The following is a 71,036-nucleotide window of genomic DNA, read 5'->3' as shown; positions in this document are numbered from 1 at the left end:
AGATATAATTACCCCTTATTGGGGGCAGAACAGCCCTATTGGGTTTATTTAATGGGTAAATGATTCCCTTTTCTCTGTAATAATAAAACAGTACCTGTACTTGATCCCAACTAAGATATAATTACCCCTTATTGGGGGCAGAACAGCCCTATTGGGTTTATTTAATGGGTAAATGATTCCCTTTTCTCTGTAATAATAAAACAGTACCTGTACTTGATCCCAACTAAGATATAATTACCCCTTATTGGGGCAGAACAGTCCTATTGGGTTTATTTCATGGTTAAATGATTCCCTTTTCTCTGTAATAATAAAACAGTACCTGTACTTGATCCCAACTAAGATATAATTACCCCTTATTGGGGCAGAACAGCCCTATTGGGTTTATTTAATGGTTAAATGATTCCCTTTTCTCTGTAATAATAAAACAGTACCTGTACTTGATCCCAACTAAGATATAATTACCCCTTATTGGGGCAGAACAGCCCTATTGGGTTTATTTAATGGTTAAATGATTCCCTTTTCTCTGTAATAATAAAACAGTACCTGTACTTGATCCCAACTAAGATATAATTACCCCTTATTGGGGCAGAACAGCCCTATTGGGTTTATTTAATGGTTAAATTATTCCCTTTTCTCTGTAATAATAAAACAGTACCTGTACTTGATCCCAACTAAGATATAATTACCCCTTATTGGGGGCAGAACAGCCCTATTGGGTTTATTTAATGGTTAAATTATTCCCTTTTCTCTGTAATAATAAAACAGTACCTGTACTTGATCCCAACTAAGATATAATTACCCCTTATTGGGGCAGAACAGCCCTATTGGGTTTATTTAATGGTTAAATGATTCCCTTTTCTCTGTAATAATAAAACAGTACCTGTACTTGATCCCAACTAAGATATAATTACCCCTTATTGGGGCAGAACAGCCCTATTGGGTTTATTCAATATTTAAATTATTGAGTTATGGAGATCCAAATTACAGAAAGACCCCTGATCCTGAAAAACCCAGGTCCTGAGCATTCTGGATAACAGGTCCCATACAACAGAGTGACCCAATGCAAAGCTCAGAAATAGATATTAACACCATTTACTAAATTGTTTTGATTTTGGAAATAATCAAGTTGGCCTTAAGACCAAATGTTGAAGGTCTTCATCACACTTATGTTACTTGTAGATTCCCGGCTGCATTAAAGACATTATTAGTTACTATCTGTTCTTATTCCTCGAATTTGAAAAGAAAATTATACCTTTTTTTTAAAGAAAATACATCTTTCCTTTCTTTTTTCAGCTCAGCCTATACTTACAGAGTGCAGCTGGGGAAACATAATCTCCGACAGAGCGAATCCGGCCAGAAAACCATCAACGTCATTAAACTGATTAACCATTCAAAATGGAACCCAAACAAACTCTCCAATGGGTAATTCCCTTCTAGCTAAAATACTTCTGTGTGATGTCTGTGTGATGCTTCCAGTCGAGGTATTGGAGGAACAATCAGGGGCGGGTTCAAGCCTAGGCACCCCGAGGCTATAGTCTAGGGGTCCAATTGGATCAGGGGCCCATTCTGCTTGTTTAAAAACATACAGTATATTATCATTTGTGCAGCTGCTGCCCAATGCCAGTTGCATGACTTGTATAGAGCACCCCCTGGCTGTTGCTTCCCCTAATTACATAGTAACATAGTAACATAGTAAGTTGGGTTGAAAAAAGACATACGTCCATCAAGTTCAACCATAATGCCTATACCTAACCTGCCTAACTACAAGTTGATCCAGAGGAAGGCAAAAAACCCCATCTGAAGCCTCTCTAATTTGCCTCAGAGGGGAAAAAATTCCTTCCTGACTCCAAGATGGCAATCGGACCAGTCCCTGTATCAACTTGTACTAAGAGCTATCTCCCATAACCCTGTATTCCCTCACTTGCTAAGAATCCATCCAGCCCCTTCTTAAAGCTATATAATGTATCAGCCAGTACGACTGATTCGGGGAGGGAATTCCACAACTTCACAGCTCTCACTGTAAAAAATCCTTTCCGAATATTTAAATGGAACCTCCCTTCTTCTAAACGGAGTGGGTGCCCTCGTGCCCGTTGGAAGGCCCTACTGGTAAATAAAGCATTAGAGAGGTTATTATATGATCCCTTTATATATTTATACATAGTTATCATGTCACCTCTTAAGCGCCTCTTCTCCAGTGTAAACAGACCCAACTTGGCCAGTCTTTCCCCATAACTGAGACTTTCCATACCCTTTACCAGCTTAGTTGCCCTTCTCTGGACCCTCTCTAGCTCAATAATGTCCCGTTTGAGCACTGGAGACCAAAACTGAACAGCATATTCTAGATGGGGCCTTACCAGCGCTCTGTAAAGGGGAAGAATAACCCCCTCCTCCCGTGAATCTATACCCCTTTTAATACAGCTCAGAACCTTGTTTGCCCTTGCAGCTGCTGCCTGGCATTGCTTGCTACAGCCAAGTTTATTATCTACAAGGACTCCAAGATCCTTCTCCATTATGGATTTGCCTAGTGCAGTCCCATTAAGGGTATACGGGGCTTGCATATTTTTACATCCCAGGTGCATGACCTTACATTTATCCACATTAAATCTCATCTGCCACTTAGCTGCCCAGATTGCCAGTTGGTCAAGATCCTGCTGCAGGGATGTCACATCCTGGATAGAATTGACTGGTCTGCAGAGTTTTGTGTCATCTGCAAACACTGATACATTACTCATAATACCCTCCCCTAAGTCATTTATGAACAAATTAAACAAAAGTGGACCCAGTACAGAACCCTGAGGGACCCCACTGAGAACCTTACTCCAAGTAGAGAATGTGCCATTAACAACCCCCCTCTGTACCCGATCCTGTAGCCAGTTTTCTATCCATGTGCAAACGACTTCACTAAGACCAATAGACCTTAGCTTAGAAAGCAGTCGTTTGTGGGGAACGGTATCAAATGCTTTGGCAAAATCCAAATAGATTATATCTACTGCATCCCCACTGTCCAGCTTCTTACTTACCTAATCATAAAAAGCAATTAAATTGGTCTGACATGACCTGTCCTTCATAAAGCCATGCTGATTACTGCTCATAATGCCATTCTCCACTACATAATTTTGAATGTGATCCCTTAACAAGCCTTCAAATAACTTGCCCACCACGGATGTCAAACTTACAGGCCTATAATTGCCAGGCTGAGATCTTATTCCCTTTTTAAATATGGGAGTGACATTCGCCTTCTTCCAATCCCTAGGTACCATACCTGATGAAAGAGAGTCTGAGAATATCAGAAACAAGGGCCACTGCAATTCTGCCCCTAGCTCTCTCAGTACCCGAGGGTGTATTCCATCTGGCCCCGGTGCCTTGTTTACATTTATCGTGTGTAACCCTTTAAGCACCATATCCTGTGCCAACCACTGTGTAGTTGGAGCTGAGGCAACAGTGCAGCTATTGGGTGAGACTTGGCCCACTGGCTCCCCCTACTGTATACACAGAAGAAAAGAACTGGTTAAGCACATCTGCCTTTTCTGTATCCGCTGTAACCATATTGTTATTATAACTCAATGGGGCCACACCCTCAACCTGCATCTTTTTACTATTAATATACTTAAAAAACTTTTTGGGGTTAGTCTTGGCCTCGGCCGCGATGTGCTCCTCATTTTCTATCTTTGCCTTCCGGATTGCTGTTTTACACACTTGTTATAGTGTTTATATTCATTAAACGCAGCTACTGTCCCCTCTGACTTATATTTCTTAAAAGCTTTCCTTTTTTTCCCTATTAACTTCTTTACCTCAGAGTTAAGCCACATGGGGTGATTCTTAACACTTCTACTTTTTCTTATTAATGGAATAATTACACTGGAGAAGTTCTCGCTCCCTGCAGGCAGTAACCAATCAGGTGCCCTGTTGATCATTTTTAATTTACCTGAACCTTCTTATATACCAAGACCATAAGATAAGGTTCTCAGCATAACTGATGCTTTATTTATTGATCAAAGACAGAGTCTTGTGGGAGCTTTCAGTAACACAGAACCATAATTGTAATGTATATAACACCACTTATACAACTTTCTGTTTACTCTGTGGTTCCAGTTGTGCAAACAGCAAAGTGTATGTGGGGGCTCAGCCAGTCAGCACTATCATGTCAGGCCCTTGTGGGTTTATAAGATGGCATATTCAGGGTCAGACTGGGCCGGCAGAACACCGGGAAAAATCCCCGTGGGCATTAAACTTATGCACGCTCAGGGGAGGACATTGGGTGGGGGACCCTGCAGGGGGTGGGGTTAGGGAACGTGGACGGTGGGGGCACCTGCAGGGCCCTTGTGGTGGGTGCACCCCCCCCCAGTCCGACCCTGGGCATATTAGACTTATATTTTATACTTCACATATTGTATATAGCATATTTGTAGCGGGATTATGTGTCCCTATATACAGAACCCATCATAAGTGAACGTCTCAACAACCCCATGTGACTGGAGGGACCCAGAAGGCCGCAGCTGCACAAAGAAAGGGGCCTCACAACCCCATAATCTGCCAATGGGCACAATGCTCATTCTGTGCTGACAAGAATTTTAGCCAGTTCTATATAGGGTGCATTATTGCTTTCTGCCACACCTAAGGGGGTGTATTGCTGAGTGGCCACTAGGTGGAGGTACTGAGCTGTAAATCCCAGTTCCCAGTCTCTTTCATGCAAAGGGACAAGTTCTGCTAGATTCCAAATTACAGGTAACAGCCAAGAAAAGAGAGTGTGATCCAATTCTACTGGATACTTACCTATATGCACTGAGTTATTTGTATTTAAAAGGGTCTTATTATATATATTTTCCTCAGGTTTGATATCTCGCTCATCAAATTGGAAGAAGAGGTGGATTACAGTGACACCATCCAGCCTGCCTGTTTGCCCCCCGCTGGGTACATCCTTCCCAACCAATTTGGCTGTCATGTAACAGGCTGGGGCAATATCCAGAGTAAGTCATACACTTAATGCCCCTCATTTGCCCCCTACTGTGGTACATTTTCTGCCCAGGTATGATATGTTCCCATATACGTAAACACAGTGCTGGATTGAGCCTTATAGAGCCCATACAACCTTGTGTCCTATAGACCATGAATGGGCCATTGATCACTAGGAGACCCTCTGGTGCTGCTACAGGCCAGTCCAACCCCGAGTAAAGATATTTTTGTTATCCAACCATTGGACCCAGATTTTAAATATTTGATTGTAATTCCAGCCAATGGCCCATCGCCAGATAAACTGCAACAGGGGCTCTTACTGGTGGTGGATTTCCCAACCTGTTCCCAGCGTGACTGGTGGTTCAATAGTGTAAAGCCCAATATGATCTGCGCTGGGGGGGACGGCATCATCTCAAGCTGCTACGTAAGTAACAAGGCACCCACTCCCAAACATAAAAACCCTATTTCTGTAGGGAAATGAGGGCAGGGCAGGCAGTAACCCTTCCAACACTTTCCCCTGTCTCTGTCCCTATATATTAGGTACCTACCTAGTGCTACCAACCCCTATTTCTGTAGGGAAATGAGAGCAGGGCAGGCAGTAACCCTTCCAACACTTTCCCCTGTCTCTGCCCCTATATATTAGGTACCTACCTAGTGCTACCAACCCCTATTTCTGTAGGGAAATGAGAGCAGGGCAGGCAGTAACCCTTCCAACACTTTACTCCTGTCCATGTTAAAGACACTATATATATGTACCGTGTGCATGGCACGCATTCACCTGCGTGTGGCGCTACAGGAGCCCTGTGCCCCCGCTATATGGAAGGGCAGGTACACTGATAATGGCGTGCCTCCACCCACGGTCAGGGCAGGTTGGACTGCGGTACCCTCCCTGGGAAACTTCTCTGATCCACAACACACAAACACAGGAAAGGTTGATGGATTTATTGGCGGACACTATACCTTTAAATTAGCAGAGATAGATACAGCCTGCCAGCCAGGGGCAACCTCCCTCACATAACATACAGTAGGTGGTACTTTCTGAACTGCTGAGGGGAAACCCCCACTTATGGGGCAAGTGCTTCAGAGTCTTAGAACTCCCTTTGGCTTTCCGTGCCCTGAGAAGAGCACGCTTTGTTCTTCAGAGCCCTGTACAGGACCCCCTTTCCTTCCGCACCCTAAACAGAGCGGGCTTTCTGCCACTGGGGGGTCCCAATTACTTTATTATACAGAGCACTGTGTGAGCTCCCAACACCTTGCTTGTCTATCTGCTTCCTCGTTCCCAGCAGCACCTCTTTCTCTCACTTCCTTCCTGTCAGGTTACACAGAGGGTGGGGGCTACTCCTCTCTCACTTCCTTCCTGTCAGGTTACACAGGGGGTGGGGGCTCCTCCTCCTTACACAGTAACAGCACAGAGGGGAGACAAGTATACACAGCTCCCCTACATTCTCCCCCTGCTTAAAAACTGTCACCTCCTGGCTGACAAACAATAAAAAAACATAACCAAGTAATGCAATAACTTGAAGCATACAGAATCTTCTGGCCTGCTTTAGCTCACAGGGCCTATTTACATAACCACTAGCTGTAAAGGAACTGCATGCAACATACTCAGCCGTATACTTACTAAGGCACATAAACTGAATCAATAATAGTCTATTCCTGGTGGTGCAAACACCGGCAGCATATTTACCAGATTGGACACTGCCCCTACCCAGGCATGGTAAAGTCCAGCATGTGGTACATAAGAAGGATTTCCCAGTGTATCATGTCAGTACAGGTGGGGGCTGCCGAACTCGTGCACCCCGTCTCACCTCTCTCGGGGGGAGTCCTCTAGCTGAATCCTCATTAGAAGGGTTTCCATCATAGTTACATAGTTACATAGTTACATAGGGTTGAAAAAAGACCATTGTCCATCAAGTTCAACCCATCCGAGTAAACCCAGCACACAACCTATACTAACCAATCTATACACTCACATACATAAACTATATATATACAACCAGTAATACTAACTGTAGATATTAGTATCACAATAGCCTTGGATATTCTGCTTGTTCAAAAACTCATCCAGGCCCCTCTTATAGGCATTAACAGAATCTGCCATTACCCCATCACTAGGAAGGGCATTCCCCAACCCCCTCACTGCCCTCACCGTGAGGAACCCCCTACCCAACATCCCCCGGCAGGGCATTCCCCAACCCCCTCACTGCCCTCACCGTGAGGAACCCCCTACCCAACATCCCCCGGCAGGGCATTCCCCAACCCCCTCACTGCCCTCACCGTGAGGAACCCCCTACCCAACATCCCCCGGCAGGGCATTCCCCAACCCCCTCACTGCCCTCACCGTGAGGAACCCCCTACCCAACATCCCCCGGCAGGGCATTCCCCAACCCCCTCACTGCCCTCACCGTGAGGAACCCCCTACCCAACATCCCCCGACAGGGCATTCCCCAACCCCCTCACTGCCCTCACCGTGAGGAACCCCCTACCCAACATCCCCCGGCAGGGCATTCCCCAACCCCCTCACTGCCCTCACTGTGAGGAACCCCCTACCCAACATCCCCCGACAGGGCATTCCCCAACCCCCTCACTGCCCTCACCGTGAGGAACCCCCTACCCAACATCCCCCAGCAGGGCATTCCCCAACCCCGTCACTGCCCTCACCGTGAGGAACCCCCTACCCAACATCCCCCGACAGGGCATTCCCCAACCCCCTCACTGCCCTCACTGTGAGGAACCCCCTACCCAACATCCCCCAGCAGGGCATTCCCCAACCCCCTCACTGCCCTCACCGTGAGGAACCCCCTACGCTGCTTCAAATGGAAGCTCCTTTCCTCTACTCTAAAGGGGTGACCTCTGGTGCGCTGTTTTTATGGGAAAAAAGAACATCCCCCGTCTGCCTATAATCCCCTCTAATGTACTTGTACAGAGTAATCATGTCCCCTCGCAAGCGCCTCTTTTCCAGAGAAAGCAACCCCAACCTCGACAGTCTCACCTCATAGTTTAACCCTTCCATCCCCTTAACCAGTTTAGTTGCAGTCTCTGCACTCTCTCCAGCTCATTAATATCCTTCTTAAGGACTGGAGCCCAAAACTGCCCCCCATACTCAAGGTGAGGCCTTACCAGGGACCTATAAAGGGGCAAAAATATGTTTCATCCCTTGAGTCAATGCCCTTTTTTATACAAGACAGCACTTTATTTGCTTTAGTAGCCACAGAATGACACTGCCTGGAATTAGACAACTTGTTATCAACAAAAACCCCTAGATCCTTCTCCATTAAGGATACCCCCAACACACTACCATTCAGTAGATAGTTCGCGTTTATATTATTTCTACCAAAGGGCAGAACTTTTCACTTGTCAACATTGAACCTCATTTCCCAGTTTGCTGCCCAGTTTTCCAATTTTGTCAAATCGCTCTGCAAAGCGGCACATCCTGCATGGAACTTATAGTTTTGCCCAATTTAGTGTCATCAGCAAAAATAGAAACAGTACTGTCTATGCCCCCCTCCAGGTCATTAATAAACAAGTTAAAAAGCAAAGGCCCAAGGACTGACCCCTGCGGTACCCACTAACCACACTGGCCCAATTAGAAAATGTTCCATTTACCCCACTCTGTGTAATCTATGCTTCAGCCAGTTTTCTATCCAATTACAAATATTATGTTCTAGGCCAATATTCCTCAATTTGATCATTAACCTTCTGTGAGGTACTGTATCAAACGCTTTAGCAAAATCTAAGTAGATGACATCAACTGCCATTCCAGCATCAAGGTTCCTACTCACCTCCTCATAAAAGGCGACTAAATTAGTCTGGCAAGATCTGTTACGCATAAAACCATGTGGCACAAACTAATAGTATTGTGAACTGCAATGTATTCAACTATCCTATCCCTTATTACCCCTTCCAGAAGCTTTCCTACTACTGATGTCAGACTAACAGGCCTATAGTTTTCAGGCTGAGAACGAGATCCCTTTATAAATAACGGCACCACATTAGCAATCCGCCAGTCTCTCGGCACCATGCCAGACCTCAACGAATCCTGAAAAATTAAGTGAAGAGGTTTGGCAATCACAGCGCTCAGCATTTAATACCCTGGGATGAATCCCATCCGGTCCTGGACCTTTGTTTACCTTTACATGTTCAAGTCTCTTTTGAATTTCCTCCTGAGTGACCCATCACTCAGCAACAACCTCTGGTTTGACTCAGACCTTGGTACAAACGCCGGGGATGCAGGATTCAAATTATCCCTGACAGGAATAGGCCAGTCCTCAGAAGGAAGAGAGTCACTCTGAGCTACATCATTGCCACCCTCATCAGGTTCAGGCATTTGAGCATCCATAGGGGTCTGTTGAACCGTAGGTGGGATTTCCGTGGCGTTGGGGAAGTCAGAAGTACCCTCCATTTGACCCTCCTCAATGTCAATACCCGTAGAAACATCACTTGCTTGAGATACAGGGAGTAAGTGATTTCTATGCCAGGCTTTTACTCGACCCTCTGGTCCCTTTATCTTGTACACCGGAATCCCAGGCAGCTTGCTCACCACATCATTTCTCCAACGGTCAGCCAGCTTATGCTTCCCAGGCACTCCTAAATTCCTCAGTAACACTTTGTCACCTGGAAGTAACTCTCTGTACTTGACTTTATGATCATACCTCCTTTTGTTATTGGCATTCAACTTGCTAACATTCTCTTCAGCCAAACGATAGGCAGTAGTCAAGCCTTCCCTCAATCGGGAAACGTACTGAAAGTGGTCCCGATGACTCACTCCATCTGTAGATACACCCAGCTGGACATCAAGGAGCAACCTTGGCTCCCTCCCAAACATCAAGAAGTATGGAGAGAAACCAGTGCTATCATGCCGAGTACTGTTATAAGCATGCACCATAGCCGCCACATGCTTGCTCCAGCTCTTTTTATCCTCCACTGACAGGGTACCTAGCATGTCCAACAATGTCCGGTTAAATCTCTCAGGAAGGGCATCTCCCTGGGGGTGATAGGGAGTAGTTCGGCTCTTTTCAATATGTAACAGTTGCAAAAGCTCTTTAATAAGACGGCTCTCAAAGTCTCTGCCTTGATCAGAATGTAATCTACTTGGCAACCCATAGTGAATGAAAAACTTCTCCCATAGTACTTTAGCGACTGTGGAGGCTTTTTGGTCCTTGGTGGGGAAAGCTTGGGCGTACCTGGTATAGTGATCGGTGACTACCAGAACATTACCGATGCCCCTCGAATCATTCTCAATACAAAGAAAGTCCATGCACACCAAGTCCATGGGCTCTGAACTTTTAAGGTGACCCATGGGGGCAGCGAGGACTGGAAGTGTCTTCCTTTGCAGACACCTTAGGCACTTCCTGCAGTAACTTGCAACTGCATCTCTCATTTTAGGCCAGAAAAAGTGGTCTTGGACCAGCCCGTAAGTCTTCTCCATTCCAAGATGTCCATGGTGATCATGCAGACTCCTTAACACCATGTTCCTGAATTTAAGGGGCAACACTAATTGCCGCCTCCCAGGGTGATTATGATATGGTATCAACCGGTATAACAGTCCTTGTTCCACACAGAACATCCCCCAGTCACATTGGAAAAATTCATACCCTCCTGGCAAACTCTTCTTGAGCAAAGCAGGATTTCTGCTGTTAACCGCTCTCCACACGGGCCCTATCACAGGATCAGTTTTCTGGCTTTGAACCATGTCCTTGCGACTGATTAACTTGGATTCTCCCCCTACTAGAGCAATGGGACAGCAGTACATAGGTGGTACAGACTCCGGCCCTCCACCAACAGAATCTATGACCCTCAACTCAGAAAAAGCCACTTTGTCATCCACTACAGCAGCTGTAGCACAGTAGGCCTTCATACCGATGCTGGGTATCTCTTCCCACTCCCCATCATCCTCCAGGGCAGGCAGACCCGGTCGTCTAGAGAGAGCATCCGCTCCTATATTCCTAGGCCCTGGTTTGTACTTGAGGGTGAAAGAGTAGTTTGACAGTGCAGCTAACCAACGGTGCCCTGTGGCATCAAGTTTAGCAGTAGTCAATATATATGTGAGAGGGTTATTATCTGTTCGTACTTCAAACTCTACTCCATATAAGAAGTCATGCAACTTGTCCACATTGGCCCACTTAAGAGCCAGGAATTCCACTTTATGCACAGGATAATTCTTTTCACTGGGTGCCAGACTCCTACTAAGATAGGCCACTGGCCGCAGCCCTTCTGGGTACCTCTGGTGTAGGACACCTCCCAACCCTTCATAACTGGCATCAACATGGAGGACATATGGTCTGTGAGCATCTGCATAAGCCAATACAGGGGCTTCTGTCAGCCTTTTCTTTAACTGAACAAAGGCCTCTTCACAGGCTGAAGTCCACTTATCACCAAAAGGGGCTTTAGCATCTCTTTTTGTCTCTTCACCATGCACATTAGAAAGCCTCAACAATTCATTTAATGGGTGGGCCACTCTTGAATACCCCTCTACAAATCGCCTGTAGTAACCACAAAACCCGAGAAATGATCTCAGCTCAGTGACATTTTGGGGTTTGGGCCAGGTTACCACCGCTTCAATCTTGGCCGGGTCAGTTCCTATTCCTTCTGTAGAGACCACATGGCCTACATAGGTTACTGAGGAGCGGCAAAACTTACATTTGTCGATTGACAGTTTTAGTCCTTCTGCTATTAATCGGTCAATCACATTCATCAGACGCTGCTCATGCTCCTCTAGGGTAGTCCCAAACACAATGATATCATCCAGATACACCAAGCACTCTCGGGGCGACAGGTCCCCCAACATCTTCTCCATAAGTCTCTGAAAGGTAGCTGGGGCCCCACAAATACCTTGGGGCATCCTTGTGAACTGGTAAAAACCCAAGGGGCATATAAATGCAGTCTTTTCCTGATCCTCAGATGCCATAGGTACCTGGTAATAGCCAGAGCGTAAGTCCATTACAGTGAACCATTTGCTACCATTAAGGGCTTCCAGAGTCTCCTCAATTCGAGGTAGAGTGTACTGGTCAGGCACAGTGCGTCTATTTAAAGTACGATAATCCACGCACAACCGGATTGAGCCGTCCTTTTTCCTCATGATGACTATAGGGGAAGCATAGGGGCTCCGACTGTCAGCAATAATTCCTCGCCTTTTCATTTCCTGTAAGGTGCGCTGGAGATCCTCCCGGTCCTTGGGAGGGACTCTCCTAGGCCGCTCCCTAAATGGAGTGGAGTCGGATAAGCGGATAGTGTGCTGGGTACTTTTAGCACACCCTACATCCATTTCGTCTGTTGAAAAGACTTGTTTGCGTTCTAGTAAACCGTTACTTAGCCTCTGCTTCCACTCCTCAGAAACAGGGGAATCCCCAAAATCAAATGCCAAGTTTGATACAGAAGCAGATACTGGGGTGGACTGAACCTCTGCAAGGTCAGAAACCTCATGAACGGGGTAGCAATACGCCAACTCCTGTTTAGGCCGGATTACTACAGCATATGGAGAGAGAGTTACTTGAGCAACTAGGGGTATTTTCTTGCCCCACTCTTTCTTCTCCAGAACAACTTTCCACCCATTCTGGGCCACTGCCTCGGAGGGGCTTTCAACCAGTACACATCTATAGCCTTTCATCATCTCAGGTTTTACATCAGTTAGTGCTCTCACAGTCCTAATGGACCCCGGGGGAATCTCAACAGTTTGCCCAGCAACATGGAGTAACAACCCATACTTGTAAGTAACTGTGAAGGTGTTGCAAACAACCTCTGGACCATGGTCAGAATACCTAGGGGCTTTTGTCCCAGCGACTGAAGGGTTTAGGGTAGTCCGTACCTCTCTAACATTTGTTCCCAGAATGATGGGAGCAGCGTTAGGGTTTCCCGTATCTGGGCAGACCACAGCATCAACTTCCTGGGACAGAGGCAGTGTACCATGGCACCTCGGCATGGTTATAGTCACTTGTAGCAATCCATGTATGGGGTAGGCCTGCTGATTCAGCCCCCACAATTCTAAACCTCTAGCGGGCTGTAAAGGTTTGTGGGCTAGATGTTGCAGGTAATAACTATAGTGGATTATTGTGACCTGTGATCCGGTATCAAACAAAGCTTGTACTGGCTGCCCATCTAACAGGATGTCCACCAAGGACTTAGGGCCCACCATGTTTCTGTCCTTTATCGCAGAGGGTTCTGTAACCTTGTTGGGGTAGCTACTTGGCTTCCCACATGACATTGTCTGCACTGCATTAGGGGAATCTTTCTCAGGACAGTCTTTAACAAAATGCCCCTCCTTGCCACACCCGAAACAACTGGTAGGGGTAGTGGCAGGTACCCCCTTATGCCACTCTGACGGGGACCTTTTCCGGATTGGGGTTATTGATGGTACACCCTTTCCAGTTACCTTAATATCCTTCGAGGTGGGTAAAGCAGGGTTCTGCTTTGGTACCCAGGAGGTACCAGCAAAGCGTAGGGTTGCCTCCTCTTGCTTAATCACTTTCATCAGGTCAATAAAGCCAGTATCTCTTTTATCCCTCAGGAGTATCTGCAACGTGGAATACATGGGGAAGAATGGGGACATCCCCTTTAGTAATTGTTTTAGATGTAGTGTATCTACTTCCTCTGCTGTAATCACTTTTTTTGACAAGAGATTCCGCAGCATGCAGATACATCCTCAGAAGACTTCTGTCTCATCTGTTTAAAGTCAGCCAATAACTGGTCAGGGTCCTCATGCTTCCCATATGCTGAAGTGAGGATATCAGTTATGTCCACAGCATTGTAATCTTTGTGACTGGCTTTAAAATTTAACACAATACTAGCTGCAGGGGGACGGACATGCTCCATAATTCGCTGCCTCTTGGTTTGTTCTGAGCAGGCCCACTCATCTAATGCTTGTAGTGCAGACTCCTTCCATGTCTCAAATCCCTCTTCCCCTGTAGGAACCGGCTCTGTGCCTGAAAATGTCTTTAGCTTTTTATAGTGAATCAGCTGCAAGCCCTGAGCCAATGCCTCTGTCATTTGGGTTATTGCGTCAGTCAAGGGATGCTCTGAAATGCTGACATCCTTAGCTTCACTGGTCTCAGTTACAAGCGGTTCTTGCTTTACTGTGTGCTGCACATTGCAGGGTAGTGACGGCAGCAGCCTCCTTTTTCTTCTGGTGTAGCCTGCATCTGGACTGGGTGCTTCAACTTTCCAGGGGGCAACAACAGCCTGGGGGTACACCAGGGGGCACCCTACTGATAAATCACCCGCAGGGAACACAGCATATGGCCCCACTTCTGAATTTAGTGGATCACTCACTTTGAAAAGCAGGACTGCATAACCGTCCATGGTTGATCCCTCATCTGCTATCAGATGTGCACCCTCCAAATGTCTGTATTGAGACAGGTTACTCTCTAACATTTCCAGTGTAACTTCAGGTGGTACACGATCAATGGCAAATACATGATCTGGGTTCACCTTTTCCTTTAGGGCCCATTCATAGACCTGGGCTGGCGTTATTAATGGCATATCTGCAGTGATTTCTGCTTCGATCTCAGCAGTGCCTCCAAATGTAGCCCTCTTTTGCTACTGCATGAAATCTAGCACGCATTCACCTGCGTGTGGCGCTACAGGAGCCCTGTGCCCCCGCTATATGGAAGGGCAGGTACACTGATAATGGCGTGCCTCCACCCAGGGCCAGGACAGGTTGGACTGTTACACCCCTCCCTGGGAAACTTCTCTGATCCACAACAAACACAGGAAAGGCTGATGGATTTATTGGCGGACACTATACCTTTAAATTAGCAGAGATAGATACAGCCTGCCAGCCAGGGCAACCTCCCTCACATAACATACAGTAGGTGGTACTTTCTGAACTGCTGAGGGGAATCCCCCACTTATGGGGCAAGTGCTTCAGAGTCTTAGAACTCCCTTTGGCTTTCCGTGCCCTGAGAAGAGCACGCTTTGTTCTTCAGAGCCCTGTACAGGACCCCCTTTCCTTCCGCACCCTAAACAGAGCGGGCTTTCTGCCACTGGGGGGTCCCAATTACTTTATTATACAGAGCACTGTGTGAGCTCCCAACACCTTGCTTGTCTATCTGCTTCCTCCTTCCCAGCAGCACCTCTTTCTCTCACTTCCTTCCTGTCAGCTCACACAGAGGGTGGGGCTCCTCCTCCTTACACAGTAACAGCACAGAGGAGAGACAAGTATACACAGCTCCCCTACATATATATCAGTAAATATTGCCTTTCCCTTGAGCTGCCATTTTGTGATGGGCTGTGTGCTCCCTCAGAGATCAGCTGACAGGAAGTGATGCAGCTCTAACTGTAACAGGAAGTAGTGTGGGAGCAACAGGCAGAACTTAAAATGGCAATTTTCTAACCTACATTGTTTGGGGGTATAGTTTTCCTTTACTAAAAAAACATTATCTGGCTTGTCTGTCATTAATAAAATAGCAATAAGCTGCACAAATAAAAACGATATGACAACTATAGTCTCATTCATTTCATAACAAACGAAATAGCAGCAATTCACAAAACACAAGGCTGCCCCACAATACCCATGTAATTAGGGGAAACTCCCGGCTACCCACTCAGAGACGTACTGCAGCCTCCGCTAAAGACTTTGCACTTTTGTGGGAATCATATATATATATATATATATATGTAGGGACCCATAGGGTTAAGCTCCCTATGGTGTTATCCCTTATCTTTATCTAATCTGTATTGTTATAGGGCAGAGCCCTCTGATATCAGGTTACTGTTATTAGGCTGCCCCCTATAGGTTTAGCCCAGGTTGACCACTCCCCTTGGCAGACTATATAGTGTCTTGCTCAAGGGAGTGGCTTCCTCTTTTGGCTGCATGCTGTGTTCTGGACAGATCCCAACTGAGCCTGGACCAGAACATAGGCCCAGAAGCCATTTGTACCTTAGGGGACCATCTACCCTAGTGCTAAGTCGGGGACAGGGCCCCGTGAACGAGGTAAAGCCAGCACAGACAGATTTGTTAATAGCACCCTCTAGGAGAGGTGATTGTAGTCAGCCTATTTAGTAAGGGCAGTCAATAGCCCCAACCAGGAGTTGTAAAAGGGTTTAGTCCACCCCGGCTCTGTAGTCGTTCTTTAGGGACCGGTTTTATTAGACGCCAGGTACCAGTGTTAGGAGCTCTCCCCTGGACCACAGTCGGCCGGAACACTCCCTTCTGAAAGGTCTATATCTCAGGTGTCAACTAATCCTCTGTGCATCCTCCAAGTGGGTTATTCTGTGCCTAAAGTGTCACATCTGCTGTACTATCTGTGACATCATACACTGCTGTGTCTGTGAGTATAACCCTGCTGCACTATTCAGTTGTGCCTTCAATAAACTTGTACCATAGTTAATAAGCAAGAATCCTCTGGCGTCCATCTTTTACCATCTGCACACCACACCTCAGCTAGTTGTAGTTCCACTACACCCTCGCTCCATCCTGATTCTCCCATATAGCGGAGGCTCACCCCTTTGTATTAAGTGTCGCAAATGTAACCCATGCTCTCTATTTACTACTAGCCTGGGTTTATTCCAAATTGGGTCAGAAAAGCGTTACATATATATATATAATGTGTGTGTATGTGTGTACATATATATACATATTGTGACATGCTGAATGCCTGTACATGCAATTTTGGGGGAATTAGCAATGGTAGGCAGGCAGGCATGCAGAGGATCTGGAGCATAGAGACAGGGACACCAAGGGGCTAATTTACTAAGACACGAATTTGAGTGCTGCGAGGGCTCAGCAAGGCTTACTGTGAAGCCTGAGTGTTCCAGAGTGTGGAACCAACCCTGGAAGGGGAGAACCCTGAAGGAGGGACATATCAAAACCCTGAACTATTTATGAACTTATGTCTTTATGTTTCTGTTGGGAAGAACTGGCCCTAAATAAACCTGAGTTTTGCCTGAAGACTTGGGGGCACATTTACTAACCCACGAACGGGCCAAATGCGTCCGATTGCGTTTTTTTCGTAATGATCGGTATATGGCGATTTTCCGGAAAATGATCGCGACTTTTTCGTTGCCATTCCGAATGTTGCGCAATATCTGGTGATTTTTTCTTAGCGTTAAAACTTGCGCGAAAAGTCGCGCCTTTTTCGTAGCCATTCCGAAAGTTGCGCAAAATGTTGCGATTTTTTCGTAGCGTTCGGATTCATTCAAGCTTCAGTATGGTGACTTTTCTTGGGCCAGGTTGTAGCTGCAGGGTGCCATTGAGTCCTATGGGAGACTTTCCTTGGGCCGGGTTGGAGCTGCAGAAGTGCCATTGAGCCCTATGGGAGACTTTCCTTGGGCCGGGTTGGAGCTGCAGAGTGCCATTGAGCCCTATGGGAGACTTTCCTTGGGCCGGGTTGGAGCTGCAGAGTGCCATTGAGGCCCTATGGGAGGCTTTCCTTGGGCCGGGTTGGAGCTGCAGAGTGCCATTGAGCCCTATGGGAGGCTTTCCTTGGCCGGGTTGGAGCTGCAGAGTGCCATTGAGCCCTATGGGAGGCTTTCCTTGGGCCGGGTTGGAGCTGCAGAGTGCCATTGAGCCCTATGGAGGCTTTCCTTGGGCCGGTTGGAGCTGCAGAGTGCCATTGAGCCCTATGGAGACTTTCCTTGGGCCGGGTTGGAGCTGCAGGGTGCCATTGAGTCCTATGGGAGGGACTTCCTTGGGCCGGGTTGGAGCTGCAGAGTGCCATTGAGCCCTATGGAGGCTTTCCTTGGGCCGGGTTGGAGCTGCAGAGTGCCATTGAGCCCTATGGGAGACTTTCCTTGGGCCGGGTTGGAGCTGCAGAGCGCCATTGAGCCCTATGCGAGACTTTCCTTGGGCCGGGTTGGAGCTGCAGAGTGCATTGAGCCCTATGGGAGGCTTTCGCTTGGGCCGGGTTGGAGCTGCAGAGTGCCATTGAGCCCTATGGGAGGCTTTCCTTGGGCCAGGTTGGAGCTGCAGAGTGCCATTGAGCCCTTATGGGAGGCTTTCCCTTGGGCCGGGTTGGAGCTGCAGAGTGCCATTGAGCCCTATGGGAGACTTTCCTTGGCCGGTTGGAGCTGCAGAGTCCATTGAGCCCTATGGGAGACTATCCTTGGCAGGCATGGCCCTGGGACTCCCTGGCCGGGGAGCTGCAGAGTGCCATTGAGCCCTATGGGAGACTTTCCTTGGGCCGGGTTGGAGCTGCAGAGTGCCATTGAGCCCTATGGGAGACTTTCCTTGGGCCGGGTTGGAGCTGCAGAGTGCCATTGAGCCCTATGGGAGACTTTCCTTGGGCCGGGTTTGAGCTGCAGAGTGCCATTGAGCCCTATGGGAGGCTTTCCTTGGGCCGGGTTGGAGCTGCAGAGTGCCATTGAGCCCTATGGGAGACTTTCCTTGGGCCGGGTTGGAGCTGCAGAGTGCCATTGAGCCCTATGGGAGACTTTCCTTGGGCCGGGTTGGAGCTGCAGAGTGCCATTGAGCCCTATGGGAGACTTTCCTTGGGCCGGGTTGGAGCTGCAGAGTGCCATTGAGCCCTATGGGAGACTTTCCTTGGGCCGGGTTGGAGCTGCAGAGTGCCATTGAGCCCTATGGGAGGCTTTCCTTGGGCTGGGTTGGAGCTGCAGAGTGCCATTGAGCCCTATGGGAGACTTTCCTTGGGCCGGGTTGGAGCTACAGAGTGCCATTGAGCCCTATGGGAGACTTTCCTTGGGCCAGGTTGGAGCTGCAGAGTGCCATTGAGCCCTATGGGAGACTTTCCTTGGGCCGGGTTGGAGCTGCAGAGTGCCATTGAGCCCTATGGGAGGCTTTCCTTGGGCCGGGTTGGAGCTGCAGAGTGCCATTGAGCCCTATGGGAGACTTTCCTTGGGCCGGGTTGGAGCTGCAGAGTGCCATTGAGCCCTATGGGAGACTTTCCTTGGGCCGGGTTGGAGCTGCAGAGTGCCATTGAGCCCTATGGGAGACTTTCCTTGGGCCGGGTTGGAGCTGCAGAGTGCCATTGAGCCCTATGGGAGACTTTCCTTGGGCCGGGTTGGAGCTGCAGAGTGCCATTGAGCCCTATGGGAGACTTTCCTTGGGCCGGGTTGGAGCTGCAGAGTGCCATTGAGCCCTATGGGAGGCTTTCCTTGGGCCGGGTTGGAGCTGCAGAGTGCCATTGAGCCCTATGGGAGACTTTCCTTGGGCCGGGTTGGAGCTACAGAGTGCCATTGAGCCCTATGGGAGACTTTCCTTGGGCCCAGGTTGGAGCTGCAGAGTGCCATTGAGCCCTATGGGAGACTTTCCTTGGGCCGGGTTTGGAGCTGCAGAGTGCCATTGAGCCCTATGGGAGACTTTCCTTGGGCCGGGTTGGAGCTGCAGAGTGCCATTGAGCCTATGGGAGACTTTCCTTGGGCCGGGTTTGAGCTGCAGAGTGCCATTGAGCCCTATGGGAGGCTTTCCTTGGGCCGGGTTGGAGCTGCAGAGTGCCATTGAGCCCTATGGGAGACTTTCCTTGGGCCGGGTTGGAGCTGCAGAGTGCCATTGAGCCCTATGGGGAGACTTTCCTTGGGCCGGGTTGGAGCTGCAGAGTGCCATTGAGCCCTATGGGAGACTTTCCTTGGGCCGGGTTGGAGCTGCAGAGTGCCATTGAGCCCTATGGGAGACTTTCCTTGGGGCCAGGTTGGAGCTGCAGAGTGCCATTGAGCCCTATGGGAGACTTTCCTTGGGCCGGGTTGGAGCTGCAGAGTGCCATTGAGCCCTATGGGAGACTTCCTTGGGCCGGGTTGGAGCTGCAGAGTGCCATTGAGCCCTATGGGAGACTTTCCTTGGGCCGGGTTGGAGCTGCAGAGTGCCATTGAGCCCTATGGGAGACTTCCTTGGCCGGGTTGGAGCTGCAGAGTGCCATTGAGCCCTATGGGAGACTTTCCTTGGGCCGGGTTTGGAGCTGCAGAGTGCCATTGAGCCTTATGGGAGACTTCCTTGGGCCGGGTTGGAGCTGCAGAGTGCCATTTGAGCCCTATGGGAGGCTTTCCTTGGGCCGGGTTGGAGCTGCAGAGTGCCATTGAGCCCTATGGGAGACTTTCCTTGGGCCGGGTTGGAGCTGCAAGAGTGCCATTGAGCCCTATGGGAGACTTCCTTGGGCCGGGTTGGAGCTGCAGGTGCCATTGAGCCCTATGGGGACTTCCTTGGGCCGGGTTTGGCTGCAGAGTGCCATTGAGCCCTATGGGAGACTTTCCTTGGGCCGGGTTGGAGCTGCAGAGTGCCATTGAGCCCTATGGGAGACTTTCCTTGGGCCGGGTTGGAGCTGCAGAGTGCCATTGAGCCCTATGGGAGACTTTCCTTGGGCCGGGTTGGAGCTGCCAGAGTGCCATTGAGCCCTATGGGAGACTTTCCTTGGGCCGGGTTGGAGCTGCAGAGTGCCATTGAGCCCTATGGGAGACTTTTCCTTGGGCCGGGTTGGAGCTGCAGAGTGCCATTGAGCCCTATGGGAGGCTTTTCCTTGGGCCGGGTTGGAGCTGCAGAGTGCCATTGAGCCCTATGGGAGACTTTCCTTGGGCCGGGTTGGAGCTGCAGAGTGCCATTGAGCCCTATGGGAGACTTTCCTTGGGCCGGGTTGGAGCTGCAGAGTGGCCATTGAGCCCTATGGGAGACTTTCCTTGGGCCGGGTTGGAGCTGCAGAGTGCCATTGAGCCCTATGGGAGACTTTCCTTGGGCCGGGTTTGGAGCTGCAGAGTGCCATTGAGCTGCCAGACTTTCCTTGGGCCGGGTTGGAGCTGCAGAGTGCCATTGAGCCCTGGGAGACTTTCCTTGGGCCGGGTTGGAGCTGCAGAGTGCCATTGAGCCCTATGGGAGACTTTCCTTGGGTTGGAGCTGCAGAGTGCCATTGAGCCCTATGGGAGACTTTCCTTGGGCCGGGTTGGAGCTGCAGAGTGCCATTGAGCCCTATGGGAGAGGAGCTGCAGAGTGCCATTGAGCCCGGAGACTTTCCTTGGGCCGGGTTGGAGCTGCAGAGTGCCATTGGGAGAGCTTGGGAGACTTTCCTTGGGCCGGGTTGGAGCTGCAGAGTGCCATTGAGCCCTATGGGAGATGGAGCTGCAGAGTGCCATTCCTTCCGGTTGGAGCTGCAGAGTGCCATTGAGCCCTATGGGAGAGAGCCCTATGGGAGACTTTCCTTGGGCCGGGTTGGAGCTGCAGGGTGCCATTGAGTCCTATGGGAGGCTTCCAAAATCATGCTAAGTCTGAAAGTTTCGCCCGCCACTTACGAGCGCTCAATACGAAAAAGTCGCGACAAGATACGAGCGAATCGTAATGGCTACGAAAAACTCACGTTTTTTCGCGCAAATCGTATTGGTAACGAAAAAGTCGCGACAATTTCCGAAAAGTCATAAAGGCGCCGAAAAAAATCGCAAAAAATACGAAAAAGTCGCAAAATGTTTGTTTTCCAATCGGAATTTTTCCAATTCGGATTCGAATTCGTGTCTTAGTAAATCAGCCCCTTGGTGTCCCTGTCTCTATGCTCCAGATCCTCTGCATGCCTGCCTGCCTACCATTGCTAATTCCCCCAAAATTGCATGTACAGGCATTCAGCATGTCACAATATGTATATATATATGTATATACACACACACATTATATATATTATTATATATATTATATACCTGTATATATGCACAAACACATATTATTTGGGTGAACATAACCTTTTATTAAGAAACCCATTTTTGGTCCCACCCATAGGACACTGCTCCAAATAAACCTTTACTCTATTACACATGAGCTATAAGCAAGCCACTTTGCGGTTGGTCTCCATTATAAAGCCCAGCTGCAGGCTGTATAACTCTATTTGTTATAGGCAACATATACATTGCCTGAGGCATTTCTAAATTGACCCTAAAAGCAATAGATATAAAGGAAGAATCACGGCCAAGAGCTGAACAAAGAGATTTTATTGAAAGACCTTGTCACAATGTAGGGAGACTGCAATATAACCCGCGGGCGTCGGAGGGGGACAGGGAGGAACATTTATTTGTAGAACTCGTGCTCCTGTTCATCCTTCTTGATGACCGTCTTATAGGCTTTCTCAAAGTCCTTGGCTAACACTATGTATCGGTTCTCCCGCACCGCCAGCATTCCACCCTGAAATACAGGAGAGAGGTGTCAGAATGGAACACAGGGACCTGAAGGCATTCCCAGCCTATTCTCCCCCCCGATGGGTCACGTGATTTATAGTAAACTCTATTGGGAGCTGCTTTAGGAGCTTTGGCACCATGTTTCTTGGATACTAAAAATGGCGGCATGTAAAGCATATTTAAGGCAGCCCGTGGAATGGAACTATGACATTAGACTGTCAGGGTTGGGGGTGTTTTCTCTGGGGAAAAGGTTTTTGTGAGGGGAGATGATTACTACAATGGGACAGAAACATAAGAATTGCACTTACCTCTTGGCAGATGGAGTTAATATCCGCTCCGGAAATCTTATCAGGACGAGCAACATCTAAGGGGTGAGTCAAGGAATGTTAACCAATTGCCTCTCATACACTCTATTGGTACAAACAGCCCATGTTCGGGAAGCTGCTGCTGAATCGATGTACCCCTACTTCCTATGGCACCTTAATATGCCCGCAGCACTGTGCCCCACTGATCTACAGCCACGACCTGCTCCTTGGCCAAAGCGCTGCCTGATACTTATCTACATTCATAACTAACATAGCATTAAAGGACCAGCAGTGAAAATCTGTCCTGTTTCATCAAAAAATTTGTGAAACTGTGGAAAAAATCTACAAAATGGTGAAATTTCGAGAAACTCATTGAAGTGATTGGGTGTTTTTTTTGCAGTGTTTTTTCATGTGTGTATGGTGCAAAAATGCCCATAGTAACATAGTAAGTTAGGTTGAAAAAAGACATATGCCCATCACGTTCAACCATAATGCCTATATATAACCTGCCTGACTGCTAGTTGCCCCAGAGGAAGGCAAAAAACCCCATCTGAAGCCTCTCTAATTTGCCTCAGAGGGGAAACAATTCCTTCCTGACTCCAAGATGGCAATCGGACCAGTCCCTGGATCAGGTATTGCAAAGTACTATAAATGTTCCTACTGTCCAGGGAAAACCTCCGTGGATTCATTCTAGAGAAAAGGGATCTTTCCCAGAGATCCCAGTCAGAGCTCCCTAGGAGTCTCCATGCAATTGGCACAAGGATACAGTCCTCCAGATCCACCTCCTCCGACAGGTTCATTTTGCTGGTGATGGTGGAGAATATGAGACGTTTCTGTCGGCGGTCGGGTAAGGGGAATTCTATTTTCCTGTCGAGACGCCCGGGGCGCAGCAGTGCCGGATCTAGTGTGTCTGCCCGGTTGGTGGCCATGATTACCTGTTAGGATAAACAAACAATACGTTAATAATGAGATAATAATACATTTTATCCATATAAAGAACACTGCTAATTTCGATGCATCATTCTAATAGGTTGAGCATAGCATTGAGATAAGTAACACTGGGCGAGGACTCACCTTTACATTCACGTTCTGGTCAAATCCGTCCATCTGGTTAAGGAGCTCCAGCAGAATTCGCTGCACCTCGCGGTCGGCTGCAGGGGCCAAAGGATAATATAGTGAGACGTTGCATTGGTTTAGCCAATGAGAAAGCAAAGCCTCCTTACTGCATACTATGTATTTATATCAGCTGCGACAAAAGGTTCCTAATGTCACAAAAACGTGCACTATAGGGTGAAGACACACAGAGCTACTAGTAGCAGCTACTTGTCGTGGCTACTAAAACAGACAATGCTGATCATTTACAGATAATTGTCTCTACGTGTGTTTTAGCAGAGGCAATTCTCAGTATTGTATATGGCAGGGGATTTTCTGGCGTTTAGCATCCCTGACAAGTAGCTGCTACTAAGTAGCTCCGTGTGTCTTTGCCCTTATAATTGCTGCACTGAGCAGGCTAGGCTCCAGTTATACAGCTCATTGTGTGTGTAACACTCACCTCCTGTCTGGGCATCAAAGCGCTTTGTGGCGATGGCATCGATCTCATCAATAAATATAATGGCGGGGGCATTCTCTTTGGCCAGCCGGAAAACATCCCGCACCATGCGAGGGCCCTCTCCCAGGTACTTCTGAACGAACTCGGAGCCCACCACACGGATAAAGGCAGCTGTGGGGCAGAAACAGCGAGGAAGTTAAGTCGACAGATGAACCAGAACAGCGGTGGTTTCCATCCAATATGTGTGCCCAATCATAAACTGGCATACAGTTATCAGCCTAGCTGTTCCTGCTGAATTGTGCTTAGTACCGGGGAATCCCTATGTGCCATAGTTTTATGGTATCTCTCTTTACAGGCTATGAGCAAACTTAGGGGGCTGTTCCTGCTGAATTGTGCTTAGTACCGGGGAATCCCTATGCTGCCATAGTTTTATGGTATCTCTCTTTACAGGCTATGAGCAAACTTAGGGGGCTGTTCCTGCTGAATTGTGCTTAGTATAGGGGAATCATTGTGTGCCATAGTTTTATGGTATCTCTCTGTACAGGCTATGAGCAAACTTAGGGGGCTGTTCCTGCTGAATTGTGCTTAGTACAGGGGAATCCCTATGCTGTCATAGTTTTATGGTATCTCTCTGTACAGGCTATGAGCAAACTTAGGGGGCTGTTCCTGCTGAATTGTGCTTAGTACAGGGGAATCCCTATGCTGCCATAGTTTTATGGTATCTCTCTGTACAGGCTATGAGCAAACTTAGGGGGCTGTTCCTGCTGAATTGTGCTTAGTACAGGAGAATCCCTATGCTGTTTTTGTATAAATCTACAAGCTATAAACATTTAAATAAAAAAGGGAAAATATAAATAAGGGAATTGTATCTGTAACATTAAAATAATTTTACAACTGTCACTCGTGCCCTCATCTGTTTTGTATTTAGCCATTGTTTATCTGCCATTTCCTACTGTACAAGTTCCCAGCACACAAACACCAATGCTCACCTGTAGTGTGATGAGCCACAGCCTTGGCCAGCATAGTCTTCCCACATCCTGGGGGGCCGTACATCAAAACCCCTCTGGGTGGGTCAATCCCTATCTGTAATAGGAAAATCACAGTTATGTTAAATCACAAAACCGACACACTGCTTCCTACTGTCAATCCTGCCCCCCCCCAACGTACCTGTTTATAGAGCTCAAAGTGCGTTAGTGGCAGTTCCACTGCCTCCCTCACTTCCTGTTTCTGGATGTCCATCCCCCCAATATCGGAGTACAGCACATCTGGCTTCTGGTCTGTGGAGGGAACAACATGAACAACGTCAGGGCCAGAGTAGAACTCACTCATTTAATATTAATTACTCATTAATACAAATGTATTTGTAGCTGTAATATTGGTGTGTAGGCGCCATCTCAGTGCCTTGTGCCTGAGTCTGAGCTTTCAGCCAGCGCTACACATTAGAACTGCTTTCAGCTAACCTATTGTTTCTCCTACTCCCATGTAACTGGAGGAGTCCCAAGCCGGACTTGGATTTCTTACTATTGAGTGCTATTCTGATACCTACTGGGAGCTGCTATCTTGCTCCCTTCCCATTGTTCTGCTGATCGGCTGCTGGGGGTGAGGGGGGGGGATATCACTCCAACTTGCAGCGCAGCAGTAAAGTGTGCCTGAGTCTGAGCTTTCAGCCAGCGCTACACATTAGAACTGCTTTCAGCTAACCTATTGTTTCTCCTACTCCCATGTAACTGGAGGAGTCCCAAGCCGGACTTGGATTTCTTACTATTGAGTGCTATTCTGATACCTACTGGGAGCTGCTATCTTGCTCCCTTCCCATTGTTCTGCTGATTGGCTGCGGGGGGGAGGGCGGGGGGATATCACTCCAACTTGCAGCACAGCAGTAAAGTGAGACTGAAGTTTATCAGAGCACAGGTCACATGGCTGTGGCACCCTGGGAAATGAAGAATATGGCTAGCCCTATGGGAAAAACAGATTAAAATGCAGGATTCTGCTGGAGAAGCTCTATTAACTGATGGGCTTTGAAAAAAACATGTTTTCCCATGACGATATTCCTAGCAACTTTGCAATTAGTTTTCATTATTTTTTATAGTTTTTACATTATTTGCTTCCTCTTCTACATCTTTCCAGCTTTCATGTTGGGGATACCGACCCCAGTAGATAAGAAACTATTGTCCTTTGAGCTTACAATTTTATTGTTGTTACTTTTTACTACTTATCTTTCTTTTCAGGCCTTCTTCTACTCATAGAACAGTCTCTCATTCAAACTACTGCCTGGTTGCTAAGGTAAAAAACACCCAAGGAAACAGATAGCTGCTGAGATTCCAAACTGGAATTTGATGTTACAGTGCATGGATAGAGACATGGGCAAGGCAGTCAGTTACCTGAGGTGAGCATCATGATGCTGCTGTCTGCCTCTGGGGGTAGGACGTCCACTAAAGCATTGCTGTGTTTGTGCAGAGCCACAGAGGCATTGGGCTTCAGCAACTCCCTGTCAATGGTGCTCAGGATCCGGACATAGTAATTAGAGCCTGGAAAAGATAATAAAGATTGTAATTTAACTGGAAAAAAGGTGAAAAAAGTTCTATTCATTTTCTAAAAGCAAACACCAAGAAACCAGTACAGGTATGGGACCTGTTATCCGGAAACCCATTATCCAGAAAGTTATTACAGATTATGGAAAGTCCACCTCCCATAAAATCTATTTTAAGAAAAAAAATATTTTTTAATCTCTGTAATAATAAAACAGTACCTGTACTTGATCCCAACTAAGATATAATTACCCCTTATTGGGGCAGAACAGCCCTATTGGGTTTATTTAATGGTTAAATGATTCCCTTTTCTCTGTAATAATAAAACAGTACGTGTACTTGATCCCAACTAAGATATAATTACCCCTTATTGGGGGCAGAACAGCCCTATTGGGTTTATTTAATGGTTAAATGATTCCCTTTTCTCTGTAATAATAAAACAGTACCTGTACTTGATCCCAACTAAGATATAATTACCCCTTATTGGGGCAGAACAGTCCTATTGGGTTTATTTAATGGTTAAATGATTCCCTTTTCTCTGTAATAATAAAACAGTACCTGTACTTGATCCCAACTAAGATATAATTACCCCTTATTGGGACAAAACAGCCCTATTGGGTTTATTTAATGTTTAAATTATTGTTTAGTAGACATAACAGTAAGGGAATTATATAGCCTATGGAACAGGGAGGCAATTACTGCCCAATGGGAGCAGCCTTTATACCTGTGGTTGATCCCACAATGGCGGTGTTCTGATCTACAGCTTCCAAGAACTGCCCAATGACCAAGGGGATGCTCTGTATACGTTTCACCTCCTCCTGGGCATGGAGGAATTCCTTCTTCAGGTTTTTCTGTTCATCCTTAATGTATTCCTCCTGCACCTCCAGGAATTCCAGCTCCTGCTGCAGCTTCTGTAACGCAAACACGGGTTTGTTACAGAAAGGCGAAAGCCGATTGGCTAATAACCAGGATCATTATTGGGCAATGACCCACCTTATAGCGACTGTATAAATCCTCCAGGTCTTCAGGCTCCGGCCCAAGGAAGGAGAGGGCTGTGATTGGGCGGGATGAGGCCAGGGAAGGAGCTTCTTCCTGCCAGGGGGAAAGAGAGCAGTAGGGTTGTGATTTATTGGGGTAGTTCCCCTTGAAATTCATTATTACTATGATGTAGACATTTTGCAATTGGTCTTCATTTCTTATTATTTGTAGTGTTTCAGTTATTTAGCAGCTCTCCAGTTTGTAATTTCAGTAGCTATCTAGTTGCTATGGTCTCGTTTACCTTAGCAACCAGGCAGCGGTGTGAATGGGACGCTGGAATATGGATAGAAGAGGGACTCAATAATAATAATAATCTCAAAAGAGAGAATGTTTTTGGCTGCAGGGGTCAGCGACCCCCCCCATGTGAAAGCTGAATAGATGTAAACAATGAAAGCAAATAATTAAAAAAAACAAATAGTGAAGACCAATTGCAAAGTTGCTAGGAATAGTATAATATAACATACTAAAAGTTATCTTAAAGGTGAACCTCCCCTTTAATAACCTTCAGCTGCAATATGTAATCAATACTACAACTCCCATGATCCCCAGGGAGCCGGTGGAAGGGATGCTGAGCTTTATGGTTGGTAGTTGGGCAGCCCTGGTGTATATAATGATATATCAGAGCCAGCTGTTTAATATTAACTTTATAATGTTATATTATCTGCCTTCTCTGAACTCCAAGGGGATCCCGCAGAGCATGCCGGGAGCGGTAGTACAATAACAGCAGCGGGGCGTTTGTGTAGCACAGACAGTCCCGGCCTCACGGCCCCGCCAAGCTACTCATTACCTGCCCGCTCCCCTTCTCTATGACAATCCCGATCTCCTCCATTATCGCTGATTTTCCTGTGTCACCGCCGCTCACTAACTCAACTTCACTTCCGGTGCCGACGGGGGAAGTGACGTCGGCGAGAGGCGGCTGGAAGCTGTTGCAGCATGGGAGTTGTAGTTTTCAATGTTTCCCCCCCTATCCGCAAACACCAACATACACTGGTACGAATACCGCCTCCCTCTGTGCAACTACTATTCCTGAACGATCAGCGCTCGGCTAATAATCCTTGGTGAGCAGCCAATACCAACAGGAAGTATACAGTATTCCTTTTTCTATTGGATGTCCGGTCACTATAGTCCCGCCTATTCGCTTAGTATTGTCCAACCAGCGGAAAGGCAAGACGGCGGTTCTTTACGGCTTGTGAAGTCGGTGCCAGGCGGCTCTGTAGGGATGGCGAGTCTGTGGATGGGCGATGTAAGTTATGGCAGTGGTACCATGTGACTTAACCCTTACTCCTCTGTAGTGTGAGTGAATGGAGTCACTGGTGCCATGTGTATTGTTGTATTCACTTCTAACCAATGACTCTTGTCTTTTTCTTCTCATGAACCGACCCAATACTGTAACTCACTCACTCCCTGTGTCTTCTGCAATATGTTCCCTTCCCATCAGCTGGAGCCATTCATGGATGAGTCTTTCATCACCCAAGCCTTTGCCACTATGGGCGAAACCATTGCCGGTGTGAAGATCATTCGGAACAGGATGACCGAGTAAGTACCCCCCTACTGTCTCTTGTAAGGATATTAGAAGGCCGAGTATCACTCATGTATTATAAGGGATACTGTACCCCCTACTGTAAATGATAAGGATATTAGCAGTCACTGAGGGGTTCTGTGCCCCCCATATAAAGGCACAAGGCTGCAGGCTGAGTTATACAGGGAACTCTGAGTATCACTCATGTATTATAAGGGATACTGTACCCCCTACTGTAAATGATAAGGATATTAGCAGTCACTGAGGGGTTCTGTGCCCATATAAAGGCACAAGGCTGCAGGCTGAGTTATACAGGGAACTCTGAGTATCACTCATGTATTATAAGGGATAATGTACCCCCTACTGTAAATGATAAGGATATTAGCAGTCACTGAGGGGTTCTGTGCCCCCCATATAAAGGCACAAGGCTGCAGGCTGAGTTATACAGGGAACTCTGAGTATCACTCATGTATTATAAGGGATAATGTACCCCCTACTGTAAATGATAAGGATATTAGCAGTCACTGAGGGGTTCTGTGCCCCCCATATAAAGGCACAAGGCTGCAGGCTGAGTTATACAGGGAACTCTGAGTATCACTCATGTATTATAAGGGATACTGTACCCCCTACTGTAAATGATAAGGATATTAGCAGTCACTGAGGGGTTCTGTGCCCATATAAAGGCACAAGGCTGCAGGCTGAGTTATACAGGGAACTCTGAGTATCACTCATGTATTATAAGGTATAATGTACCCCCTACTGTAAATGATAAGGATATTAGCAGTCACTGTATAATCTCCCCCTCTCTCCTGCCCCTATAGAGGACTGCCCGGTTACTGCTTTGTGCAATTCGCACAGCAGGAAGCTGCAGAGAGGTGTTTGCTGAAACTCCATGGGAAACCTTTGCCCGGTGCTTCCTATGTAAGTACATTAATAGTCCATGCTTGTGTAGTTATTGAGTAATTATTGTTTAACTAATATTCTTGTATCCAAAAGTATGGCCAAAGAATAAGGGAGTATGGCTCATATACAGGATCTATTTATGGCCCCTCCCCCAAACAAATGTTTGTAAGTACACAATACTTGGGAGAGACACACAATCTTTGTCACTCTCTGACCAAATGGTGCAATTGTCTCTCTGTTCAAATATAAGATAAGGGAATCATTTAACCATGAAATAAACCCAATAGGGCTGTTCTGCCCCAATAAGGGGTAATTATATCTTAGTTGGGATCAAGTACAGGTACTGTTTTATTATTACAGAGAAAAGGGAATCATTTAACCATGAAATAAACCCAATAGGGCTGTTCTGCCCCAATAAGGGGTAATTATATCTTAGTTGGGATCAAGTACAGGTACTGTTTTATTATTACAGAGAAAAATACTTTTTCTGCTGTAAACAATTATTTATATTAAACTATTATTTTTCTTCAATCTGCTCTTTCAGAATAAACGATTCAAGCTCAACCGTGCGTTTTATGCCAAACCACCAGAACCCAAGTAAGTCATTTCTTATTGATTCTATTTGGCATCTGCTGTTTAACAGAATAAAATTTTTGTGTGTGTGTACAATATCCGTATCAGGAAGAGTCCATCGGCATCTGGACACTGCACTGGTACAGAGATCAGCTGACAGGAAGTGATGCAGCTCTAACTGTAAAAGGAAGTAGTGCAGAAGCAACAGGCAGAACTCTGCCCATTCATTGGCTGATGGGGCCTAGCATGTATGTGTGCCTTGGCTTGTTTGTGTGCACTGTGACTCCTATGATCCCAGGGGGCGGCCCTTAGTACATGAAATGGCAGTTTCCTATTTAGGATTACCCAATGGCACATACTGCTAAATACGTATATTTATATGAAAATGGGTTATTGAGATGAAGCAGGGCTTTACATATGAGCTGTTTATGCAATATATTTTTATAGAGACCTACATTGTTTGGGGGTATAGTTTCCCTTTAATAAAAGGAGCTAGTGTAAAGTCAAGCTTCCTACCCAGTAGGGATCTACTATCTATAACTGATAGATATCACTAATTCACAAGCTTATGCCTGTGAGCCTTTCAGTGGGGCAAAGCTGTAATACAGGTATGGGATCCGTTATCCGGAAACCTGTTATCCAGAATGTTCCGAATTACTTACTGCTCCTATGGACTTCATTATGAGTAAATAATTTAAATGATTCCCTTTTCTCTGTAATAATAAAACAGTACCTGTACTTGATCCCAACTAAGATATAATTACCCCTTATTGGGGGCAGAACAGCCCTATTGGGTTTATTTCATGGTTAAATGATTCCCTTTTCTCTGTAATAATAAAACAGTACCTGTACTTGATCCCAACTAAGATATAATTACCCCTTATTGGGGGCAGAACAGCCCTATTGGGTTTATTAATGGTTAAATGATTCCCTTTTCTCTGTAATAATAAAACAGTACCTGTACTTGATCCCAACTAAGATATAATTACCCCTTATTGGGGGCAGAACAGCCCTATTGGGTTTATTTCATGGTTAAATTATTCCCTTTTCTCTGTAATAATAAAACAGTACACACCTTGTAATTGTAGAAAAAAGGGGTGCCCAGCACATAATACAATGCTGTGTTAGTGTTTTTATAGAGACATACCAGAGATTACCCCCTCCATGTTCTGACAGTAGAATCATACATTTGCCCCCTAGCAAAAAAAGGAGACCCTCAGCTTAATGCAAAACCCATGATCCCCCTGCTGTGTTGCTTTAACTCAAGTATTTTACCTGTGCTTCCAACAGAAGAGCAGCACCCTATTTATCCACTAGATGGAGCACCATCTCCCCTTCATTTGTTGCTGTTCATTCTTGCTCTGTGCACAAACAGTTGCAACAATAGTAAGGTAGCCATATTGTGTGTGGCCCCTTGTGCACTTTCTGACTATTTGGCCCTTTAGCCAGAGAGTCATTCCAGATCATATATGTCCATGTCAGTGTAGGAAGTGGATTGCTCTCTAACATTTGCAACCCCCCAGTGATTGTACCTTTCCTTCCCCTTTAAACATATTACCTCTTTATCTATTTACCTGTTCTTTTTATATATATTTTTTAATACAGCCAGAATCCCAAACCACTGATGACTCAAGCGAGTGACTATACCCAGGCCTTTAACTACTACTCCCAGCAGTTCCAGCAGATGTTTTCCAACTGGAAATATGACCAGCAAAGTGGCGGTTACAGTTATCAACAATACGGAGACACCGCAAGTACCTGGCAGGTAAGGAAGGTGCTTAGATGCCTGACTGTGTAGGGAACAGTTCCCTAAGCCCCGCCCCCTGCTGATCTGGCTGACTGCTTTGTGACTCAAATGAATGCAACAGTAGTCGCCTGTCCCTCAGCCTGCCTTCAGCCTGCCTCCTCCCAATCCCACAATTCCCTGCTGCACACATGATGCCAATAAGCAAAGGAACATCCCAATGCAATGCATTGTGGGTTATGTAGTTCCTGAATGCTGTCTGTAAGCTGTGGAGAAGTTGTTACAATTTGTAACATCAGTGTTTTAGTCCCTCCTCCCCTGCCAGGATTTCAAATGATGCAGAAAGAGAAGAACAGTTTTGCAGCTGGATTTCAGCATATAAACATGGGATTTATTCCTGCTTTGTGAAGCAACAGGTTAAAGTGATAGGGATATTAGGGGTTTCTGGGTTGTGTGGGGAAAATTTTGGTCCTGAAATTGTAATTGTTACTCAGATGCCAGGATGTATATAATACAGTTTATCGCTAACCTTTTTATTCCATTTTGCATTTTTAGGCCCCTGAGGAAACAGCAGAAACGGCAGAGGAAGCTCTGGAAGGTGAGCCCCTTAAGCCTTGCACTTATTTATAAGGTACATATGGTTGCTATGGGTAACTAGACCAGAAATTAGGAACATCTCAAACGAACAGTATATCCCTTTCCCTTCAGTCTGTGTTTTTGATTCTTAATTTGCCCTTTCAATGGCGGCCTAACGCTGTGCTTGTGCAGTGAGTGACTTGCCTTTCCTGTCCCCGCAGATCCCGTGCTCCAATTGGACATTAACGAGGCCAATAAGCAGTTTATGGAGCAGAGTGAAGAGCTGTACAATGCACTTATGGACTGTCACTGGCAGCCGCTGGACACCGTCATGTCCAAGATCCCGACAGACATGTGACTTTACCCTGTAAGGACGCTGGGAAATCCACTTGACTAAAACAGCCGGTAGCCAATGAGAGCAGCTGAATATTTCCAGGGCTAAGGGTAGTGGCGCTTGAGGGGACTTTATGGCTCTGCGGACAACATTGCAAACATCCAGCGCTTTCAAGTCAAGTTGAATCTTTCCTTTCCATTTGTATAGAGCTGGAACAGACGTCTCTGCATCGTGTGCTTTGTGATATTCCGGTTTTCCATTGTTTTACTGAAACCTTTTCTATCCGTTCATCAACACGCAGTTCTGTAAAGACGATAAAATTCACTATTTTACTATCTTCTGTGCTGTCTTGTTGGATTCATATCCCTTGCGGGTCCGAGTTGAGCGCTTCCGCTTGTTCTCCTGCCCGCGAACTAACACTGCCGGCCTGTGTCTTATAGGTGCCAAACACGCCCCGCCCCTTTTGTGATGTCATTGCGGGGCGGGTCTATACATAGAGGGCAGAAGCTGGGTAGGGGTTGGGTTGGGAGCGGGTGGGTTGAATTTTTCTTGTGTTATTCTAATGGGCTGCACGGGTCTAGTAATTCTGTACAACCCTGCTGCCGGAGAAGCCTCAATGGAAGGATAGGAATAGAAAAAAGAAGTACTAATGGAGTAAGGAGGGAAGCAGTGGCGCTGGAGGTATTTTCTGGAACATGAGCAGGTAAGATGTTTCTATACATCTCCGAATTCATCGTGTAACTGCCATCAGTAGTTCCATCACCTTCCATCGACCTTAGGGTCGCTGACCCCCTGACTTTGAAAGTGCCACTGAACAGAAAAAGAATGTAAATAGCTGAAGAGCACAGCGAAGTCAAATATACTTGATATTTTATCTTTTCTATTCTGTACACAGAAGAGTTTGTCTACATGGTGATAATGAGCTCTGTATAAACAAGTCCCTCCCATCACCCAGCTAGAGCCTGTATTTCAGGCTTATGTAAGGGTTTTAGCCATGAACTGGTAATTTGAATAACTGCCTCTTCCCTCCCCGATATTAGTTGCAATCCGATTCCTTTTTGGGTGGGGACATGAACGTTGGCGGTAGCTTTAGGGTTTCTCTATGTCCATAGGGCACTCGTGTGCGTTTCAGAAATGGAGGCGGGACAGACGCCAGCACCAAGTGCAGCTATGGCATCCATTTGCGCAATGACTGCATGCATTTGGGCAGGACTGCGGCTGTAAATACCCCCCTGTATTTACCCATGTTGTGTAGAAAAAAGCCCCAAGTGAGCAAAAATCACATTTAGGGCAAAAGGTTCAACATTTGGGTAAAATAAGAAAAGTTTGGGTTTGATTATAACATTTGTTCTCCTCTCTGCCCTTTAACCTCTAGTGGACCTTGCTCCGCCCCCTTTGACCTGTTCTATCACCAACCCTCCCATTTGCATTGCTGCCCACATGCTTGTGGCCCTGCCCCCTGCCTGTATAGATTTTTTTTAAAAAGGCGGTAACCCTAATATTAAGGTTGGCTGCCATCATGGGATACATCATGTATCTGAGACCTTATCTGCCCACATTTTGTCTTATATGGGTCACATAATAAAATGTTGATTGTTACAGTTCTGTAGTTTCCCATTAGCTTACAGGCGAGGAGGGAATGGATATAGATATAATAATATGGATATTCTTGGTTTCTGTGAGTTTATTAGCAGAAGAATATGAGGGGCTACGTATATAAATGCATTTAGGGGCTCATATTGGCGTTTCCGGTATTTGCATCAGTGCAGTTAATCGTCGTCTCTAGAGTAAACCCTCCGTAGTTCTCGGCCCATTCGCCAAACCGGCAGAGAGACTCGGTGCCGCAGCCCCGGAATGTGTTTATTCTAGTTCCCCCGCTGCCTGTTGGGAAGGAAGCAAATGTCATTCTAAGGAAAGTCCCAATATACATTGTGGTTTCAAAAATATGGAATTGCTATTGAAAGCAGTGTTTGTTTTCTCCTGTCTGTTCTCTGGTTCTGACTCTTGAAACAATGTAGTAGAAGTCAGTTCTGCTCCAGGTCAATACTAACTGATATGGCCAATCAAAGTGCAGTGGGTTGAAGGCAGCCTCACTTTCAATACTGCTCCTGGTACTGCGGCTCAGACAGATCTGATTGGCTGCTATGGGTTACCGGACATGGGTAAACGTTTTGCCTTTTGTTATATGATCCTAAAATGTCTCATTAATGATAAAAATACCGGACATTAATAATAATAACCGTGCTCGTTGCATGATGTATTTTCTCCTTCTCGTATCTGACCTTTATCTGCCTCTTCTCTAAAAGCACTTTATTCCTGAACTTTGCCAATGATGTGTATATGCATGTATCTAACGTGTATCTAACTTGAGATAGTAGCAGTTTTAGGCTGCCAATAACAGGCTTTTAGTTCAGTATCTTTCTTTTAAAGTCAAATTGTCCGACTATTTACCGTCTTCATTGTCAATTAACCTTAGGGTCAGTGACCCTCTGAATTTGAAAGGGAGCCACTAACCTGAAATAGAAAATAAATATAAAGTGCAAAGAGAAGCAAAATACACTTTAATTATTTTTTCTTTGTGTTTAGACCCCTTTAAGAAAATCATAAAAAAAAAAAAATTGATTCTAACCATACTACCAAACCCCGCCATCCACCCTACAATCAGCATAGCTGTTAACATGGTGAGCTCTGTGTAAACAAACCCCTCCCTTCTCCCAGCTACAGCCTGTTTTGCAGCTTATAGCAAGGTTTTAGCCATGGACAGGTGATTTGAATAACTGCTTCCTCCCTCCCCTATTTTTAGGTGCAATCTGTATGTATGTTTTTTGTATGACAAAACTCAGAGTTGGCAGTAGGTTTAGGTTCCCCTTTGTCCAAAGGGCACTTGTGTGGGTTTCTGGGTAAATAAGAAATGCATTTTACCTTGATAAGTTTGGGTTTGATGATAGCATTTGTTCTCCTCTCCGACGCATTCCACGTCCCTCTGGGCAAGGCAATCAAAGCTGGGATACACACAGGTTGGGCAGCTCAGCCCGTTTGTTTCACTCTCGTCCTCAACCTCCAGCCCTATAAGGGGTTAACGAACACGTTATGTGCTGGAATCACAGGCATTCGGCTCAGGCTGCGGCAGAATAAAAGGAGCAACAAGTGGAGGAACAAGTGGAGGTTGCACAGTGGGCTTCAAAGGGGTTTAGGCTGCCGGCCGTGGAAAGAATCGCCATAAGTTATAAGGGAGCCCTATAGCCTTAAGCAGGGACTAGGGGTATATAGGGGCTCTGTATACACGGGGTAATAATAAACACAATACGTACGCGTGGGTTCCCGGCTCTGTATACACAGGGTAATAATAAACACAATACCCACGCGCGGGTTCCCGGCTCTGTATACACAGGGTAATAATAAACACAATACGTACGCGTGGGTTCCCGGCTCTGTATACACAGGGTAATAATAAACACAATACCCACGCGCGGGTTCCCGGCTCTGTATACACGGGGTAATAATAAACACAATACGTACGTGCGGGTTCCCGGCTCTGTATACACAGGGTAATAATAAACACAATACGTACGCGTGGGTTCCCGGCTCTGTATACACAGGATAATAATAAACACAATACGTACGCGCGGGTTCCCGGCTCTGTATACACAGGGTAATAATAAACACAATACGTACACGTGGGTTCCCGGCTCTGTATACACAGGATAATAATAAACACAATACGTACGCGCGGGTTCCCGGCTCTGTATACACAGGGTAATAATAAACACAATACGTACACGTGGGTTCCGGGGGGGTACAGTTATCCGTTGTACAACAGGTGACTTTCTGCCGCATCCGGTAATTCGTGTGGCTAAAGTGGAACGTTATTTCACACCTTTCTGGATATCGGCAGTTCCTTCTCACATTGTAATATTTCAGCCCGTCTATAGAGCAATAAACATAACAGATAGCATAGCTATTATAGACCCATATCCGTTACACTGAGCAGGGAGTAATGTGCTGAGAAAAACAGTGAAATAATGATATAAAATACCCCCCCCCCCCCGTACCTTTACGAGTCACTTCTACTAATGAGGTGCTGCAGACTTGTTCAGGGGGACACAGTACGCTTCCACCATCACACACTCGGGAATCAACCTCCAAACAGGCAACACAGGAAAGGCCACAAACTGCAACATAAATACATCAAATAATATTTGAATATGTTTTTTATTTCACATCATATTTGTAACCCCTATTTGGCTGTAAAACAGGCAGCACCAGCTAGAATGGCTTTAGAGCTTGGGGTACATAGGACTCTACACACCAGATGGGCTTTCGCTAAGTGGAAATATCCTTTGGGTTGCAACTACAACTCACTTAGGCTGTGTGCAAGCAAATGAAAGAATGGGCGCCAGAAGGTTCTTTTGTGGTAAACCAGAACTTAACTTGTTTATAGTCAGAGACAATGATCCACAGGGTTATAGCAATACTCACACACAGGAGATATCAGGTAATTGCACAGAAGGTAGAAAAATATGGTGTCCGCCCTTATAGCCACCTCAGCTGAGGGTGGGGAAGGTAAGGACCACCAACCAGCACGGCCTCCCTGTGGGGAGTAGCCTGGCCCAGTATCTGTATCCTCAGGGTGCCCCTTAGCAGCCAAGGATCCCTCACTGCCAACTATGGATCAGGGATAGGAACTGATACCTTCATCTTAACCATGTCCTGCTCTAAGGAAATAGAGCCTGTAGGGAACATACTCCCAGCTAATCTCTCCAGGTTGGAGCCGAAACTGCTCTTTCTAACTAATCTCACTTTCCTAGAAAGGGCTGTTATAAATTATCCTGATACTCACTACTCCTCATTCACGGGGTCCCTGTTCCCCAACATCTCTAGAGCTAGATGCAGCCTGTAGGGTACTTACTTTACTGGGGCCCTGTTTATCCCAGGCTCAGTGAAACTTCCATCTGGGTCAGCAGATGCAGCCAAAGAGGAAGCCCCACCCCCCTGCTAAGCATTATATTAGTGTGCCAAGGGAGTGGTCTACCTATTAACCAATAAGGCACATGTAAAACTATAAACTGATACATGGCCCAGTAACAGCACAGACTAAGGAAGCTGCAGGGTTTAAAGCCATAGGGACATGTTAACCCCATAGGTCTCTACACATTATTATTTTATTTAGGGCAAAACCCTGTAAAAGTAAAACTGGTAAAAAAATCCTCTACAGTTTGGAAAGTAGGAAATACTGGGTTTTTCTCAGGGAATGTCCCCATCGGAGACGAAATCAGTACCTGTACTTGATCCCAACTAAGATATAATTACCCCTTATTGGGGCAGAACAGCCCTATTGGGTTTATTTAATGGTTAAATGATTCCCTTTTCTCTGTAATAATAAAACAGTACCTGTACTTGATCCCAACTAAGATATAATTACCCCTTATTGGGGGCAGAACAGCCCTATTGGGTTTATTTCATGGTTAAATGATTCCCTTTTCTCTGTAATAATAAAACAGTACCTGTACTTGATCCCAACTAAGATATAATTACCCCTTATTGGGGGCAGAACAGCCCTATTGGGTTTATTTAATGGTTAAATGATTCCCTTTTCTCTGTAATAATAAAACAGTACCTGTACTTGATCCCAACTAAGATATAATTACCCCTTATTGGGGGCAGAACAGCCCTATTGGGTTTATTTAATGGTTAAATGATTCCCTTTTCTCTGTAATAATAAAACAGTACCTGTACTTGATCCCAACTAAGATATAATTACCCCTTATTGGGGCAGAACAGCCCTATTGGGTTTATTTCATGGTTAAATGATTCCCTTTTCTCTGTAATAATAAAACAGTACCTGTACTTGATCCCAACTAAGATATAATTACCCCTTATTGGGGGCAGAACAGCCCTATTGGGTTTATTTCATGGTTAAATGATTCCCTTTTCTCTGTAATAATAAAACAGTACCTGTACTTGATCCCAACTAAGATATAATTACCCCTTATTGGGGCAGAACAGCCCTATTGGGTTTATTTCATGGTTAAATGATTCCCTTTTCTCTGTAATAATAAAACAGTACCTGTACTTGATCCCAACTAAGATATAATTACCCCTTATTGGGGGCAGAACAGCCCTATTGGGTTTATTTCATGTTTAAATGATTCCCTTTATACCCCTATCCAGTATCTAGCTGCTTGTGACATCCCTGAGTTTATTACCCAGTTCTGTAGGTGTAACAGTCAGTAATTAAACTCGTTTGTGCATTATGTCTCTATGGAAAACAAAGTACAGGATAATAAAATTTCTTTAGAAACTGTCCATCATCTCTGAACGTTAACAGATGCATTTCTCTTTTAAAATCCCTTTACAGCCTGAGACTGAGAAGTGGGCCCCGTACCTGTAGGTAGAAGCACCCCGAGTGCACCCAGGAGCCCCACGGCCGATCTCATGGTGCGCAGGTTGCACCACATCCCTCCCTATAAGAGGCAGAGAGACTCCCATATTTATATGATATGAGCCTCAGGGTGGGGCAGGAACACCAATCAAACTCATTTATTTTCAGTTTTGCATCATATTAGGTTTTGCATAAAGACAAATATCAGTTTATAGGTTCTGCCATCCAAGTTGGCCCAACATCGTAGGGAGGGGCCCCTCTAATTATGCCTTTGCTCTACATGGTTATAATTTAAATAACCAAACGAACCTGTAATGCAAAGCAATAATATACCCTGATACTGCTAGGGGGCTGTGAGATCTGCACCCAGGGGACCTACCTGACTCAGGACTTCCATCACCCTGCAACTAGGTGTTAAACCCATGAACCTCTACAGAGGACCCTGGCTGAGGGAGGCTGATCAGTATCTGAATTTACACATTATACAAACTTGTCAGATTGATAACAATCGTTTGTACTCCACCTAGAACCCTATATTTATTCTGCAGAAAGCATTACCATACCCGAGTAACCGCCCTAGAAGCTTTCTCTGTTTGATAGCAGATAGCAGCTGCCATTTTAGCTTGGTCTTCATAGCTTCCTGCTGCAGCTCTATAGCTCAGATTACACATTCCTAAGGGTGGGAGTTTTATGAATTCTTATGGGAGGGGGGAGCAGAAGAGGGGAGAGAGGAGAGAACTGCACAGACTCTGGCCCCGGGAATGAAGGATGTTCTTCCTCAGGTTGATAACCTCTAGCATATGAGTCCTCTGTGTGACTAGGGATCAGGGTTTATTCTAACCTGTCTCCTATCTCTACTCCGTGGCCCTACTGCTGAGGCAACATTGCCGGATGGAAAGCTACTTCCAGAATGCTAATCTCCTTTGATGGGGCTATTAGACTGCCCTTGCTTGCTAAGTACTAACTGTCTTACTTTTCCTAGAGAGTGCTATTACAAAACTGCTATGCTTACTTAAACCTTGTTCACGGGGCCCTGTCCCAGACTTCTCCAGATATTAAGATGGTCTCTGGGATAGAATTGCTTTACTGGGGCCTGTTTGCACCCAGGCTCAGAGGGAGCTGTGCTTAGGTAGCAGGCAGGCAGCCAAAGAGGAAGCCACTCCCTCCTTGCTAGACACTATATCAGTGTGCAGGGGGCGTGTACAACCATAATAACCAATAAGGTATACTGCATAGTGCCAACTAGATACATGGGACTCTGCCCAGTAAGAACTAGTAGGGGATTAAAGCCATAGGGGAGATACACCCTATGGGTCCCTACATAAATATAACAGCAAAGAAGATCTCATAGTTCATAGCATGCACAGTTACTTATTTATATTAAATGTATTTAGCCAGCTTGGCCTCTTAGTAATCTCAAGAAAATGGAGAACAACTAAATAAAACAGACTGTAATTCGGTAGGTAGGGCCTGTTGGTTAAACAGAGGGAATTGAGATCAGTGTTCTGAACATCTTCCAGACTTTCCCTAACGTTAAAGCACAAGAAAAGGGTTAATCAGTGGGAGAGTTACCAATTGATTGGGCAGAGAATATAATGGCTAACCTTTTGGCCCAAATGTACCCAGCGTTCTCTGATTGGCCCAACCTGTGGTTAATGATATGGGTTACACGAGTTACAGCTTGACCTGCTCACTTCTAGTCTGATATTTCTATGTTTGTGTATATTTTATGTTTTTGTTACTGGGGGAACATAGGTCCTTTACAATAACTCAGGGAATGCTGCTGCTATCTTAAACAAACAGAGGGAGCTTCTAGGGCTGTTACTCAGGTATGGTAAAGCTTTCTGCATAACACATATAGGGTTCTAGGTGGCACTAATGTGGTGAATATATTGGTAGTAAAATTTCCTTCTCCTTTAGCGTATCAACCGCTGAGCCAAGAACAGAGCGATGCTACAAGAGTCCCCTTGGAAGGGTGCAAATGTATTTAATCAGGTTTTCCTTCCTACCATCTTGGTTCATCCCGCTGCAGGGGAGGAGCTATTTCTGCTCTTGTGTTTGGATTGGCTGGGTGCCCGCTGCCATCAGTTGGCTTATGGGTATATTGGAAATAATCCGGGCATGTCTGTCTTTGTTTCCGCCCAGGTTGTCGGATATTTATGGATTCTTTCTTTCAATTTGCAAGGAGTTTGTCCCACGTACAGTATTATCTGTTGCACTTGGACCCTGTATTGAAGTATCTTTATCTGATATATTGTTTAATCTGATATGACTTATTTGTGTCAGATGCACAATAGTGTCACCTATGGATACAAAGGGACAAACCACACACAGTCTACCACCCACCTACAAGCCCCATTATATGACAGCCAGGTAGGTGCACCTTTTGCAGAGTTAACAATCCCCCCTATTTTTGTGGGAGTTACCTGATTTTGCCCTCTCTCCCCCAGTCTCCCATCACCCACAAGTAGTATTGTTTGGTATCCCCCAAAGTTTGCATCAGATTTCATGTGCACATTAACAGTGGGTCCCCCATAAACACCCCCGGGCTGCATTCATAAAGGGTTAACAACTCTGCTTTTGCCAAATAATATGGCAGACAGGTAGGTGTATTTAACCTCTGATTCCAAACTATACTGGGGGAAAGTATTCCTTAGTGAGCAGCCCTTTGTTGTGACTGTAGTACCCTCTGCCGGTGTGGATTTTGGGTGAGGGCATTCCTACTGTTTGCCATTTCTCTGTCATTCTTAGCCTGTTCCTGTTCCTGTTTTCCCACTTCCTGTTTATGCTGAGAGGAGGTATGGAGCAGCCCAGTTTATTGGCCATGTTATAATAAATGTACCAGAGGTTAATGGGCTTGTCTGACTAATCAGCCAGAATCATTAACCCACAGTACCACCAGAATCATTAACCCACAGTACCCACAGTACCACTAGAATCATTAACCCACAGTACCCACAGTACCACCAGAATCATTAACCCACAGTACCCACAGTACCACTAGAATCATTAACCCACAGTACCCACAGTACCCCCAGAATCATTAACCCACAGTACCCACAGTACCACTAGAATCATTAACCCACAGTACCACCAGAATCATTAACCTCAATAAGTTTCTGACTGCACAGCGAGTTTGGGAGCTGCTAGCGAGTGTTGCATGTAATCTAAAGTGTTGCATGTAAATTTAAGTGTATAGCAGGCGTTTAAAACAAAAAAGGCGTTTGGGGTTTACTGTGCATGCTGGGAGTGCTGGTTGAAAGGAGAAAGTAAGTGCAATTAACTAACTGCTGTGTGACTTGTAAGTGCTACCTGGCTGATTGAGCATACTAATTAAGGGGGTGGAGTAAATCTGGTAAATTCTCAACAGACATTTGGCTGTTTGGTTTGAACCTCAATAAGTTTCTGACTGCACAGCGAGTTTGGGAGCTGCTAGCGAGTGTTGCATGTAATCTAAAGTGTTGCATGTAAATTTAAGTGTATAGCAGGCGTTTAAAACAAAAAAGGCGTTTGGGGTTTACTGTGCATGCTGGGAGTGCTGGTTGAAAGGAGAAAGTAAGTGCAATTAACTAACTGCTGTGTGACTTGTAAGTGCTACCTGGCTGATTGAGCATACTAATTAAGGGGGTGGAGTAAATCTGGTAAATTCTCAACAGACATTTGGCTGTTTGGTTTGAACCTCAATAAGTTTCTGACTGCACAGCGAGTTTGGGAGCTGCTAGCGAGTGTTGCATGTAATCTAAAGTGTTGCATGTAAATTTAAGTGTATAGCAGGCGTTTAAAACAAAAAAGGCGTTTGGGGTTTACTGTGCATGCTGGGAGTGCTGGTTGAAAGGAGAAAGTAAGTGCAATTAACTAACTGCTGTGTGACTTGTAAGTGCTACCTGGCTGATTGAGCATACTAATTAAGGGGGTGGAGTAAATCTGGTAAATTCTCAACAGACATTTGGCTGTTTGGTTTGAACCTCAATAAGTTTCTGACTGCACAGCGAGTTTGGGAGCTGCTAGCGAGTGTTGCATGTAATCTAAAGTGTTGCATGTAAATTTAAGTGTATAGCAGGCGTTTAAAACAAAAAAGGCGTTTGGGGTTTACTGTGCATGCTGGGAGTGCTGGTTGAAAGGAGAAAGTAAGTGCAATTAACTAACTGCTGTGTGACTTGTAAGTGCTACCTGGCTGATTGAGCATACTAATTAAGGGGGTGGAGTAAATCTGGTAAATTCTCAACAGACATTTGGCTGTTTGGTTTGAACCTCAATAAGTTTCTGACTGCACAGCGAGTTTGGGAGCTGCTAGCGAGTGTTGCATGTAATCTAAAGTGTTGCATGTAAATTTAAGTGTATAGCAGGCGTTTAAAACAAAAAAGGCGTTTGAAACTTAAAAGGCACTATACAAGGGATTGCACTCGGGAGACTGTAAGTACCCAGTTGCAATATGAGTTGCAGTATGATTGCTGGTGTTACTCAGTGTGCATCTTGTCGCATGTATGTGGTCCTGGAGCAGCAGTTCCATGCAGCATTTACTTGTGAGAGATGCAGGTGGGTTTTCCTCTTGGAATCTGAGGTGCAGAATCTAAGGGGGGAACTGGCAGCACTGAGGGCAGCTGCAAACATGGGGGAGAACAGGAGGCTCACTGAGCAACCACTGGCAGGGGCCGGTGTAGTGGGGGGGGGAGAAGGGACAGTGGAGGTTAATGAGGGAGACAAATTTGTAACAGTTAAGAGGGGCAGTAGGGGGCACAAGGGTAGGGGGGCTGGTTCAAAGCTTGTACAAACCAACAGATTTGCCGCGTTAGGTGAAGATGCTGGGGAAGGCAGCTCTGAGCTGGCGTGTATGGAGCAGGCTGACTCTCAGAGCACCCTGGGAGCCGGCACCTCTAATACAGGTGGGGGGAGTAGTGCTAGGAAGGGAAGGCAGGTTATAGTTGTAGGGGATTCAATTATTAGAAAGGTGGATAGGGTAATTTGTCGCAAAGACCCTACATGCCGAACTGTGTGTTGCTTGCCTGGTGCTAGGGTTCGGCATGTGGTGGAACGAGTGGACAGATTGTTGGGAGGGGCTGGGGAAGACCCGGCGGTCTTGGTACACATAGGTACCAATGACAAAGTTAGAGGAGGGGGGGAAGTCCTCAAGAACGATTTTAAAAAGCTAGGTGCAAAGTTGAGGGCGAGGACTTCCAAGGTAATTTTCTCAGAGATATTACCTGTGCCACGAGCAACATTAAGAAGGCAGCGGGAGCTCAGGGAGATTAATGCGTGGCTGAGAGATTGGTGCAGGGAGGAGGGCTTTGGGTTTCTCCAGAACTGGGCTGATTTCTCAATCGGCTACAAGCTCTTTGCCAGGGATGGGCTGCACCTCAATGATGATGGGGCAGCTGCTTTGGGGGAAAAGATGGCTAGAGGGTTGGAGGAGATTTTAAACTAGGAGTGGGGGGGGAGGGTGCAGCGGGAAATTCTGTGGTAGACAGGATAGATGAGGTAGTGGGCATAGTAAGGAAAATTGGGGGAGGAGACTTGCTTCGGGATACTGATAATGGCAGGGAGGCCCATAAGTTGTTTACACGTCATTCTCACGCCGGAACCAGTATTAAATGTATGTTTACCAATGCAAGGAGTCTGACTGGTAAAATGGGAGAGCTGGAGGTACTGGCGTTGGAGCGGAAATATGATGTGATTGGTGTTGCTGAAACTTGGTTGAATGAGTCTCATGACTGGGCTGTTAATATTGGGGGGTATACATTGTTTCGGAGGGACAGGGGCAATAGAAAAGGAGGAGGAGTGTGTCTGTTCATTAAGCACGACTTAAAAGCAAATATTAAGGAGGAAGTGATGGGGTTAACAGAGGGAGCTGAATCCTTATGGGTTGAGCTTCTCACAGATAGTAAAGAATCTACCAAGCTAATTGTAGGGGTATGCTATAGACCCCCTAATGTAAGCGAAGAGGAGGAGGCCCAGCTCCTGTTGCAAATAGAAAAGGCTGCTAGTTTGGGGCAAGTGATAATAATGGGGGATTTTAATTACCCTGATATTGACTGGGGCAATAGTACTGCCAGGACAGTAAATGGGAACAAGTTTATAAACTTGCTGCACGACAACTTTATGTCACAGGTTGTTGAGGAGCCAACCAGGAACAATGCTATACTAGATCTAGTGATCTCTAATGACCCAGAACGTATAGCAAATGTGCAAGTGGTTGAACCCCTGGGTAATAGTGACCATAATGTTATTTCATTTGATGTTTGGTGCAGGAAACAAATTTACACGGGGGCAACAAAGACACTGAATTTTAGGAAGGCAAATTTTAGCTCCTTAAGGGCAGCGCTTCAGGGCATAGATTGGGGCATTATGTTTTCTGATAAAAATACAGAGCAGAAATGGTTGTCATTTAAAATGATATTAAATCATTACTGTTCTCAATTCATTCCATTAATAAGAAAAAGTAGAAGTGTTAAGAATCACCCTATGTGGCTTAACTCTGAGGTAAAGAAGTTAATAGGGAAAAAAAGGAAAGCTTTTAAGAAATATAAGTCAGAGGGGACAGTAGCTGCGTTTAATGAATATAAACACTATAACAAGTGTTGTAAAACAGCAATCCGGAAGGCAAAGATAGAAAATGAGGAGCGCATCGCGGCCGAGGCCAAGACTAACCCCAAAAAGTTTTTTAAGTATATTAATAGTAAAAAGATGCAGGTTGAGGGTGTGGCCCCATTGAGTTATAATAACAATATGGTTACAGCGGATACAGAAAAGGCAGATGTGCTTAACCAGTTCTTTTCTTCTGTGTATACAGTAGGGGGAGCCAGTGGGCCAAGTCCCACCCAATAGCTTCACTGTTGCCTCAGCTCCAACTACACAGTGGTTGGCACAGGATATGGTGCTTAAAGGGTTACACACGATAAATGTAAACAAGGCACCTGGGCCAGATGGAATACACCCTCGGGTACTGAGAGAGCTAGGGGCAGAATTGCAGTGGCCCTTGTTTCTGATATTCTCAGACTCTCTTTCATCAGGTATGGTACCTAGTGATTGGAAGAAGGCGAATGTCACTCCCATATTTAAAAAGGGAATAAGATCTCAGCCTGGCAATTATAGGCCTGTAAGTTTGACATCCGTGGTGGGCAAGTTATTTGAAGGCTTGTTAAGGGATCACATTCAAAATTATGTAGTGGAGAATGGCATTATGAGCAGTAATCAGCATGGCTTTATGAAGGACAGGTCATGTCAGACCAATTTAATTGCTTTTTATGATGAGGTAAGTAAGAAGCTGGACAGTGGGGATGCAGTAGATATAATCTATTTGGATTTTGCCAAAGCATTTGATACCGTTCCCCACAAACGACTGCTTTCTAAGCTAAGGTCTATTGGTCTTAGTGAAGTCGTTTGCACATGGATAGAAAACTGGCTACAGGATCGGGTACAGAGGGTGGTTGTTAATGGCACATTCTCTACTTGGAGTAAGGTTCTCAGTGGGGTCCCTCAGGGTTCTGTACTGGGTCCACTTTTGTTTAATTTGTTCATAAATGACTTAGGGGAGGGTATTATGAGTAATGTATCAGTGTTTGCAGATGACACAAAACTCTGCAGACCAGTCAATTCTATCCAGGATGTGACATCCCTGCAGCAGGATCTTGACCAACTGGCAATCTGGGCAGCTAAGTGGCAGATGAGATTTAATGTGGATAAATGTAAGGTCATGCACCTGGGATGTAAAAATATGCAAGCCCCGTATAACCTTAATGGGACTGCACTAGGCAAATCCATAATGGAGAAGGATCTTGGAGTCCTTGTAGATAATAAACTTGGCTGTAGCAAGCAATGCCAGGCAGCAGCTGCAAGGGCAAACAAGGTTCTGAGCTGTATTAAAAGGGGTATAGATTCACGGGAGGAGGGGGTTATTCTTCCCCTTTACAGAGCACTGGTAAGGCCCCATCTAGAATATGCTGTTCAGTTTTGGTCTCCAGTGCTCAAACGGGACATTATTGAGCTAGAGAGGGTCCAGAGAAGGGCAACTAAGCTGGTAAAGGGTATGGAAAGTCTCGGTTATGAAGAAAGACTGGCCAAGTTGGGTCTGTTTACACTGGAGAAGAGGCGCTTAAGAGGTGACATGATAACTATGTATAAATATATAAGGGGATCATATAATAACCTCTCTAATGTTTTATTTACCAGTAGGTCCTTCCAACGGACACGAGGGCACCCACTCCGTTTAGAAGAAGGGAGGTTCCATTTAAATATTCGGAAAGGATTTTTTACAGTGAGAGCTGTGAAGTTGTGGAATTCCCTCCCCGAATCAGTCGTACTGGCTGATACATTATATAGCTTTAAGAAGGGGCTGGATGGATTCTTAGCAAGTGAGGGAATACAGGGTTATGGGAGATAGCTCTTAGTACAAGTTGATACAGGGACTGGTCCGATTGCCATCTTGGAGTCAGGAAGGAATTTTTTCCCCTCTGAGGCAAATTAGAGAGGCTTCAGATGGGGTTTTTTGCCTTCCTCTGGATCAACTTGTAGTTAGGCAGGTTAGGTATAGGCATTATGGTTGAACTTGATGGACGTATGTCTTTTTTCAACCCAACTTACTATGTTACTTACTATGTTACTATGTTACCCCCAGAATCATTAACCCACAGTACCCACAGTACCACTAGAATCATTAACCCACAGTACCCACAGTACCACCAGAATCATTAACCCACAGTACCCACAGTACCACCAGAATCATTAACCCACAGTACCCACAGTACCACCAGAAACATTAACCCACAGTACCCACAGTACCACCAGAAACATTAACCCACAGTACCCACAGAATCATTAACCCACAGTACCACCAGAATCATTAACCCACAGTACCCACAGTACCACCAGAATCATTAACCCACAGTACCCACAGAATCATTAACCCACAGTACCACCAGAATCATTAACCCACAGTACCCACAGTACCACCAGAATCATTAACCCACAGTACCCACAGTACCACCAGAAACATTAACCCACAGTACCACCAGAATCATTAACCCACAGTACCCACAGAATCATTAACCCACAGTACCCACAGTACCACCAGAAACATTAACCCACAGTACCACCAGAATCATTAACCCACAGTACCCACAGAAACATTAACCCACAGTACCACCAGAAACATTAACCCACAGTACCCACAGAATCATTAACCCACAGTACCCACAGAATCATTAACCCACAGTACCACCAGAATCATTAACCCACAGTACCACCAGAATCATCAGAATCATTAACCCACAGTACCCACAGTACCACCAGAAACATTAACCCACAGTACCCACAGAATCATTAACCCACAATACCACCAGAATCATTAACCCACAGTACTCACAGTACCACCAGAATCATTAACCCACAGTACCCACAGTACCACCAGAATCATTAACCCACAGTACCACCAGAATCATTAACCCACAGTACCCACAGTACCACCAGAATCATTAACCCACAGTACCCACAGTACCACCAGAATCATTAACTCACAGTACCCACAGTACCACCAGAATCATTAACCCACAGTACCCACAGTACCACCAGAATCATTAACCCACAGTACCCACAGTACCACCAGAATCATTAACCCACAGTTATCCAAGGCTCAGGGTCAGACTTGCCCACAGGGATACCAGAAACAATCCCAGGGTCCCCCATTCTGTTTGGCCCTTCCTCATGGCTGCGAGTCAGCCTCCCCCAGCCACCACGGCTGCCATGCATGGCCATCTTTATTTTGTTACATTAAAGTTACCAGGGGAGTTGCAGTGACTGGGGGCAGAGCAGGGAGCGGTGGCTGAGTATTGGGCCCTTAAGTCAGGTTCCTGCCCCGGCTACTCCAATCCGACTCTGTGTAGCCGCACAATGGTACTGGCAGCACAGCTTTTCCTAGATAAAGAAGTAACCACAGTGTTGCCTACACCCTCTGATCTGATATCCAAAAAATGAATGTGGGAGTTATGGAACTCAGATGTCAATTATAAATTGGGACTATTTACACTGAGGTATTCCACAAAATTCACAAACAATATTTGGTCCCATTTCCAAATAAAAAGGAAATCATTTGAGTAGGGTCCATAGAAATGAACAGATCTCTTGAATGGATTATAGTCATTATATATGTGTATTTCTGCTCCCACCATGCCATATACTGGTTGGCATAAGATGGGGGATACAATTTAGCCCCATGAAGCTCCCTTACATCTGAAGGTAGTAAAAAATTCTAGCTCAAGTGAGGAATCTTTCAAAGGGCGTCCATAATTACTGTACTGCTCAATGTAAAGACATTTTTTTATTTCTGTGACCCATGCAGATTCCTTGGCTGCCTGAACATCTATGGATGTTGCTGGTAATGGATTACCGCTCCCTATGCTGACGGTCTGGGGCTGCTGCGTCTGAACCCCTGTCCCATGGTACCTTGAGTGTTGGTACTGATGGGAAAAAAAAGCTGTGCAGGTACTAATATATAATATTTTTGAGCCTAGACTGGGTCTGATCACTGCTAAGCCAACCTTATATATTACCATGAAGAGCCCCTGCTTGAACCAGGGGAATAAAAGAGATGGACTGGAATTGCTTCTCCTGGTGCAGGACGGTTACCTACCTTGTCTTACCTACCTTGTCCTTCTTATCATTGTTATAGGGACTATAATGAATAGGGCTTGTGCCAAACTAACATTCTGCTTGTTTTCTTAAAGGGGAACTAAACCCTGCTGCACAGCGCGGCTCAACCAAACGTTACTCGGCTGTTGCCAGACTACAAATCCCAGAATAATGTAAGGGTGAGGCATGCTGGGAGCTGTAGTCCAGCAACATCAGGGCTGTATTCTTAAAGCAATATTGCCCAATAAAACTGCATTAAAATGCAAGAAATCCCCCAATGAGAATCCCAGCTGATGTGAGTAAATCCGGCTCCCTGTTCTCTGTTCCTGCAATTGGAGTTGGGAGCAATAAGCTTAGCTATGGGGCCTATGCAATAATTACAGTTTAGACTGCTTTATGCTTTTTTAGATTTTTTAATTTTCTGTAGTATTCAGTGCTAAAATGAGTTTATTAGCAGAAGAAAATAAAGTGCTACATAAATAAATACATTTAGGAGGCCGGGGCTCATATTGGCGTTTCCAGTATTTGCATCAGTGCAGTTAACAGAACCCTCTAACGTGATCCCTTCGTACTTCTCGATCCCTTTGCCAAACCGGCAGAGAGACTCAGTGCAGCAGCCACGCAATGTGACTATAGCAGTTACCCCGATGCCTGTTGAGGAGAAAGCAAATATCATTCTAAGGAATTTCTCAATATACATTCATTGTACAATTCAGTGGTTCTAAAGTTATGTGCATCTCCTTTCTTTTCTCTGGTTCTGACTCTGAAATAATGTAGCAGAAATCACTTTTCCTCCAGATAAAAAAATATGATACGGCCAATCAAAGTGCAGCAGGTTGAAGGCAGCCTCTCTTCCAACAGAACAGCTGGTACTGTGCCTCGGACAGATCTAATTGGTTGCTATTGGTTACTGGATATGGGTAAACTTTTTATCTCTTATTATAAGATCCTAATGAGGTTAAGAAAGATAAGAAGTGTCTAATTAGACAGATAGACATTATTATCAGCTTATAAAAATACTGGGCATTGATAACCTTGCATGTTGCATGATCTATTTTCTCCTTCTTGTACCTGTATCTTCAGCATTTGGGTTTTTGGGTAAAATAAATCAAAATGGTTGAGGCAATCATCTCATACACATGCAAATAGAGACATGGAATTCTGGGAATTAGACCCAAAGAGTTCCAAACAAATCTGTTTATCCTATAGGCTACCGGGTTTATAAAGCAGGATAATAGCTGATCTGATTCCCTACTACAGACTGGTTTTGCCCTTGCTGAGGCTGATCAGCATGATGCAACATTATCTGCTCAGTTTAGGGCGAACCAGGAGTGTAGATGCAGAGATAAATCATTATGGTTGAGGAGACGCCTCATGTATGCAAATAAACACAAGGAATTCTGGGAACTGGTTCCAAATAGCTCCAAGAAAATCCCATAATGGGTTTTACCTTGATAAGTTTGGATTAGATTATAGCATTTATTCTCCTCTCCGACGCATTCGACGTCCCCCTTGGCAAGGCAATCAAAGCTGGGATACACACAGGTTGGGCAGCTCAGCCCGTTTGTTTCGCTCTCGTCCTCAACCCCCAGCCCTATAAGGGGTTAACGAACACGTTATGTGCTGGAATCCAGGGCCGCCATCAGGGGGGCACAGGGGGTACAATCATCCCAGGCCCGGAAAATGGCTGTGTAGCCCCTGGGGCAGCCATTCCTGCACTGGTACAGCTGGGGTGTTTGCTACAGAAACCCTACTATAGTTTATATAAATACCCCGCTGTGTAGCCCCGGGGGCAGCCATTCCTGCACTGGTACAGCTGGGGTGTTTGCTACAGAAACCCTACTATAGTTTATATAAATACCCCGCTGTGTAGCCCCGGGGGCAGCCGTTCCTGCACTGGTACAGCTGGGGTGTTTGCTACAGAAACCCTACTATAGTTTATATAAATACCCCGCTGTGTAGCCCCGGGGGCAGCCATTCCTGCACCGGTACAGCTGGGGTGTTTGCTACAGAAACCCTACTATAGTTTATATAAATACCCCGCTGTGTAGCCCCGGGGGCAGCCATTCCTGCACTGGTACAGCTGGGGTGTTTGCTACAGAAACCCTACTATAGTTTATATAAATACCCCGCTATGTAGCCCCGGGGGCAGCCATTCCTGCACTGGTACAGCTGGGGTGTTTGCTACAGAAACCCTACTATAGTTTATATAAATACCCCGCTGTGTAGCCCCGGGGGCAGCCATTCCTGCACTGGTACAGCTGGGGTGTTTGCTACAGAAACCCTACTATAGTTTATATAAATACCCGCTGTGTAGCCCCGGGGGCAGCCATTCCTGCACTGGTACAGCTGGGGTGTTTGCTACAGAAACCCTACTATAGTTTATATAAATACCCCGCTGTGTAGCCCCGGGGGCAGCCATTCCTGCACTGGTACAGCTGGGGTGTTTGCTACAGAAACCCTACTATAGTTTATATAAATACCCCGCTGTGTAGCCCCGGGGGCAGCCATTCCTGCACCGGTACAGCTGGGATGTTTGCTACACAGTGGGGTATTATAGTAGGGTTTCTGTAGCAAACACCCCAGCTGTACCGGTGCAGGAATGGCTGCCCCCGGGGCTACACAGCGGGGTGTTTGCTACACAGTGGGGTATTATAGTAGGGTTTCTGTAGCAAACACCCCAGCTGTACCGGTGCAGGAATGGCTGCCCCCGGGGCTACACAGCGGGGTATTTATATAAACTATAGTAGGGTTTCTGTAGCAAACACCCCAGCTGTACCAGTGCAGGAATGGCTGCCCCCGGGGCTACACAGCGGGGTATTTATATAAACTATAGTAGGGTTTCTGTAGCAAACACCCCAGCTGTACCAGTGCAGGAATGGCTGCCCCCAGGGCTACACAGCGGGGTATTTATATAAACTATAGTAGGGTTTCTGTAGCAAACACCCCAGCTGTACCAGTGCAGGAACGGCTGCCCCCGGGGCTACACAGCGGGGTATTTATATAAACTATAGTAGGGTTTCTGTAGCAAACACCCCAGCTGTACCAGTGCAGGAATGGCTGCCCCCGGGGCTACACAGCGGGGTATTTATATAAACTATAGTAGGGTTTCTGTAGCAAACACCCCAGCTGTACCGGTGCAGGAATGGCTGCCCCCGGGGCTACACAGCGGGGTATTTATATAAACTATAGTAGGGTTTCTGTAGCAAACACCCCAGCTGTACCGGTGCAGGAATGGCTGCCCCCGGGGCTACACAGCGGGGTATTTATATAAACTATAGTAGGGTTTCTGTAGCAAACACCCCAGCTGTACCAGTGCAGGAATGGCTGCCCCCGGGGCTACACAGCGGGGTATTTATATAAACTATAGTAGGGTTTCTGTAGCAAACACCCCAGCTGTACCAGTGCAGGAATGGCTGCCCCCGGGGCTACACAGCGGGGTATTTATATAAACTATAGTAGGGTTTCTGTAGCAAACACCCCAGCTGTACCGGTGCAGGAATGGCTGCCCCCGGGGCTACACAGCGGGGTATTTATATAAACTATAGTAGGGTTTCTGTAGCAAACACCCCAGCTGTACCAGTGCAGGAATGGCTGCCCCCGGGGCTACACAGCGGGGTATTTATATAAACTATAGTAGGGTTTCTGTAGCAAACACCCCAGCTGTACCAGTGCAGGAATGGCTGCCCCCGGGGCTACACAGCGGGGTATTTATATAAACTATAGTAGGGTTTCTGTAGCAAACACCCCAGCTGTACCGGTGCAGGAATGGCTGCCCCCGGGGCTACACAGCAGGGTATTTATATAAACTATAGTAGGGTTTCTGTAGCAAACACCCCAGCTGTACCAGTGCAGGAACGGCTGCCCCCGGGGTTACACAGCAGGGTATTTATATAAACTATAGTAGGGTTTCTGTAGCAAACACCCCAGCTGTACCAGTGCAGGAACGGCTGCCCCCGGGGCTACACAGCGGGGTATTTATATAAACTATAGTAGGGTTTCTGTAGCAAACACCCCAGCTGTACCGGTGCAGGAATGGCTGCCCCCGGGGCTACACAGCGGGGTATTTATATAAACTATAGTAGGGTTTCTGTAGCAAACACCCCAGCTGTACCGGTGCAGGAATGGCTGCCCCCGGGGCTACACAGCGGGGTATTTATATAAACTATAGTAGGGTTTCTGTAGCAAACACCCCAGCTGTACCAGTGCAGGAATGGCTGCCCCCGGGGCTACACAGCGGGGTATTTATATAAACTATAGTAGGGTTTCTGTAGCAAACACCCCAGCTGTACCAGTGCAGGAATGGCTGCCCCCGGGGCTACACAGCGGGGTATTTATATAAACTATAGTAGGGTTTCTGTAGCAAACACCCCAGCTGTACCAGTGCAGGAATGGCTGCCCCCGGGGCTACACAGCGGGGTATTTATATAAACTATAGTAGAGTTTCTGTAGCAAACACACAACTTATACCAGTGCAGGGCAACAGTACATTCTATTTCATTTACTTTAAAACTCTTTAATTTTTTGTTGTTACTGTTCCTATAAATCAATTCCGGGCCCCTGTCATTGGTGGTCAGCGGGTGATCCTATTGGTCGCGCCCCGTACGGGGCGCAACCTTTTAAAAGGGCCTGGCGTCTTTCGGCACTCAGAAGTGCAGAGGTGTCGTCAATGAAGTACCTCGCCGGAGGAGCCGAACAAGACAAAGGGGCTGTGCTGGCTACCAATATACTAGGGGGGCCCTGCTGGCTACCAATATACTAGGGGGACCCTGCTGGCTACCAATATACTAGGGGGGCCCTGCTGGCTACCAATATACTAGGGGGACCCTGCTGGCTACCAATATACTAGGGGGGCCCTGCTGGCTACCAATATACTAGGGGGACCCTGCTGGCTACCAATATACTAGGGGGGCCCTGCTGGCTACCAATATACTAGGGGGGCCCTGCTGGCTACCAATATACTAGGGGGGCCCTGCTGGCTACCAATATACTAGGGGGACCCTGCTGGCTACCAATATACTAGGGGGGCCCTGCTGGCTACCAGTGTACAAGGGGGGGCACTGCTGGCTACCAATGTACTAGGGGGGCCCTGCTGGCTACCAGTGTACAAGGGGGGGCACTGCTGGCTACCAATATACTAGGGGGGGCCCTGCTGGCTACCAGTGTACAAGGGGGGGCACTGCTGGCTACCAATATACTAGGGGGGCCCTGCTGGCTACCAGTGTACTGGGGGGGCACTGTTGGCTACCAATGTACTAGGGGGGGCACTGCTGGCTACCAATGTACTGGGGGGCACTGCTGGCTACCAATGAACTAGGGGGGGCGCTGCTGGCTACCAATGTACTAGGGGGGCACTGCTGGCTACCAATGTACTAGGGGGGGCCCTGCTGGCTACCAATGTACTAGGGGGGCCCTGCTGGCTACCAGTGTACTGGGGGGGCACTGTTGGCTACCAATGTACTAGGGGGGGCACTGCTGGCTACCAATGTACTGGGGGGCACTGCTGGCTACCAATGAACTAGGGGGGGCACTGCTGGCTACCAATGTACTAGGGGGGCACTGCTGGCTACCAATGTACTAGGGGGGGCCCTGCTGGCTACCAATGTACTAGGGGGGCCCTGCTGGCTACCAATGTACTGGGGGGGCGCTGCTGGCTACCAATGTACTAGGGGGCCCTGCTGGCTACCAATGTACTAGGGGGGGCACTGCTGGCTACCAATGTACTAGGGGGGGCACTGCTGGCTACCAATGTACTAGGGGGGGCGCTGTTGGCTACCAATGTACTAGGGGGGGCACTGCTGGCTACCAATGTACTAGGGGGGGCCCTGCTGGCTACCAATGTACTAGGGGGGGCACTGCTGGCTACCAATGTACTAGGGGGGTACTGCTTGCTACCAATGTACTAGGGGGGCACTGCTGGCTACCAATGTACTAGGGGGGGCCCTGCTGGCTACCAATGTACTAGGGGGGGCACTGCTGGATACCAATATACTAGGGGGGGCACTGCTGGCTACCAGTGTACTAGAGGGGCACTGGTGGCTATCAATGTACTAGGGGGGGCACTGCTGGCTACCAATGTACTGGGGGGCACTGCTGGCTACCAATGTACTGGGGGGCACTGCTGGCTACCAATGAATTAGGGGGGGCGCTGCTGGCTACCAATGTACTAGGGGGGGCACTTCTGGCTACCAATGTACTAGGGGGGGCCCTGCTGGCTACCAATGTCACATGTCTGTGAGTCCTTTGTACTGGTGGGAGGGGGGCCCAGAAAATTTTGTTCTGAGGGGCCCCATGATTTCTGATGGCAGCCCTGCTGAAATCACAGGCATTCGGCTCAGGCTGCGGCAGAATAAAACGAGCAACAAGTGGAGGAGCACTGTATACACAGGGAAATAATACTAAATATACTAGGGGGGGCCCTGCTGGCTACCAGTGTACAAGGGGGGGCACTGCTGGCTACCAATATACTAGGGGGGCCCTGCTGGCTACCAGTGTACTAGGGGGGGCACTGTTGGCTACCAATGTACTAGGGGGGGCACTGCTGGCTACCAATGTACTGGGGGGCACTGCTGGCTACCAATGAACTAGGGGGGGCGCTGCTGGCTACCAATGTACTAGGGGGGCACTGCTGGCTACCAATGTACTAGGGGGGGCCCTGCTGGCTACCAATGTACTAGGGGGGCCCTGCTGGCTACCAATGTACTGGGGGGGCGCTGCTGGCTACCAATGTACTAGGGGGCCCTGCTGGCTACCAATGTACTAGGGGGGGCACTGCTGGCTACCAATGTACTAGGGGGGGCACTGCTGGCTACCAATGTACTAGGGGGGGCGCTGTTGGCTACCAATGTACTAGGGGGGGCACTGCTGGCTACCAATGTACTAGGGGGGGCCCTGCTGGCTACCAATGTACTAGGGGGGGGACTGCTGGCTACCAATGTACTAGGGGGGTACTGCTGGCTACCAATGTACTAGGGGGGCACTGCTGGAAAATTTTGTTGTGAGGGGCCCCATGATTTCTGATGGCAGCCATGCTGAAATCACAGGCATTCGGCTCAGGCTGCGGCAGAATAAAACGAGCAACAAGTGGAGGAGCACTGTATACACAGGGAAATAATAAACACAATACGTACGCGTGGGTTCCCGGCTCTGTATACACAGGGTAATAATAAACACAATACGTACGCGCGGGTTCCCGGCTCTGTATACACAGGGTAATAATAAACACAATACGTACGCGTGGGTTCCCGGCTCTGTATACACGGGGTAATAATAAACACAATACGTACGCGCGGGTTCCCGGCTCTGTATACACAGGGTAATAATAAACACAATACGTACGCGTGGGTTCCCGGCTCTGTATACACAGGGTAATAATAAACACAATACGTACACGCGGGTTCCCGGCTCTGTATACACAGGGTAATAATAAACACAATACGTACATGCGGGTTCCCGGCTCTGTATACACGGGGTAATAATAAACACAATACGTACGCGCGGGTTCCCGGCTCTGTATACACAGGGTAATAATAAACACAATACGTACGCGCGGGTTCCCGGCTCTGTATACACAGGGTAATAATAAACACAATACGTACGCGTGGGTTCCCGGCTCTGTATACACGGGGTAATAATAAACACAATACGTACGCGTGGGTTCCCGGCTCTGTATACACGGGGTAATAATAAACACAATACGTACGCGCGGGTTCCCGGCTCTGTATACACGGGGTAATAATAAACACAATACGTACGCGCGGGTTCCCGGCTCTGTATACACGGGGTAATAATAAACACAATACGTACGCGCGGGTTCCCGGCTCTGTATACACGGGGTAATAATAAACACAATACGTACGCGTGGGTTCCCGGCTCTGTATACACGGGGTAATAATAAACACAATACGTACGCGCGGGTTCCCGGCTCTGTATACACGGGGTAATAATAAACACAATACGTACGCGCGGGTTCCTGGCTCTGTATACACGGGGTAATAATAAACACAATACGTACGCGTGGGTTCCCGGCTCTGTATACACAGGGTAATAATAAACAAATACGTACGCGTGGGTTCCCGGCTCTGTATACACAGGGTAATAACAAACACAATACATACGTGCGGGTTCCCGGCTCTGTATACACAGGGTAATAATAAACACAATACGTACGCGCGGGTTCCCGGCTCTGTATACACAGGGTAATAATAAACACAATACGTACGCGCGGGTTCCCGGCTCTGTATACACAGGGTAATAATAAACACAATACGTACGCGTGGGTTCCCGGCTCTGTATACACAGGGTAATAATAAACACAATACGTACACGCGGGTTCCCGGCTCTGTATACACAGGGTAATAATAAACACAATACGTACACGTGGGTTCCGGGGGGGTACAGTTATCCGTGGTACAGCAGGTGATTTGCTGCCGGCTCCTGTAGTTTGTGTAGCTTAAATGTGCCTTTTTGTTGCACTTATCTGGATTACAGCAGTTCCTTCTCACATCGTAAAATCTCAGCCCGTCTATAAAACACAATAACATTGCTATTATAGGCCCATATCCGTAGCCATTACACTGAGCAGGGAGTAATGTGCTGAGAAAAACAGTGAAATAACCATATGAAATACCCCCCCCGTACCTTTACGAGTCATTTCTATTAATGAGGTGCCACAGACTTTTTCGGGGGGACACAGTACGCTTCCGCCGTCACACGTCTGAGAGCCGACCTCAATGCAGGCAACGCAGGAAAGGCAGCGAACTGCAACATAAATACATAAAATAATGTGTAAGGGACACTAAAGCCTAAAAAAGAATATATGTAGAAATGTTTGGCCATGTGTTTTGAGCCCTTGTACCAGCCCAAAGCCACCAACGCTCTATAGAAATAAAGCCCCATGCCCCTGAAGTTGCCCACAGTAGCTCTCCATCTTTTGCCCAACTACTGCACATGCTCAGTCTGCTCTTGGCTGATGTCAGTGACCTGAGCTTAGGCACCAACTCACAATATTCTTCTTTCCTATGCCGGCTTTCTCTAGTCACTGCCTGGTTACTGTTAAACATGCATACAAGCCAACCAATCACAGTCCTGTCTGGCTGCTCCCTATAAAACTCCAGTCCTGCTCTGGCACTTTGAGCTTGGGGTGAGACTTTAGCTGAATCCTTATTGTGTGACTTTTCATTCCACCTTGTAACAAAGGATGGAAACATTGACAGAACTTAGAGAAACTGAATTCAGTACAATTATTTTAAAGCTTTATATTCTTAATTAAACATAAAAATAGATCAATTCTATCACTTATATACCATAGAGAGAAAACAGCATATACCCCTCCAACATAGGGGACAAACATAACATTAACCACAAGACAAAAGAGAATTGTTATTACATTTCCACCACTATATATAAGCCATTTAGACATTATCTTACATCCAGAGATAATTACGTCATTTTTCCCGTCATTATATGGCACAGGAATCAGACATGGGGATAAAGGGACAGACTTGTTCAGTGCTGGGAAACTGTGCTTATTGCTCCCAACTCCAATTGCAGGAACAGAGAACAGGGAGCCGGATTTACTCACATCAGCTGGGATTCTCATTGGGGGATTTCTTGCATTTTAATGCAGTTTTATTGGGCAATATTGCTTTAAGAATATAACCCTTATGTTGCTGGACTACAGCTCCCAGCATGCCTCACCCTTCATTATATGTTACATTATTCTGGGATTTGTAGTCCAGCAACAGCTGAGTAACGTTTGGTTGAACCCTGCTGTGCTGACTGGGGAGTGGGCCCCCGTACCTGTAGGTAGAAGCACCCCGAGTGCACCCAGGAGCCCCACGGCCGATCTCATGATGCGCAGGTTGCACCACATCCCTCCCTATAGGAGGCAGAGAGACATATTTATATGATATGAGCCTCAGGGTGGGGCAGGAACACCAATCAAACTCATTTATATTTTGGGGACTTTTTCCATTCAGTTTATTCCTGGGTTTGGCATCATTATAAGTTTTGCATAAAGACAAATATTGATTTATAGGCACTGCCATCCAAGTTGGCCCAACATTGTGGGGAGGGGCCCCTCTAATTAAACCTTTGCTCTACATGGTTATAATGTAAATAACCAAACAAACCTGTAATGTAAACCAATGAGCATTGTGAACCAATCAGAACCGGCCTCAGGTTGGAAGCCCTTTTAGTGGGAAAGGACACACATAACTATGATTTATTAGAGAATTATATCTGCACTTAAAATTAATTGTTGTATTACCCACCCCAGTCCTCAATATTATACTGACGGGATTTTAGTTTAAGTGCAGATATATTTATCTACTAAATGATAATTATTTGCCACTAAAGGGGCTTCCAACCTGAGGCTGGTTCTGATTGGTTCTGATACAAGTATAGGGAAAAGACACAATGCTCATTGGTTTACATTACAGGTTTGTTTGGTTATTTACATTATAACTATTTAAAGCAAAGGCAGAATGGATTGCTATTAGAGGGGCCCCTCCCCATAATGCTGGGCCAACTTGCATGGCAGCTCCTATAAATCTATATTTGTCTTTATGCAAAACTTATAATGATGCCAAACCCAGGAATAACCCAGGGGAAACGTCCCCGGAAAATAAATGAGTTTGATTGGTGTTTCTGCCCCACCCTGAGGCTCATATCATATAAATATGGGAGTCTCTCTGCCTCCTATAGGGAGGGATGTGGTGCAACCTGCGCACCATGAGATCGGCCGTGGGGCTCCTGGGTGCACTCGGGGTGCTTCTACCTACAGGTAAGGGTCTGACCCCCCAATCTCAGCCTACAAATATACTGGCACTGGGATTTAGTGAATCAGTTAAAGGGCAACTAAACCCTGCTGCACAGCGCGGCTCAACCAAACGTTACTCAGCTGTTGCCGGACTACAAATCCCAGAATAATGTAACATATAATGTCTAAATGGCTGACATATAGCGGTGGGAATGTAATAACAATTATCATTGGTCAGTTCTCTTGAGTCTTGTGTCTTTTGGTATGTTTGTCCCCTATGTGGGAGGGGTATATGCTGTTTTCTCTCTATGGTATATAAGTGATAGAATTGATCTATTTTTATGTTTAATTTAGAATTTAATGCTTTTAAATAATCAAGCTAAATTCAGTTTCTCTAAGTTCTGACAATGTTTCTATCCTTTGTAACAAGGTAGAAAGAAAAGTCACACAATAAGGATTCAGCTAAAGTCTCACCCCAAGCTCAAAGTGCCAGAGCAGGACTGGAGTTTTATAGGGAGCAGCCAGACAGGACTGTGATTGGTTGGCTTGTATGCATGTTTAATAGTGACCAGGCAGTGACTAAAGCAAGCAGGCAGGGAAAGAAGAATATTGTGAGTCGATCCCTAAGCTCAGGTCACTGACATCAGCCAAGAGCAGACTGAGCATGTGCAGTAGTTGGGCAAAAGATGGAGAGCTACTGTGGGCATCTTCAGGGGCATGGGGCTTTATTTTTATAGAGCGTTGGTGGCTTTGGGCTGGTACAGGGGCTCAAAACCCATAGCTAAACATGATTTTATGTATTTATTTTGCAGATTGCTGCCTTTCCTGCGTTGCCTGCTTGGAGGTCGGCTCTCAAACTTGTGACGGTGGAAGCGTACTGTGTCCCCCCGAAAAAGTCTGCGGCACCTCATTAATAGATGTTACTCGTAATGGTACGGGGGGTATTTTATATGGTTATTTCACTGTTTTTCTCAGCACATTACTCCCTGCTCAGTGTAATTGCTACGGATATGGGACCTATAATAGAAATGTTATTGTGTTTTATAGACGGGCTGAGATATTACAGTGTGAGAAGGAACTGCCGATATCCAGACTGGTGCCAACAAACCTTCCACTTTAGCCACACGAATTACAGGAGCCGGCAGCAAATCACCTGTTGTACCACGGATAACTGTACCCCCCCGGAACCCACGTGTACGTATTGTGTTTATTATTACCCTGTGTATACAGAGCCGGGAACCCGCGTATACGTATTGTGTTTATTATTACCCCGTGTATACAGAGCCGGGAACCCACGCGTACGTATTGTGTTTATTATTACCCCGTGTATACAGAGCCGGGAACCCGCACGTACGTATTGTGTTTATTATTACCCTGTGTATACAGAGCCGGGAACCCGCGTATACGTATTGTGTTTATTATTACCCTGTGTATACAGAGCCGGGAACCCGCGTGTACGTATTGTGTTTATTATTACCCCGTGTATACAGAGCCGGGAACCCACACGTACGTATTGTGTTTATTATTACCCTGTGTATACAGAGCCCGGAACCCACGTGTACGTATTGTGTTTATTATTACCCCGTGTATACAGAACCGGGAACCCACGTGTACGTATTGTGTTTATTATTACCCTGTGTATACAGAGCCCGGAACCCACGCGTAGGTATTGTGTTTATTATTACCCTGTGTATACAGAGCCGGGAACCCGCGCGTACGCATTGTGTTTATTATTACCCTGTGTATACAGAGCCGGGAACCGGCGCGTACGTATTGTGTTTATTATTACCCCGTGTATACAGAGCCAGGAACCCACGTGTACGTATTGTGTTTATTATTACCCCATGTATACAGAGCCCGGAACCCACGCGTACGCATTGTGTTTATTATTACCCTGTGTATACAGAGCCCGGAACCCACGCGTAGGTATTGTGTTTATTATTACCCCGTGTATACAGAGCCCGGAACCCACGCGTACGTATTGTGTTTATTATTATCCTGTGTATACAGAGCCCGGAACCCACGCGTAGGTATTGTGTTTATTATTACCCTGTGTATACAGAGCCCAGAACCCACGCATAGGTATTGTGTTTATTATTACCCCGTGTATACAGAGCCCGGAACCCGCGCGTACGCATTGTGTTTATTATTACCCTGTGTATACAGAGCCGGGAACCCGCGCGTACGGATTGTGTTTATTATTACCCTGTGTATACAGAGCCGGGAACCCGCGTGTACGGATTGTGATTATTATTACCCTGTGTATACAGAGCCCGGAACCCACGCGTAGGTATTGTGTTTATTATTACCCTGTGTATACAGAGCCCGGAACCCATGCGTACGTATTGTGTTTATTCTTACCCCGTGTATACAGAGCCGGGAACCCACGTGTACGTATTGTGTTTATTATTACCCTGTGTATACAGAGCCAGGAACCCACGTGTACGTATTGTGTTTATTATTACCCTGTGTATACAGAGCCCCTATATACCCCTAGTCCCTGCTTAAAGGACAACTAAAGCCTAAAAATGAATATGGCTAGAAATGTTTAGCTATGTGTTTTGAGCCCTTGTACCAGCCCAAAGCCACCAACGCTCTATAGAAATAAAGCCCCATGCCCCTGAAGATACCCACAGTAGCTCTCCATCTTTTGCCTTGCCCAACTACTGCACATGCTCAGTCTGCTCTTGGCTGATGTCAGTGACCTGAGCTTAGGGATCGACTTACAATATTTTTCTTTCCTCTGCCTGCTTGGTCTGATCACTATTAAACATGCATACTAGCCAACCAATCACAGTCATGTCTGGCTGCTCTCTTAAAAACTAAAGACCTTTTGAGCTTGGGGCGAAATTTTAGCTAAATCCTTATTGTGGCTTTTCTTTCCACCTTGTAATGATCCCAAACACTGAGCTGTGTAACAAATATAAGTTACAAAGGTTGGAAACAGAGGCAGAAGCTGTGACAAAAGTTTCAGTCACTTTGCTATTACAAACAGCCCCTCTGGGAATACACTTTCCCAATGTAAAGGTTTTTCTGTATGTAATACAGTGACTGTATATGCACCTTACACTCCCCCCCAGGGCTAAGGTACAGAATATTACTAGCTTTAGCACTGGGGCTGGCTGGCTTGTTTTTTTTTTTTTTGCTTTTATACACACAACAGACAAATCACATCTTTCAAAGTGTTTATGAAGCAGTTGCATGGGGGTTTGTGTGCATTACACACGGGGAGAGGCCAAACTGTGCCAGTAGGTGTATAGGCAGAACAACATGATATGTACAGGGGAACCTCTGCACAAACACTATGTTCCTTCCCAGGCATGCTGATTTGACTGACACTCAGTTCAGAGTTTGTGCTCTCACTATAATAAACAGGCTGTGTATGGAACCCCCAGTCTGCTCAGCAAATCTTTGCTTTGCTCAGTGTAATGTGAGTATAAGAGAAAGTCATTTATAGAAGGATAGAATTCAGAATGTGTTTATATTAGAAAAAGCCCCAATTATCTTCTGAGCTGATATTTTGGGGGATGGGGATATGGGAATATTTGGGAGTCTGTTGTAAACAAGTTCTGTCTAAATATTGAGCTAAAGCTTGTGTTTAGTTATATTTTGTAATAAAATGTGTATAATAGGGCAGCACTAGTGTATATGTACCTGTACCCATGATGCACCTGTGTCTCTGTGCCAATGGGATCATTTATAGGTTCCACCTAGTTCTCTATGGAGGTTGAAGAAAAAAATATATACACAAGAGCATTGACCAATGAGAATGCTGATTAGATTCCCAGCACTATATCAGCCATTTTGATATTATCTTACATATAGAGATAATTACATCATTTTTCCCGTCATTATATGGCACAGGAATCAGACATGGGGATAAAGGGACAGACTTGTTCAGTGCTGGGAAACTGTGCTTATTGCTCCCAACTCCAATTGCAGGAACAGAGAACAGGGAGCCGGATTTACTCACATCAGCTGGGATTCTCATTGGAGGATTATTTTGCATATTTATGCAGCCACTGGCTTTGTGCTGTTGTTTTGATAATTTACTACGTTCCCTAAGCTCCGCATTCCAACAGCAGCCCAGAGCAAACTGAGCATGTGCAGGAGCCAGATCTTATAGAAGATGGTCTAACAAAGTAACAAGATGGCAGCCCCCTGTGGACAATTTTGAAAGCATAAATCATTACTTTAATTAGGCTTCTCAACCTCTGGGCTTGTGCAGTAAGTTCAGAATGTTTATATCTATGTTCAGTATATAAAATACAGCATTTCTAATGATTTTCTATTTTAGGGTTTAGTTCTCCTTTAAGGCTATAGGGCTCCCTTATGACTTATGGCGATTCTTTCCACGGCCGGCAGCCTAAACCCCTTTGAAGCCCACTGTGCAACCTCCACTTGTTCCTCCACTTGTTGCTCCTTTTATTCTGCCGCAGCCTGAGCGGAATGCCTGTGATTCCAGCACATAACGTGTTCGTTAACCCCTTATAGGGCTGGAGGTTGAGGACGAGAGTGAAACAAACGGGCTGAGCTGCCCAACCTGTGTGGATCCCAGCTTTGATTGCCTTGCCAAGGGGGACGTCGAATGCGTCGGAGAGGAGAACAAATGCTTTCATCAAACCCAAACTTATGATGGTATTTTCTTGGAGCTCTTTGGAACCAGTTCCCAGCATTCCTTGTGTTTATTTGCATACAAATGAGGCAGTCTCCTCAACCGTAATGATTTATCTGTGCATCCACACTCCTGGTTCTACCTTAACTGAGCTGAGAACCCTGTACTACTTTGATTAGCTTTGGAAAGTGCAAAACCAGTCTGTAGTTGGGAATCTGATCAGCTGTTATCCTGATTTAAAAACCCAGTAATGTATGGGATAAACCCATGTAAATGAGATTTTTTTGGATCTCTTTGGGGCTAGTTCCCAGAATTCTATGTGTTTATTTACATATATATGAGATAATTGTCTTAACCCTTTTGATGTATTTTACCCAGAAACCCAATTTTGCATTGCTTTTGTCTCAACTCACTTGGTGCTATTTATTACACAATAATGGGTAAATATAGGGGTATATTTACAACCACAGTTGTGGTCAAATTGATGCCATAGTTGCTCTTGGTGCCAGAGTGTGTGTCCCACCTCCATTTCAGAATTGCACACAACTGCCCTACGGACACGGGGGAACCACCAACTTTGAGGTCCCTCTGCAGGTTTTGTCAATAAACTCATCATTTGCACCAATGAAATCAGGGAAGCGGCAGTTATTCAAATTACCAGTTCATGGCTAAAACCCTTGTATAAACCTGAGACACAGGCTCTAGCTGGGTGATTGGGGGGGACTTGTTTATACAGAGCTCATTATCACCATGGGGAGGGTTATTAGTAAGGTTATGTCAGTTTTTTTTTTTTTTTTAAGAAAAAATAAGAGAAAATATGGGTTTTTACAGGGGTCTAAACAAAAAAATGAATTAAAGTAAAATTTCACCTCTATGCACTTCTGCAGTTTACATTCATTTTCTATTCCAGTCCAGTGGCTCTTTCAAAGTCAGGGGGTCAGCGACCCTTCAACCTGCTTTGATTGGCCGTATCAGTTAGTATTGATCTGGAGGAGAACTGACTTCTGCTACATTGTTTCAAGAGTCAGAACCAGAGAAAAGAAAGGAGAAAACAAATACTGCTTATAAGAGAAAATACATTTGCACATATCTATTTAGAACCACTGAATTGTACAATAAATATATATTGGGAAATTCCTTATAATGACATTTGCTTTCTCCTCAACAGGCATTGGGGTAACTGCAATAAACACATTCCGGGGCTGCAGCACTGAGTCTCTCTGCCGGTTCGGCAAATGGACCGAGAAGTACGAAGGGTTTACTCTAGAGAGTTCTATTAACTGCACTGATGCAAATACCGGAAACGCCAATATGAGCCCCTAAATGTATTACTTTATTTTCTTCTGCTAATAAACTCATTTTAGCACTGAATACAGCAACTATAAAACCATAAAGCAGTCTAACAATCTAAATTGTATATCTAGTATAAATAAATTTGAAGCAACTGGACTTGTTTAGTAATCATTGAAGACGTTTCACTACTCATCCGAGCAGCTTCTTCAGTTCAACTGACTGGTATGGGAAGTCCTCAGCATATATACTCTCCCACTAATCCAATACAACTGACTGGTATAGGAAGCCCTCAGCATATATACTCTTCCACTAATCCAATCACAATGGGCTGGTATGGGAAGCCCTCAGCATATGTACTCTCCCACTAATCCAATACAACTGACTGGTATGGGAAGCCCTCAGCATATGTACTCTTCCACTAATCCAATACAACTGACTGGTATGGGAAGCCCTCAGCATATATACTCTTCCACTAATCCAATACAACTGACTGGTATGGGAAGCCCTCAGCATATATACTCTTCCACTAATCCAATACAACTGACTGGTATGGGAAGCCCTCAGCATATATACTCTTCCACTAATCCAATACAACTGACTGGTATGGGAAGCCCTCAGCATATATACTCTTCCACTAATCCAATCACAATGGGCTGGTATGGGAAGCCCTCAGCATATGTACTCTTCCACTAATCCAATACAACTGACTGGTATGGGAAGCCCTCAGCATATATACTCTTCCACTAATCCAATACAACTGACTGGTATGGGAAGCCCTCAGCATATATACTCTTCCACTAATCCAATACAACTGACTGGTATGGGAAGCCCTCAGCATATATACTCTTCCACTAATCCAATACAACTGACTGGTATGGGAAGCCCTCAGCATATATACTCTTCCACTAATCCAATCACAATGGGCTGGTATGGGAAGCCCTCAGCATATGTACTCTCCCACTAATCCAATACAACTGACTGGTATGGGAAGCCCTCAGCATATATACTCTTCCACTAATCCAATACAACTGACTGGTATGGGAAGCCCTCAGCATATATACTCTTCCACTAATCCAATCACAATGGGCTGGTATGGGAAGCCCTCAGCATATGTACTCTCCCACTAATCCAATACAACTGACTGGTATGGGAAGCCCTCAGCATATGTACTCTTCCACTAATCCAATACAACTGACTGGTATGGGAAGCCCTCAGCATATATACTCTTCCACTAATCCAATACAACTGACTGGTATGGGAAGCCCTCAGCATATGTACTCTCCCACTAATCCAATACAACTGACTGGTATGGGAAGCCCTCAGCATATGTACTCTTTCACTAATCCAATACAACTGACTGGTATGGGAAGCCCCCAGCATATGTACTCTTCCACTAATCCAATACAACTGACTGGTATGGGAAGCCCTCAGCATATGTACTCTTCCACTAATCCAATACAACTGATTGGTATGGGAAGCCCTCAGCATATAAACTCTTCCACTAATCCAATACAACTGACTGGTATGGGAAGCCCTCAGCATATGTACTCTTCCACTAATCCAATACAACTGATTGGTATGGGAAGCCCTCAGCATATAAACTCTTCCACTAATCCAATCACAATGGCACTATGTAACTCTTCAGAAAGGTGACATCTGAAACTCACAGAGGTGTGAATGCTGTGGAGTTACTTTGAAAGGATTACCCAAGTATCATGCAACTCTTCAAACAGGTGTTACTTGTTAGAGTTGCATGAATGGATGTGTGAAGAGTTCTGAAACTGCCGGGGTACAGATGTTAGAACAGCATTGTATGTAGCAGACAGATGGTGTCGAAGTCCCCCGCCTCTGTTAAGGGATGGTTTTTCCACTTTGACATGAATGGCCTCTTTTACACCTCTTTCAAACCAGCGGTCTTCTTTGTCCAAAATTTGGACGTTGCTATTTTCAAAGGAGTGTCCCTTGTCTTTTAGGTGTAGAAAGACAGCAGAGTCCTGGCCTGTAGTGTTCACCCTCCTATGCTGAGCCATTCGCTTAGAGAGCAGTTGCTTTGTCTCACCAATGTAAAGGTCTGTGCACTCCTCGCTACACTGGGCTGCGTATACAACATTGCTTTGTTTTTCCTTTGGTGTTGGATCCTTTGGGTGTACAAGTTTTTGTCTCAGTGTGTTGCTAGGTTTGAAAAACACAGGGATGTGGTGTTTGTTGAAAATTCTCCTGAGTTTCTCCGACACTCCTGCTACATATGGGATAACTATATTGCGCCTTCTCTCTGCCTCAGGACGGTTATTCCTTTTGGTGTTCCTGTTGGGCTTAGTTGCTCTTGTTTTGACAAAGGCCCAGTCTGGGTAGCCACAAGCTTTCAGTGCTCCTCTGAGATGTTTACATTCCTTGTCCTTGGACTCTGTATCAGTTGTTACACTTTCCGCCCTGTGGTGCAGAGTTCTAATGACACCCAGTTTGTGTTCCAGCGGATGGTGGGAATCGAACAACAGATATTGATCCGTGTGAGTGGGTTTCCTGTATTCTTCTGTTTTCAAGATACCCCCCTCTTGAATGGATATCAAACAGTCCAAAAAAGCAAGTTTGTTTTCATGGACATCCTCCCTTGTGAACTTGATGTTGTTGTCCACTGAGTTAATGTGTTCTGAAAAGGCCGCCACTTCGTTGGATCTGATTTTAACCAACGTGTCATCTACATACCTGAACCAGTGACTTGGTGTAGTTCCATTGAATGTGAGTAGGGCCTTCCTTTCCACTTCTTCCATATACAAGTTTGCTACAATGGGAGAAACTGGTGAACCCATTGCACAGCCATGTTTTTGCCTGTAAAATTGGTCCTCTGTGAGTTTCAGATGTCACCTTTCTGAAGAGTTACATAGTGCTGGATTGTGATTGGATTAGTGGAAGAGTATATATGCTGAGGGCTTCCCATACCAGTCAGTTGTATTGGATTAGTGGAAGAGTATATATGCTGAGGACTTCCCATACCAGTCAGTTGAACTGAAGAAGCTGCTCGGATGAGTAGTGAAACGTCTTCAATGACTACTAATCAAGTCCAGTTGCTTCAAATTTATTTATACTAGATATACCATGACCTGGATAAATGAAAATCTTCATAGACAATCTAAATTGTAATTATCACATAGGCCCCATAGTGTAGGCAAACCCAATAGACTGAGTGCAACTGGACCCCATGATGGCAGTCAATCATCTTTGTAAAAAATCTATACCAGCAGGGGGCAGCGATGTATATGGGAGGGGTGGTGACATAACAGGTCAAATGGGGCGGAGCCAGATCCGCTAGAGGTTAACAACATAGGCTTTTGTGTGTGTTGGAGCAGAAAAGGGGCAGATTGGAGGCGGGCCAGGCAGAGTGCCAAATTATTATTATTTACAGGCAAGTACCATGGGTAAAATACCAGCCAGCAACATTGTAACATATAATGATGACTGAGGCATGCTGGAAGCTGTAGTCCAGCAACATCAAGGTTGTATTGTTAAAAATAAAGTTGATGGATTCATGGCCATGGAAAAGATGCCCAGTATCTTAACAGACTCCCACAAGCAGTTTGTCAAAATTTGGGAGCTACGGCTTATACATAGATACGGGGCAGACTAGCCTATTTCTTACTCTCACTGTAAAACTGATCACAAAATAAGGGCCACTAAGGGCAACAAAGGTTTAATATCCCCCGACTTTTCTCTAATGTAAATTAAAGGAGAACTAAAGTCTAAAATTGAAAATCATTAGAAATGCTGTATTTTGTATACTGAACATAGATATAAACATTATGAACTTACTGCACAAGCCCAGGGATTGAGAAGCCTAATTAAAGTAATGATTTATGCTTTCAAAGTTGCCCAGAGGGGGCTGCCATCTTGTTACTTTGTTAGACCATCTTTTTTAAGTTTAGGGCTTGCACATGCTCAGTTTGCTCTGGGCTGCTGTTGGGAGGCGGAGCTTAGGGAACGTAGTAAATTATCAAAACAGCACATCAGGTAATATCTGCCATAGAAGCTGATTAATAATAAGACTCATAATATGCAGACTGCACTGGTTCCTGTGTTGCCCTATAATATAATGTGAGTTTTAGAGTTTTTGCATTGTTTAATGAAACATTTCCCAGCTCTCCAGAGCCAGTGGCTGCATAAATATGCAAAATAATCCCCCAATGAGAATCCCAGCTGATGTGAGTAAATCCGGCTCCCTGTTCTCTGTTCCTGCAATTGGAGTTGGGAGCAATAAGCACAGTTTCCCAGCACTGAACAAGTCTGTCCCTTTATCCCCATGTCTAATTCCTGTGCCATATA

General features: G+C 46.0%; 5 protein-coding genes across 8 annotated transcripts in view; 3 read left to right on the top strand and 2 right to left on the bottom strand.

Annotated features, from left to right (window-relative positions):
* LOC100498609 (chymotrypsin-like elastase family member 2A) overlaps positions 1 to 5,450 on the top strand; it is a 10,284-nt gene extending 4,834 nt beyond the window's left edge. The window contains exons 4-6 of the mRNA XM_031905456.1: positions 1,294 to 1,422; positions 4,831 to 4,967; positions 5,232 to 5,450. Of these exons, the coding sequence (XP_031761316.1) occupies positions 1,294 to 1,422; positions 4,831 to 4,967; positions 5,232 to 5,434 (469 nt within the window). The 3' untranslated portion in view covers positions 5,435 to 5,450. The remainder of the gene's footprint in view (positions 1 to 1,293; positions 1,423 to 4,830; positions 4,968 to 5,231) is intronic.
* A 16,327-nt stretch (positions 5,451 to 21,777) lies between these two features.
* On the bottom strand, positions 21,778 to 28,408 carry psmc4 (proteasome 26S subunit, ATPase 4). The gene is given in 11 exon segments (NM_001008009.1): positions 21,778 to 21,988; positions 22,290 to 22,345; positions 23,053 to 23,221; positions 23,361 to 23,437; positions 23,839 to 24,006; positions 24,825 to 24,918; positions 25,003 to 25,112; positions 26,217 to 26,363; positions 27,088 to 27,274; positions 27,357 to 27,455; positions 28,189 to 28,408. Coding segments are annotated over 11 exon segments (1,263 nt in total). The 5' UTR covers positions 28,231 to 28,408; the 3' UTR covers positions 21,778 to 21,874.
* A 131-nt stretch (positions 28,409 to 28,539) lies between these two features.
* trnau1apl1 (tRNA selenocysteine 1 associated protein 1 like 1) lies at positions 28,540 to 34,522 on the top strand. Of its 2 annotated transcripts, XM_031905164.1 has the most exons (7): positions 28,540 to 28,644; positions 28,840 to 28,937; positions 29,742 to 29,841; positions 30,368 to 30,420; positions 32,002 to 32,161; positions 32,696 to 32,738; positions 32,938 to 34,522. In XM_031905164.1, exons 1-7 carry the CDS (start codon positions 28,621 to 28,623, stop codon positions 33,072 to 33,074), a joined length of 615 nt encoding a protein of 204 aa, XP_031761024.1. In that variant the 5' UTR covers positions 28,540 to 28,620; the 3' UTR covers positions 33,075 to 34,522.
* A 194-nt stretch (positions 34,523 to 34,716) lies between these two features.
* On the bottom strand, positions 34,717 to 59,923 carry LOC100488860 (phospholipase A2 inhibitor subunit gamma B-like). Of its 3 annotated transcripts, none has more exons than XM_031905453.1 (5): positions 59,854 to 59,923; positions 58,693 to 58,812; positions 58,430 to 58,576; positions 35,973 to 36,116; positions 34,717 to 34,931 (listed from the first exon to the last, which is right to left on the bottom strand). In XM_031905453.1, exons 1-5 carry the CDS (start codon positions 59,903 to 59,905, stop codon positions 34,777 to 34,779), a joined length of 618 nt encoding a protein of 205 aa, XP_031761313.1. In that variant the 5' UTR covers positions 59,906 to 59,923; the 3' UTR covers positions 34,717 to 34,776. The 3 variants fall into 3 exon arrangements, with proteins under 3 accessions (XP_031761313.1, XP_031761312.1, XP_031761311.1); XM_031905452.1 differs by lacking the exons at positions 58,430 to 58,576; positions 58,693 to 58,812 and adding exons at positions 36,830 to 36,976; positions 37,103 to 37,222 and having other exon boundaries at positions 59,854 to 59,915; XM_031905451.1 differs by lacking the exons at positions 58,430 to 58,576; positions 58,693 to 58,812; positions 59,854 to 59,923 and adding exons at positions 36,830 to 36,976; positions 37,103 to 37,222; positions 39,436 to 39,524.
* An 848-nt stretch (positions 59,924 to 60,771) lies between these two features.
* LOC108645279 (phospholipase A2 inhibitor subunit gamma B-like) lies at positions 60,772 to 66,878 on the top strand. Its single transcript, XM_031905934.1, has 5 exons — positions 60,772 to 60,838; positions 61,627 to 61,746; positions 61,862 to 62,008; positions 65,309 to 65,452; positions 66,598 to 66,878. Exons 1-5 carry the CDS (start codon positions 60,787 to 60,789, stop codon positions 66,750 to 66,752), a joined length of 618 nt encoding a protein of 205 aa, XP_031761794.1. The 5' UTR covers positions 60,772 to 60,786; the 3' UTR covers positions 66,753 to 66,878.
* The last annotated feature ends 4,158 nt before the right edge of the window (positions 66,879 to 71,036 follow it).

This window comes from Xenopus tropicalis, chromosome 7 (assembly GCF_000004195.4).
Source record: "Xenopus tropicalis strain Nigerian chromosome 7, UCB_Xtro_10.0, whole genome shotgun sequence".
NCBI lineage: Eukaryota > Metazoa > Chordata > Amphibia > Anura > Pipidae > Xenopus > Xenopus tropicalis.
This window is presented reverse-complemented; position numbering and strand designations above follow the sequence as displayed.

Bases quoted from the DNA above. Each gene is read 5' to 3' on its own strand.
- trnau1apl1 (XM_031905164.1), top strand. From the start codon at position 28,621: ATGGCGAGTCTGTGGATGGGCGAT. The intron at 29,842-30,367 runs GTAAGTACATTA...CTGCTCTTTCAG, and splicing joins CTTTGCCCGGTGCTTCCTAT to AATAAACGATTCAAGCTCAA. The intron at 32,162-32,695 runs GTAAGGAAGGTG...TTGCATTTTTAG, and splicing joins ACACCGCAAGTACCTGGCAG to GCCCCTGAGGAAACAGCAGA.
- LOC100488860 (XM_031905451.1), bottom strand. From the start codon at position 39,508: ATGTGGTGCAACCTGCGCACCATGAGATCGGCCGTGGGGCTCCTGGGT. The intron at 36,977-37,102 runs GTACGGGGGGGG...ATTGCTCTATAG, and splicing joins AGTAGAAGTGACTCGTAAAG to ACGGGCTGAAATATTACAAT. The intron at 36,117-36,829 runs GTACGTATTGTG...AACCCCTTATAG, and splicing joins TACCCCCCCGGAACCCACGT to GGCTGGAGGTTGAGGACGAG.
- LOC108645279 (XM_031905934.1), top strand. From the start codon at position 60,787: ATGAGATCGGCCGTGGGGCTCCTGGGTGCACTCGGGGTGCTTCTACCT. The intron at 61,747-61,861 runs GTACGGGGGGTA...TGTGTTTTATAG, and splicing joins AATAGATGTTACTCGTAATG to ACGGGCTGAGATATTACAGT. The intron at 62,009-65,308 runs GTACGTATTGTG...AACCCCTTATAG, and splicing joins TACCCCCCCGGAACCCACGT to GGCTGGAGGTTGAGGACGAG.